Source organism: Lagenorhynchus albirostris, chromosome 11 (genome assembly GCF_949774975.1).
Source record: "Lagenorhynchus albirostris chromosome 11, mLagAlb1.1, whole genome shotgun sequence".
Taxonomy (NCBI): domain Eukaryota; kingdom Metazoa; phylum Chordata; class Mammalia; order Artiodactyla; family Delphinidae; genus Lagenorhynchus; species Lagenorhynchus albirostris.
Window position 1 is genome coordinate 11,218,823 of NC_083105.1, and position 67,743 is coordinate 11,286,565.

Below are 67,743 nucleotides of genomic sequence, written 5' to 3' on the forward strand. Positions count from 1 at the left end.
GTGGAGAGAGCAGGGGGAGATCATTTCAGAGACACGCTGTGACACGAGCTGCATCTGGGCTGTTGGAGTTCTCTCTGCGGGGCTTTCCTGAGTTCAGACAAGGTCAGCTTCCCCAGCCTCCTCCACCATGACTGAGCTCAAGACAGTGCTAAAAATTCAGATATTTGTCTCTCCAGCCTCTTTGGTGGCCAGCTGTGAGCACTTGGTGTGTTCACACAGCACAGAGTTGCCGTGGTATTTGCCCAGCTCCTTGTGTTAGTTTGCCTGGGCTGTGTAACAAAATACCCAAACCAGGCAGCTTTTCTGGCCTCGTGGCATGCGGGATCTTAGTTCCCCAACCAGGTATCGAACCCATGCCCCCTGCAATGGAAGCACGGAATCCTAACCACTGGACCGCCAGGAAGTTCCCCAAACTGAGCAGCTTAAACACTGGCAATGTAAAGTCTCACGGTTCTGGAGATGAGAAGTCCAAGTTCAGGGCAGTTCGCAGGGTTGGTTCTTTCTGGGGGCTGTGAGGAAGAATCCATTCCACGGCTCTTCCCTACTTTCTGCTAGTTTGCTAGCGATCTTTGGCTCACCTTGGCCAGTAGAAACATCATCCTGATCTCTGCCCTCATGTTCACGTGGAATTCTCTGTGTGTGTGTGTCTGTCTCCAAATTTCCCCTTTTCATAAGGGCATGAATCATATTGCATTAGGGACCCACCCTTCTCCAGTGTGACCTCATCTTAACTAATTACATCTGTGACAACCCTATTTGTAAATAAGGTCATATCCAGAGGTACTGGGGCTTCCATATATGAATTGGGGTGGGAGGAGGTCAACACATCACAAGCATCTTCTCTGGACTACCAGGAAGGCAGGCAGCGCCCATCCCTCTGGGAGGCACCCATCATGCTGGGAGGCACCCAGGGCTGAGGTCAGGGTAGTGGCTTGCCACCCCCTGGCCTCCCTCTTGGAGTGTCAACTCATCTTCAGAATGTCTTATGAAGGGGGATGCTAATGTCCAGCTGTCTTCTTTTCCAGCCGAGGACTTTTGCATAACGTCCAGCTCTGTTGAGCAGATGTCAGACGTGTCTCATTCATGCCCCTGTCCCCAGTACCCAGCACAGCCTGACACTTTGTAAGTGCTTAATACATTTGCGTGATTAATAAACCAGGAGCCGTGAGTTCACATTTCACCAGGGCCTCCTCAGTTTCTGCAAATTGGGGCTAAAAATGGTATCGACAGAAGGATGGTTGTGAGAAGTAAATGATATAACGCAAGAAGTGCTGGGCACAGTGCCTGGCCCACAGTGAGCCCTCGTCACAGCATCAGCCAGGACCTGGAGGGTGAGGGAGGGTGTAGCCGCCTGCCCCTGCCCCTGACTCTACCCTAAACCTGGACTGAAAGAAAGGCAGCTAAGGTTTTTTAAGGGCCTCCCGCATGCCACGCACAGCGTCTGCCATTCACACCCAGTCCCATCTTGATGCCTTCCACAGCAGCCCAGCTTTATCATCCCCGTTCCACAGGTGACAAGACGGCAGCTTGGGGAGGTGATGTGTCTTGCCAGGTCACAGCAGGTGGAAGAACTGAGTTTCGGGCCAGGTCCTCTGCTCTCCAGCCCCCAGCTGGACCCTTGTCGCCCGAGTGTGGTGCACATGCTTAAGCCTGTCTCTCTCCCTGTCCTGCTGGGTCAGCCTGCTGTGCCCCGTGGCCTCCAAGCCTCACCGGCCAGGCCTCCAGGTGGTTCCTCTGTCCCTGCAGACCAAGAGGACCCAGTGTTAGTGTGAAATGCATATTCCCAGGGAGAAGAAAGGCCTTCATCCCCTGTTTGTGACCGTGTCCCGCTGCCTCAGGGACAAGAGTCTCCAGGCCATATGGTTGCCCCATTGACAGAGGGCAGCCTGTCTCATTGGCAGTCTCCACCCACGGCTCTCTGAGCAACTGGGGAGTTGGCACCCTTGCCCCTGCTTTCAGATGCCTCCCTTAACCCTTTGCTGCCCCCCCCCACGGCAGCCCTCCCCCCCAGGCTGTGGCCAATCGATGGCTTGGCGGCAGGTAAGTACAGAGGACATGATTGCACAAGACCTTCTGCTTTTCAAAGACTGTCCAGCTACCAGCCTGCCTGGGCCGGGGGCCTGGGCCGCTTTGGAGGGGGACAGAGGCAAGGCTTGTGGGTGTCTCTACCTGCCCCCCAATGCTCCTTGCTCCCATCCTAAGCACCCGTCCCTTGGAACATTTGCAGGGGGGCGGGGCCAGGGCCTGAGAGGAGGGGAGACTGGAGGGAGTAGGGAAAATTGTCCAGGGCGGGGGCAAGGCTGGGGTCTGTGATCTCAGGTCAGGGTTAGGCCCTGGGCAGGGCTGAGGGGTAGGAGAAGAGAGGGAAGGTGTTCCCCCCACCAGAGTCTCTAAGGTGTTCCCCACCCAGCCCCTCAGTGTGCCCCCTGCCTGAGCCTGAGTCCAGCCATTCCCCTGCCTGGAGGTGGCCATCAGTCTGTACACACCCAGAAAACCCTGGTTCTCAACACGTGCTTTGGAGCACGGTCACGTCTAAACCCACCATCTCTGCTGCAGCTCCGTTCAATACCACACTTGTGATCCCAGTGTTCTGTTTTGGTCAAATGTGATATTTTTAAAAACTTTATTGAAGTATCCAATGTTCTTGTAGTCACATTAAAAAACATAAAAATAAGCCGATGAAAGAATTTCAGTAATATATTTTATTAACCCTATACAGCTAACGTGTTATCATTTCAACACGTGATCAACATAAAAAACGCTCCTTGAGCTTATATGACATTCTTTGCACTCAGTCTTCGAAACCTGGTATATATCTTGCCCATGTGGCACGTCTCAGTTCAGACTGGCCGCATCCCAGGGGCTCAAGAGCTGCATGTGGCCAGAGGCCACCAAAATGGACAGCACAGCTCTCCAGAATCAGGTAGAAATTCAACTAATTTCCAGCTAAACAGAAAATAGCACCAACGCCACCCCAACTCCATTTTTCTCCCCTCCCGTCCCCAGAGCACAGGAGCCCAGCCTCCTTGTCTCTCTCAGAGCCACCGGCTCCTCTGGTATCACCTGTCCAGGTAAGGAGACCCGCGTGAGCCCCTTCCCACCCTGCACGGGCCCCCGCACAGCCCCCAGTCCTTGGTCACCCCACCTCATGCTCTAGGGGACCAGGAGCTGTAACCAGGGAGGAATGTCACCAGGCAACAGGCCTCGGGGGAGAGCTCAGATCTCCTGCACCTGCCCGCCAGCCTCCAGGGTGCCCACGGGGCGGGGCGAGGCGGGGCGGGGCACTGCCTGCCTCCTGCCTCCGGCCTGTTGGCCTGTTTACGTGCTCAGTCACAGTGCTGTCCCCAGCCCAACAGGAGGCCCGTGGAGCCTGGGGCCACAGGCCACAGGGGACAAGGGCCAGACACCCCGGCCATGGCTGTGGGCCATTGATCCAGACCAGGCTGGCTGGGTAGGGGGTGGGGAGACCTTGGTCTGGACAAACAGAGGCTCTGAGGTCTGCGTGCGGCAGGTCCGGCACCCACCTGCCACTCCCAAAGGTAAGCGGGGACCTCCAGGCCAGGGGACCAGGATCTATGAATGACCCGGTGACAGCGTCTACCCGGAGAGCCAGGCCTGGCTCCCTGGGGCTTAAACCAACGGCCCTGCTCCGAGGCCTGGTCTGCTGGGCCTCATGGGCCAGAGAGTGACCCAGCGAGCAGAAGGCGAGGGGTCCACAGAGCTGGGGTCGGAGGCCAGGTGTATGGACAGGCACGGGGCAGTGGAGGGGCTGCAGGTTCCGGGGGCTGGGACGCCTGGGGCTCAGCTGGAGCTGGTGGACTCTGGGGCAGGGACGGGGCAGGGGAGAGGCCTGGTCTGCCAGTCTGAGCACCCCACCCTGATTCTGGGCTGGACAAGCTGCCCCCTTCGTACGCAGGTACCCCACCTGGGCTTTCCGGTATGGGAGACAGGCCCAGAGCCCCCCGACACTGCACTATACAGGGGGCAGGCTCAGAGTTGAATGTGGCCGTGTGTGCGTGTGCGTGTGCGTGTGTGCGTGTGTGTGTGTGCATGTGTGTGTGTGCGTGTGTGTGCAAGCGTGCATCTAGCAGTTTGTATGTCACAGATAGCTGCGCGTGTACTTCAGCGTGTTTTCATCTGTGTACATCTGTGTGTGAGTTTATGAGTTTGTGTATGGAAGGGACTTTCACCCATTCCCCCCACGCCTGGGGACTCAGAGTCAAAGCAGCTCATGGTAGGGGTTGACTCTAGGCCCGAATGGCCTCCCTGGTAGGTCCTAGATAAGAATCCCAGCTCTACCTCACTCTGCTCTGCCTTACCCTGGCTGAGTGACCTCGAGTACGTCCTTTTCTCTCTCTGTACCTCAGTTTCCCCAGCCATTAAGTAGAGACAGCAAGGCTGCTGGAGGTTGAAATGGAATTCAGCTGTGGCGACAGCCAGCACAGGCTGGCATGCGGGAGGAGGAACGGCTCTGCCCCAGTGAGCTCAGCCTCCTGTAGGCAGACCGAGGACCCGCCAATGGTCAGAAGGGCAGGAGGGGCTGAGGAGCAGGTGCCAGGCTGGGGTCCAGGTTCTTGGATCAGGCGAGAAGCCTCAGGCCCCTGTGGAAATTGGGGGTACACCCAGTCCCTCCCTCCAGGCACTCACCTTCAGGGGGACACGGGGGACAGAAAGAATACCCCCAAGATGAGCTGTGCATTGATGGGGGTGGCCCCGGATGCTTCAGAGGAGGGCCACGCCTCCAGAGGCACTCTGGGAGGGCTGCCAGGAGGAGGTGAGAGCTGAGCTGAGGTGTGAAGGGGCCAGGTCAGGAGGTGGGCAGCCGAGGCAGAAGGAAGAAAGCAGGTGGAAAGCAAGAACTTTCAGGGTTCAAGAAACAATCGTGTGATGCTCTTCACCCAGCGCAGGCTAAGAACCCTAGATCTGTTAAAGGTTTCTACCATCTTCATTTTTAGAATCGATCGCCGAGAAGTCCAATGTCGCTGGGGTGCAGCAAGGGAAGAGCGGGAAAGGGGAGAAGGAGGCAGAAGAAGTTGGCCAGGCCACACGTGCACCCAGCACCCTGGCCCAGCAGGAAGGAAGCGCTCTCTGCTCTCAGTGCAGGGCACGCAGGGCACACAGAGTAAAGCCCCTGCTCTGGTGCAGCTTCCAGCCTGGGAGGACACAGACCAAGGACCCAGAAGCATATCCTGCCACGTTAGTCTTGAAAAGAGCGATAAAGAAAAATGTAGCAGAGAGAGGGCAGTGGTCAGGGCAGGTCTCACTGAAGAGGTAACATTTGAGCAAAGACTTGAAGGAGGTAAAGGAGCAGGTCATGAGGCAAAACTGAAGGAAAAGCATTTCTGGCAGAGGGAACAGCAAGTGCCAAGGCCCTGAGGCGACCTGTACTCCATCTGTTGAAGGTCAGGAGCTGGGCGTGGCTACAGTAGAAGGAGGGAGAGGACAGAAAGGCGCACAAGCGCCATATCACGGAGTCCCTGGTGGGCTGTGATGAGGGCTTTGGGCTCTGTAGGCGGGGCTTGTGAGCAGGCCACGTGGTGAAGACCCCTCTGGTGGTCATGTGGGAATTGGCTAGTGAGGGTGGCCGGACCACTGGCTAGTGTAGGAGCCACGGTGACCTAGATGATGGTGGGAGCCACTGAGGTGTCAAGAAGAGGTTGGGTTCTGGGGTTGGTTGGAAGGTAGAGGCACAGACTTTTCTGGTGACTAGATCCTCAAAACAATGGGGGAACCATAATATAATAAGAATAAAAGACAGGAGCTTGGGGTCATCTTCACAACTGTCAGTTGTCACAACTGTCCTCTTCCTGCTGGGCTGTCAGCCCCAGGAGGGTGGGAATGAGGTCTCTTATATTCACCAGTGTGACCCCCGTGCCCAGCACAGAGCCTGGCCCCAAGCAGATGCTCAATAAACATGGAGGGGTCTGGTGACGGAATCTAGGGCCCCAGAGGCCAGCACCGTCTTCCATGCCTTGCCCCTAAGGCAGTCAGATGTAGGAGAGAGCACAGCACTAGGAGTCTGGAGCCCTGGGGCTCTACTCACCCATTCTTTCTTTTTTATTTTTTCTAATTGTATTTTTTTCAATTTTAATTCAGCTTTTAAAGGTTGCTTTCTACTCATCCACCCTTTCCCGGAGGATTTGTTCAGGTGGCAGGCCCTGTGCTGGGTTCCATGGGGATCGAGAGGTGAATGAGACACAGGCCCGCCTTTTTTGTGGGGGAGAGAAACGAAGCCAAAAGCCAGTCAGATTGTTGATCTGACCAAGGGCTGCCTAGGGGAGGAGGTGGCTTACTCTCCACGGCCCAGAGCCCATCGCTGGGCAGGTGGCCTTGGAGCTGGCCTTTAAGGGTCCCACCATCCTTTAGGCAGAGGGCGTGTCTGTACAAAGGAGCATCTTGTGGACCTGCAGGGTGACGTGCGTGACGGAAGGTAGGGCTCCAGGGACGAGGGCAGCAGCCTGGCCATGGAGGGTCTTGGGTGCCACGGTGAGGGGTTTGGAGGTGGCTGGGAACCTTGAGGGGATTCTGAGCAGGTGAATGGCTGGAGGTGGGCAGGGAGAGCTCTCTCCTGACAATGTGGAGGAGGGGCTGGAGGAGGAGCTGGGAGGCAGGAAAGCAGTTGGGAGGCTGCCCCAGGAGTCCAGGTGGGAGGCAATGGGAACCCCAGGTGTATGCCCCCCCCCACCAATTTGGGCTGTGTCTAATTTTGGGTTTTCTCAAAATGGGATCTTCTGTGATACTCAAAGTTCTCCCAGACGGATGTGAGAGCCAGTTATGAGGGAGGCAAAATCCATGGAGTGAAAGCCTGGCTTGGGGAATGGGGAGAGGAAGGGTGAGGCGTACTGAGCACCCTACCTGGGGCTGCTCCCCTAAGGGCCTCCTCTAATGGACCTATGACCTTCTCTGAGCCTCAGTTTCCCCTCGTACCCTGTGAGGCAGTAGAGCAGAGTGGTCAAGGTGTTATTCTGGAGAAAAACCGCTTGTGTTGGCAGCCTGGCTCTGCCGCTAACCAACTGTGGGATCTCGGCCAAGTTGCTCAATCTCTCTGTGCCTCAACTTTCTCATCTGTAAAATGGGGATAATGAGAGAACCTATCACCCCCCCCCCAGGTCTGTGGAAGGCTTACATGAGACAGTGCGTATAAAGCACTGGAAACAATTCAAATAAATGTCAGCTGTGATCACCTCTGTGCTCCCCGAGTCCCCAATATCTCCTTGGTGATCCAGACTCGGAGTAAAATGGGGATGTGCCTCTCTGGCAGCGGGAGTGGACCTGGGGCTGAGAGAGGGCAGAAGCCGGCCCGTCACTGGGCTCTCCCGGCTCTAGCCACCCACTCAGTTCACGGGGGACAGCCAGTTTCACCAGGGGTGCCCTGGACACTCCGGGCAGTGGGCGGGGCTGGAGGGGCTGCCCCACCCAACGCAGGACCTTTCCCATCCGTGGCCCTGGCCCCGTGAAAGCCAGCAGGGCCTGATACAGATGTCCAGATGTCCTCTGGTTGGGGTGGGGGGGAGTCCTATACCCAGGTGAGAACCACCTGCGGTCACCTCCCTTCCTTGCATCCATGGGGGCCCCTCAGGAGATCCCTGTGGCTGGAGCCAGAGATCCTTGACTGAGAACCTCGGAGCATCACAAAAGATCCCTGTTTTCAGAATCCCTCTGTGTGAAAATCCAAGACCCAAAGCAAAGGACACCCTGCCCACCCACCCACGCACACCTGGGGACGTATTTTAAAGCCGCAGTGGCCTTTTGGGGTGTGGTAAGAGGAGGCTCATTTCCTACTTGCTCTGCTGGTGGGTGGGCAAGTGAAGGACCTTCTCTGGACTGTGGGAGAACCTGCCAGAGAAGGCAAATAGCACTCAGAAGTTTGCCTGGGGGTCTAGAGACACAGCCACAGGTCTGGGGCACTGACCAGGGTGGCATTCAGGTATTATTTCATCATGATTTGTTAATTAACAGCTCATTTACAGGAAGTAGCCCAGAGTAGTGGAAAGAGCAGGGAGTCAGACACCTGGGCTCGACCCCCACTTACCTGCTGTGTGATCTTTGGCGAGTGGCTTAGCCTCTCTGGGCTTCAGTTTTTCCATCTGCAAAATGGGCTGGTTGTCAATGCCAGACATTCAAATCACATTGGGAAAATGAGGCTAGGAAACCCCTGGACTGGGTTATTGCTAAAACATTCTGGGTCTTAGTTTCCTCATCTGTCCTATGGGTGCAGAACCTTGAAAGGCTTTCGGAGGTTAAGCAAGATAATATATGTAAAGTGTCTACACAGAGTGGGCTGAGGAAGAGCATGGGGACCATGGTCCCCACATCCTGGTGACCAGAGGATTAAATGGGGTGATATCCGTAAAATGTCTTGCACAAACACTAAATGAATATTAGTTTTTGTCTCCTTCTCCTTCCTCTGCCCCTAAGAGACTTTGGGGCAGTGGGGAGAAAAGAGGGGCGGCGCTCCTTGGAAGGCAGTCCCTGGCTCGGCACAGAGCCAGCTCAGGGCTTCTGGGGGAGGGTGAAGTGAATGGATGGAATCGATGTTGTGGAAGCTTTGCTATTGAGAAACAGGAGGAAGGAAAAAACATCCCCCGAATGGGAGGGAAGCTGAGGGCAAGAGGAGCTGGTTTACAGAAACGTGTACTCCGTGTATGCACGCCAGTTCCATCTGCGGGTACCTTGGGGGGTGGGGTTCAGGCAGTGAAACCTCCATCTCTCCTCTGACCGCAGATGCAAAGGTAGGGATTCTGGAACCAGACCAGGTCCAGCTGGTCACCCGGGCGAGTTGCTCTGAGACGTGCTTCGCCCCTCTGTGAGCGGGCTCAGTGCTCACTTTCAATTACTGCTAGCTGGCGTTATTCTCCTCCTCCCCCAAAAGGCAGGGGTGCTGTCTTACTTCTGCGCAAGGTTGGTGTTCAGTAAAGACTCCCTTGCAAATGCCAGGCTTTTTCCAACCCTGGTCTGTTTCCTTGCCAGGATGTCCATGGCCGAGGCCCCCCAAGCGGCTGGCGGGCAGGGCGATGGAGGTGATGGAGAAGAGGCAGAGCCGGAGGGGATGTTTAAGGCCCCCGAGGACTCCAAGAGAAAAGTCCGCGACTACCTCCGCCTGGCTCCCCTCTGGCTGGCCCTGGTTGTGTTGGCTTCAGTGGGGGTCCTGCTCTGGTATCTCCTAGGTAACTGCGGGGCCCTTGGGAGAGGTACCTGGGGAGGACTTGGGGTGGTCGAGGGGGCACAGCAGGACAGATCAGGATTCCAGGCTCAGCAATGCCTAGAAACCACTGTGCGACCTTGGACATGCACTTCTCTCTGAGTCTCCGTTCCTGTCCCATGAGATGGGAGTGCAAGTTCCTTGCTGGGGCCTAGTGGCCACAGTTCCCAGCAGCTGAGGAAGGAGTGCTCTCCCAGTGCCCAGTTCTTGTAAAGTGACAAGCTGAAGGGGTGTAAACATTGCCTCCCCTTGCCTGCAGCCCTCCTGGGTTGCCCCTGGGGCTTGGAGCCACCAGGATCAGCTGGAGGAGGCCCAGTGGTGCTGGTGGTGCCTGGCACCAATGAGTGCGTCTGCTCACTGGAGCCCGATCTGGGAGCTCTTCTAGGGTGGGGACCATAGCTCTATCATCTCGGGGTCTCCAGGGCCCAGCATGAGTGGGAACGAAGGGGAGGGGGGCACAGAACTCAGGTGTCCAGGGGGGTGTCCATGCACGTAGATGGCTTTATACCTCAGCATGGGCACATGTGGAATTCAACCCAGAGGGAATGCGGGTGCGGGTGGGGGGAGGGCAAGAATGCCCAGAGCAGGTAGCTCAGGCATCTCCGATGTCCTGAATTTTGGCCCCTCCCTCTCTGGTATCACAGCCCTCAGTCAGTCCCCTGGAACCCCAGGAGCAACTGGCCCATGCTCTGGGTCCATTCGTCCATCCTTCTGTTCATTCATTCAGTGCTGAGGACCTATATGCGAGCTCTGTGCCAGGCTGTAGAGATAGCTCTGTTCTCACCATAATGCTTGGCATGTGCTAGGACAGAGAAAGCAGCGGGTGCCCCGGTGGAACCCTAGCAGGGACAGCCCACCTCGCCCAAGTGATCAGAGACCTCCCATTAAGCACTCTGCAAAAGTTAGATCATTTTCTTACTGACTGCATCTCCTGGTGGAATTCCAGGTCCACTGAAAGGAATGGGGACCCCTTTTGGAGCAGCCACTGGGGAGCTCAGCCTCGGCGCAGCTCTATAGGGGGGCGAGGTGGGGGGTATTCTGGAAGCCCCGGGTTGAAGCTGTTAGGAAGCCTGGGTCTGATGAGGACCCACCTGCCGTGATGCCGGATGGATTGATTCTGTTCAGAGCCGAGCAACGCAGGCCAGGAGTGGAAGCCGTGTGCATTTCACCACCGGCAGGAAGCCGGCGCCTCAGATAACACGGGCCTGCCGAGGCCTCCTTAGGCTGCGGGATAATTAGTCTTAAGGGGAAACCATAGAGAGTCAGGCTGGAGGGCCAGGAACTCACCTGCCAATTGTCTTTCTTCTCAAGAGTCTGATTTCTCCTGATTACACTCCTAGAGTGAATCACCCCACTGGGGGTGGGTGCTCCGTGGGGCTGAGGACCCAGGGGGTGAGTGCCCCAAAGCCTCCACTGGGGGAAGCCAACCCCTTCCCCAGAGGGATGAGGACAGAGGAGGCACTTTCGGAGATATGTGAACGATTCCTCCCGTGCTGGGCCAGGCTGTGCTCTGGGTACCGGGCACTGGACGAGGAGATGAGTCAGAGACACGCGGTGTCTGGTCTGGAAGGGGAGCTGTACGAGAGACCTATTGCACTGGAACAGGATAAGCCTGAAGGAGCGAATGACTGGTTAAGTGGCAGCCTGACCCAGAAAGTGACCCAGGAGAGGAGAGGGTGGGGGCCGGCTTCCCAAGGCCGGTGGGCCCTGGGCTGGTCCACTTGGAGCCCAGTAGCGGGGCCCTTCATGCCGCCCAGCTGTATTTCCCTGGTCTTCTCCTTCTCCTGCTCTCCTGGGCCACAGTTTTATGCTTTATTCTCAAACCTCCCTCACCCCCCACCCACTTTGCCCCCGGCTTCAATGAGAAAACGGAACCACTCCGAAGGGAAGCCCCATAGATGCCCTCCCAGCTGTACCCACGTGCTCTGTGCTCTGCCCATCCCCACGTGTGAACCAGCCCTGCCCCATCTAGTCAGCTGTCCTCCCGGCCCAGGTCCCACTCCCTTTGTCCTCGTGGTGGCCAGGCTCCAGCCATGTCCCCTCTCTCCTCCGGTGGCATCGTCCATCACTGTACAGGGCTTCTCGTTGCTCCTGTACCGAATCCCTCTCGTGCCTGCGCGCGCACACACACACACACACACACACACACACACACAGCCATTTCTCTGCTCCCCTTTGCAGCAAATCCCTGTCGTTTGAAAACGCTTCGGCCCCCCGTTCCACGCCTCTTTCGGGCACCCTTTCTGATCTGACTCCCTGCCCCTCACCCCCGAAACTCCAGCAGTGCTTGTCAGGGTCACAAGTCCTCACGTTGCAGAATCCGGCGGTCAGTCCTCGTTGCATTTGTTCCATTGGCAGCACGTGACCGGGCGCCTCCCTGCCTCCTCCTTGACACGTTATCCTTACTTGGCTTCCAGGGTGCCCACACCTTCTTTTCCCTCAGCTCATGGTGACTTCTCCTCCTCCTCCTCTCTGCTCCCCCGCCACCCCGACATTCCCTTATGCCCTGAAGATTCCCAAATTTTCATTTCCAGTCTGGGCCTCTCCCTTGAGCGCCACTGTATCACCGGGGCCTGCCCCTCCTCCAGGATGTCTAAGTGCATCTCAGACCCCACTGACAGTTAACTCTCTTGTGAACTGTCAGTCTACCTTTTGAGTATATTTTAAAGGGGCTTTCATACATATATATATATTTTTTGCGGTACGCGGCCCTCTCACTGTTGTGGCCTCTCCCGTTGCGGAGCACAGGCTCCGGATGCGCAGGCTCAGCGGCCATGGCTCACGGGCCCAGCCGCTCCGCGGCACGTGGGATCTTCCCGGACCGGGGCCCGAACCCGCGTCCCCTGCATTGGCAGGCAGACTCCCAACCACTGCGCCACCAGGGAAGCCCCGGGGCTTTCATTTTTAATTGATGTTTACCAGTTGTTAATATAAAATGATATTGAACTATTGATTTTCCATGTTTCAGAGGCAATGTGTGTTTATATATGAGATTTTTGGAAGTTCGAGATGTTGAGAAAATGGTATATAACTTTAGGGTATCATCAATAGTGACCTAAGAGGGCTTCCCTGGTGGCGCAGTGGTTGAGAGTCCGCCCGCCGATGCAGGGGACGCAGGTTCGTGCCCCGATCCAGGAAGATCCCACATGCCGCGGAGCGGCTGGGCCCGTGAGCCATGGCCACTGGGCCTGCGCGTCTGGAGCCTGTGCTCCGCAACGGCAGAGGCCACAGCAGTGAGAGGCCCGCGTACCGCAAAAATAAATAAATAAATAAATAAAAATAGTGACCTAAGAAAATCCTTTAAAATTGAAAAAAAAATGGAGAGAACATCCCAGGTGGTGGCCATTCCATCCTTCCCGTTGCTCCCCTAACTGCTCTCTTTCTTTTACTCCCCAGCCCCAATTTGCCACCAGCAAACCTGGTCCTCTCTAACCCCAAAACATACCCTGACTCCAATCACTTCTCTCCCTCTTCACTGCGCAGCCTGGTCCAGTCTCCCCTGGACCACTCTTACTTGACGGCTGCAGGAGCCTCCTGCAGTTCTCTCTGCTTCTGCCTTTGCCTCCTTAGAGCCTGTTCTCAACACAAAGGCAGAGGGATATTTTTACAAAGCAAATCAGATCATCTAACTTCTCTGCTTAGAGCCTCCCAGGGCTCCTGTCTCACTCAGAGCAAAAATCAAAGTCCTTCCAGGGTTGCAAGGCCCTACATGACCTCCCCCTCCCCCATGTCATCTCCTCCTGCTCTCCCCTAGCTCACTCCTTGCTGTTCCTCAAACATCCAGACAAGCTCCTGCCTCAGGGCCTTTGCACTTGCCAGTCTGCTGCCTGAAATGCTCGTCCCATAGATTAACATCCACATGGCTGATACCATCTCCCTCTTCTCTGGCCTCCAAGTTGCAGCCCACACCAGCCCTTGATTTTCACGCCACTTACACCTCTAACGTGTTATGTCCTACGTTTGTTGTTTATTGTCTGTCTTTCTTGTTCGACTACAAGCTCTGAAGGACAGGTTTGTTTTTTCTTGATTATTTTGTTCATTGTTATACTGGTATATTCCCAAGTGCTCTAGGCCAGTCCCTAAACATAGCAGGTTCTCAATAAATATTTATTGAATGAATGAATAAATGAATGAATAGGGGTATAAACCCTGGGCTGTGAATCTATTGTCTTCACATCAGCCAAAACAATCTTTGCAAAACGGAAATCTGATGACGTCATCCCTGATTTTAAACCTTGCGTGGTTTCCCTTGCTCATTAGGGAAAGACCAAAATCTTGCCCTGCTGATGTCTCAATCTCTTATTATACCTCCCCCCATCTGACTGCTCCAGCCAAACAGGCTTTTGGCCCTGCTCCTTGCCATGATCCCTCTGTCGCAGGGCCTTTGCACGTGCTCTTCCTGCTGCCCTGAAGGTACTTCCCTCTTTCCCCTCTTCCCAGTTTACTCTCCACTCCTCCCATCTCAGATGGAGGGTCACCCTGGCCCAGGTTTTCTTTGTCATGTCCCCCCCTCAGTAGCAACTTGTGCTTCTTCAAGACGCTGCTGGCATATGAATCCCACAGGTTGTACGGTTACTGGGGGAACACCTGCCTTACCCACTACTGTCAGCTCCACACAGGGAGACCCATCTGTCTTGGTTTATCAGTGTACCCCACATGGTAGGTGCCACCTGGACAACCCGCTGGACAACACAGAGGTGCTGAACCAAGAACCTGACCTGCTGGGCCCATGTGGGTTTCTCGGCATCTATGTCCTGGACCGATCACTGTGTCAGCTTCTGCCTGGGAGCCTCTGGGACACCATTCATCAGTTGGCCTCTCTCCTCCCTGGCGTTGTGGGACCAGTTTGTCACTACACACACTCTGAATGACAGTGACAAAGATGATGATGATGGTGGTGGTGCCTTGGAGGTCCAAGATGCTGGAGGCTGAGCTGGGGGTTCAGGGTGGCAGAAGAAGGTGTGGGGGACACAGGAGCCGTCCCCATCTGTTCCCTTTGTTAACTTTGCTGGTTTCTTCCTGGGCAGGGCACAAGGCAGAGATGACGGTCAGCCAGGTGTACTCAGGCAGCCTCCGTGTGCTCAATCGCCACTTCTCCCAGGATCTTGCCCGCCGGGAGTCCAGTGCCTTCCGCAGTGAAACCACCAAAGCTCAGATGATGGTAGGAAGGATTGCGGGGATGGGAGGGAAGGATGGTGGGGACAAGAAGGGAGAGGGGAGGGGCCTGATCACGTCAAGCCAGTGGGTTAGTCCATCCAGCACACTCACTGGGATCAGAGCCCTGTTCCAGGCACAATGGAAACGAGGTGGTGTAGGGTGGTGGGGAAGGTAGTGGGCTCTGGGGTCAAATGCACTTGGACTAAATCCTGATTGTGCCACTTAGTAGAAGCATGACCTTAGGAAATTAGGGCAGTGCAGGGATGCTGCCCGGACACACCCACACACCCTCTCTTGCCGGGCAATGGCTTACTTCACTGGGGATGGTCTCCCATGGCCAGCACCTGCCACTCTTAGGTCGCAGGACAGCACCCTGAAGGGCGGGCCGGAAGTGCTGAGGAGTTACGCCCAGCAGCAACCCTCAGACGTGAGGGATGGAGAAGGTGGATAAATACCCCGGCTCCCTTGGCCCTTGGTGGGAGGGGTTCTGAAGATGCCCCCGCAGCCTCTCAGAGGTCCCTGTCGGCTGGCACCTCAGTTGCCACAGCTCTGGCCGGCACCTTCACAGCCGTGAACAGCTGCCTCCCTGCCCATCTGTCTTCCCCACTGGTGTTCCTTGGAATCACCTCCAAATAAACCGCCTGCCTCAGGACCCGCTTCTGGGAGACCTGTCCAAGGCTCTCTTTCCTTCCGTGTAAAGTGGACTGACAACAACAGTGCCTGTCTGTAGGGTTGTCGTGGGGTTGAAATGAGAGGGGAGAGTGTGGACATTACCTCTACGCCGTTCAGAGTGCTTTAAGAACCCACAGTCCTGCATTCCACCCTGCCGGTGGCACTGCCACTGAACACGTGCAGAGACCAGGCAGCTCAGCTCCCGTGGCTGGTGGCTGGGGCTGAGGAGGGGACTCGAGAGCCTAGTGGGGCTTCTCAGAGTCGAGGAGTGACTTCTGATGAGGGGGAGAGGCCACTGGTGGTCTGACTGAGGTCAGAGCTGGTAGACGTGGAGGTGTCAGGGGCAGTGCCCGCGTGTAGGGGGAGGGGTAAAAAGATGGAATGAGGTTTGTTTCCTGGCGTGGCCACCACCCACCGTGTGACCACGGGCAAGCCTCTCTACCCCGTAGGCTCCTCTGTCAAGCAGGGCTGCTGGGAGGGGCAAAGGGCATCCCAGGGCAGGAGGGGGTTTCTACAGAGGGTCACCAGGGGGCTCTGCTTTTTTCCCCTCCTTTTAGCTCAAGGAGCTCATTGCCAGCACCTGCCTGGGTACTTACTACAACTCTAGCTCCGTCTACTCCTTTGGGTGAGTCGCCCGGACCCCACGACCGGCCCCTGCTAGAACTTTAGACTCAAAGAATGAAAGACACTGTAGTCTTCTGAGGCAATGGCTTCATGTTTTAAAATGGGGAAACTGAGGCACGGAGAGGAAACTTGGCTTCCTGCATGTGACCTCCCTTCACCCATCTTGGCTTTCTCATCTGGAGAATGGGCACAATGGTGTGGTAGGGATTACCCTAGACAGTGGCCGTGGCGCCCTTAGCAACGGCCTGTCGGGTATCAGGTGAGGACATGGAGGAGCGGTAGGAGGTAGGAGGTAGGAGGAGCGGTAGGAGGACATGGAGGAGGTCATGTAGGGCCATTCACTTATGACAGGGTCCGTGGCACACAACCTAACCTCTCGTGCCTCAGTTTGCTCATCTGTGAAATGGGGCTGTTGAGAGCCCCTTCCTCAGAGGTTGCTAGGAGACTTCCAAGTGATAGTGGAGAGCAGACCCTGACAAGTAGTAAGCGCTCAACGCGCATGAGCCGCAGTTGGTGCCCTCCCCCAGCTCCCATCAGGAGCAGGGTGCTGGGCGGGGCCCAAAGTCCAGGCTCCGCCCCCAGCCCCTCTCACTGCTGCCCCATCAGGGAGGGACCGCTCACCTGCTTCTTCTGGTTCATCCTCCAAATCCCCGAGCACCGCCGGCCGATGCTGAGCCCCAAGGTGGTGCGAGCCCTGCTGGTGGAGGAGCTGCTGTCCACGGCCAACAGCTCGGCCCCTGCTCCCTACAGGGCCGAGTATGAGGTGGACCCCGAGGGCCTGGTGATCCTGGGTCAGTACTGGGGACGGGGAACGTGGGACGGTCTGGCAAGGCCTGGGAAGGCTGCTGCCAGGGCTGGGATGCTCTCGGGGATGGGGCCCCCAATGAGTGGCCAGGAGCCAGGACTGAGGGGCGGGGGCATGGGGGAGGGTGGGCAGTCAGGGTCAATGTCAGACAGGCTGGCTCTGATAGTCTCTTCTATTTTTATTTTGTATTTCATTTTATTTATTTATTTTTGTTCTCTGTTTATTTGTTTGTTCGTTTCCTTTTAACAGAAGCCAGTGTGAAAGACATAGTTGCACTGAATTCCACGCTGGGTACGCGACTTTGGTTTTTCCTCCCCACTTTCCTTTTGAGTTGGTGTTTTCCTTGGTTTGGTGGAGTGTCAGGGGTCCACATGGCTTCTATGGGTGCAGGAGGCATGGTCTGGGGTTACCCAGGGGGCACCACGGTGGCCTCAGTGATGGGTCCTGAGCGAGACTGGGGGCTTGTGGGGGGAGGGGAGGAGGTGTTGTGCACATGTGAACACGTGTGTGTGTGTGTGTGTTGTCTTGTACAAAAGTGTGTGTGTGTTGCGTGTGTGTGGGGGTGAGCGAGTAGCAGATTTATTTGCACATCAGTGTGACCCTACTTTTCGATCATGGAATTCCATTTGCCCACAATCTACCATTTCCACTGATGGTAGAAAATAATCTTGCCAGTTCAAGGTATATCAATCACTTTGGCTTTAAAACTTGGTCTTTGGGAGATATTTCTGTCACATTCAAGGATACTCCCTCCAACTTTTCCTTCCCTTTCTCAGCCAGCCAGGCTAATCTGCCCTCTCCTCCCACCCCACCCCCATGCCCTATTGCTAGAGTCACCTCGCTTTTCTCCAAGGGGCTCCAGTCTTCCCACTGAACCCTGGGAAGCAGAGCACCAGCAGGGCCACCATGCTGCACAACGCCAGGGAACGCTGCCCACGTTATGGTCTGTGTGACTAGAGACTCCTGCACTTGTGCAGTGTATCACCTAGGCTACCGTACCCTGTGGCTCCGAGCATGAGTTCCAAAATTCCCAGGTTCTTCCTAGACTACCTGGGGAGGCAGAGTTGACATCCTGGTTATACCTTTTCTGACCTTCCTCTCCTCCCATGTGGCTGGTCACATGCTTATTTCCTTGGTGAATGGAGGTGGTGGAGTCAAAGGACAATTTTCAAATACTGAAAATCATGATTCTCATACAAAGATATGAGCACATATCAAAGATTTATTTAACTCACTGATGAAGGGACCAGTAGGATGTTCCCTCCTTGTGTCCAAAGGAGAGCACAAGAAACACATCTTGTGCTTATCTGTCATCTGTCTATCATCTAACACTGCATTGGTGCACATGTTGCTCTGACCCTTGGTCTGGAATGGGCCTTTCCATTGCCCTTGGCTGTGCCGGGCGTCCACGTGTCCCCAAGTTTCTGGCAGTTACTTTATCATGATCCTCATTTAGTTCAGTGCATGTCCAGAGCCCCTGCCCTCCTGGAGCGCAATGCCTAATGGGGCGAGGATGACAATTCAAGTCCTCTAAATGGGCTTTTGGGGCAGTTTGTCCATGCCAGGCCCCATGCCTGCTCTGAAGACACCAGCTGACCGTGTCCTCACCCCTGCCCTCGGAAGAGCTCTGAGCCCCATGAGGGAGACACACACATAAATGGAATCTCACATCACCTAGTGCCAGGGCTAGGACAGAGGTCCTGGAGGCAGTGCAGAAAGGGAATCGTTCTGCCCCGGGGACAGAGGTGGACCCTGGGGGCTGTGAGCCAAAGCAGAGGAAGGGATGTGCTTCTAGAGGGAGGAAGGAGTTGCTCCTGACCGGGGGGTCCTGGAAGGCTTCATGGAGGAGGGGGCAACAGACTCAGGATTGGGGGGTAGGTAGGAATCTGTCAGGTCCAGCGGGGAAGGGGCCAGGTGAGGAGAACACAGAAGGCAGTTTCATTTACTTTCGCCCGGGCTCCCCAAAGATGTTTCTGATTATCAACAGAGACCAGTACATCCCTCTCCACTTAATTTTCTTCACAAAAAAAGTAATTATTAAAATGGCAAAAGCAAAGCATCACCTTGGAGCAAGATTTAAAGAATATAAACGCCTAGGAACAGCCAGGCACCTTTCTCCAGGGGTCCTGACCCTTCCCCTTGCAGATGTCAGAGCTCTCTCCCTGGGGAGGTTGGCTCCCCAGCTGGAGTCAGGATGGCCAGGGAAGAGGGAGTTGAACAAGAGACAGCAGTATCAGAGCAAAGCCTGTTCACTCACCTCCATTCCCTTCCTGGTCCTCAGAACCACACAGAGAAGGAGGTGGGACAGGGGTTAGTACCTTGTCCATTTGACGGAACTCAGCGTGGCTGAGTGACTGGCCCAGAGTCACGCAGCTGATAAGAGGCGGTGCCGGGACGACCACGCAGCGTCTGGACTCCCCGCATACCAGGCTGCCTCCCACATCCGGGGCTTACTCCCGAATCCTTACTGCTTCCTGGCAGAGCAGCCATCCTCCCTGCTTCACAGGCTCATGATGACGTTTAAACGACATACTTATGGCAGCATACTAGCTTGAGCTCACTTCCTCTACTCGGGCTGCCTCCCAGCCCCACTGGAACACACTCCCTTCTCTCCACCTGAAATGAAGGCCCCAGCCCGCTCCCCTTATTGCTTGGTCATCCCACTGGTCTCCCGGCCTCCTCAGCTTTGCTCCCAGTAGCCAGAGGAGTCTGTGATCCAAGCCCGACCGTGTCCCAGCCCCGCCTAACCTTCCATGGCTCCCACGGCCGCAGGAGGAAAAGGCTTCTCTCCTGGGCGTGATCTGGGTCCTGCCTCCCTCCTCCCACTTGCCCTCCTGACTCAAAGTCCCCTGTCCGCCCTGGCCTGCGGCCCTTTCCTCACTCTGTGACCTCCCAGGACTTCCCTGGGAGCCCTCACTTCTGAGCTATTCCGCCCAGCGCCTGCATCTGTCCCTGCTGCTCTCCTTGCTCCCGGCAATGACGGGACCTTTCTCTGGCGCTCGCCTGGCATGGAGAGCTCAGTGAGTGCTAAGGGAACGAATGAATGAACCGATGAATGAGTGCATGGTTGAGGAGGCTGGGGATGGGGCAGTAGGGAAACAGAAAGCTGGGATATAGCATATCTGGGCTGACCCCCATCCAGCTACTCTCCTCGCCCCACCCCTGCTTGGGTGAGGACCTGACAGGGCTGGGCCCACCGCGGGTCTCTCCTCCCAGCTAACAGGGCTCAGGGGGCCTGTCCCTCTCCCCACTCCAGGCTGCTACCGCTACAGCTACGTGGGCCAGGGCCAGGTCCTCCGGCTGAAGGGGCCCGACCCCCTGGCCTCCAGCTGCCTGTGGCATCTGCAGGGCCCCGAGGATCTCATGCTCAAACTCCGGCTCGAGTGGATGCTGGCTGACTGCCGGGACCGGCTGGCCATGTATGATGTGGCTGGGCCCCTCGAGAGGAGGCTGATCACCTCGTGAGTCCCTGGGAGGGCAGTGGGGGGCAGGTTGGGAAGGGGGTGACGGTGTGGGGCCAAAGCCACACCCAGTGTTCTGAGACAAGGGGCTGTGTGACCCCAGGCCCTGGTATTTGGTATCCGGGAGACAGTGAGGCCAGCCCAGAGGGAGATGGTGAGAGGAGACTGGAAAAGGCTATGTGCTGTGAGCAATCCCCTTCCCCTCCCCCAGCCTCGGTTTCCCCATTTGTAACAAAACAGGTGTACTAGATGACCCCTAAGGTCAGCTCTGGGAGGCGACGTGATCTTGTTAGAATGCTCCAGAGTCTGGCAGCCCCAGACTTCCAACCATACTCTACCGCTTTCTAGCAGTGTGCTCTAAGCCAAGTTACTTTGCCTCTCTGCGCCTCAGTTTCCTCACCTGTAAAATGGGTGCACAGCCATGCCTACCTTGCAGGGTTATTGCGAGGATTTAAATCAGACCTGCTGGGCCAGGCTCCTCACACACAGTAATGCTGTCCATTATTACTATACACTAAATGTATCCATTAAACATCCAGTAGCTACCCATTACTACTATCATTATATATAGTCGAGTTGGGGCTGAGTCACCAAGGGCATGGAATGCCAGGAGCTATCTGAACCTTAATACTTGCTAAGTGAGGAACTAACAGAAAGTTCTTGAGCAGAGGAGAAGGGCTTTAGGATATGACATGGAATGCAGAAGGCGGGCAGGTGGTGGGCTGTGGGGAGACCATGAAGGGGCTGGAAATGGCCTTGGCCTCCAGGAGCCTGATCACCCCCCCACTGGATGGGAGAGGGGAGTAGGTCTGTAGGAGGTCAGGGGACACCCTGGGGCACCAGGCTGCTGCCTCCTCTGTCTTTCTCAGGCACCCAGCTTCCAGCTTTCGGGATGGGGGTGGGACCTGCATGTTCAAGATCAAGGGCAGTCCTGAAGGGCGAGCTGGGTGAAGGTTCTCCCCGGCCCCCTCCCCTGGGGCCTCTCTGACTCTCCAGGGTCTGAGGCTGTGCTCTCATCTGCAGCCCTCCCCCCGCCCCCCCACCGCCCTGCCACGTGCTGACCGCCATCTGGCTTGTGCGTGGGCTGGGTTCCTGGAGGGCCCTGGGGAGCCCAGAGAAGCCAGACACAGCTCATTTCCAGGAATGATGAGGGTGGGAACGCTTCAGCGCTTTCCCTGGGGCTTCTCCAAGTGCCCCCCGCAGCCTGCTGCTGCAGAGGGGACCTGACTGCCGGCTCAGCTCTGTCCCTACTCACTGTGGCACCAGGTGGCTCACTCCGTCTCAGACCCTTGGAGAAGGTGTAAAATGACGGGTCAGACAAGACTGGAGAGGTCCTCAGACTTGCACCCCAGACCATGAAGGGGGGACTTTGGTGGTAATGGGAAGACGCGGGGGCGGGGTTGGAGGGCGGGGGGAGATGGTGGGGCCTCCACCAACTTTCACCTCGTTTTAGTTACAACAAGGGCTCAGCTGCTAAGTAAATAAAAGAAATCCCTAATATTAAAAGCAACTAATAAAGGCGACCTCAGGTCCCTCTTAATCCGTATATCTTACCTCCCACCTCCTGGAGGAGGGGAGCAGTGGAGCTGGGGAGGGCCTGGTACCGCAGGGTGGACCCCTCCCCCCGACCCCCACAGTGAGATCAAGCCAGCGGTGGTCAAAGCAGGAGGACGAGGAAGTGGGGACCAGTGCCTGGGCAGGCGGAGGCCAGGGGAAATGCCCCTTCCCAGGACCCTGGGGCACCAGGACCCTCCTGGGGAAATTCCTGGGATTGCTCAGTCTTCCCTCCAGTGGCCAGGGTTGCCAGGGCTGCTGTGGGTGGTGTTTTTGAGGCTGTGCTTGGATTTCTCGCGCTTCCCTGGGTGCCTGCAGCCCCCCACGTGGCCACCCACTCCCATCGGTCAAGGCCAGAGCTCCAGGGCCGGCGCCGGCCAGGCAGTACCCCGCAGCTGGATGCTGGCGTGCCCCCTCCGGGGAAAGCAGGGTTATTAGCTTTCTGGGAATTGGTCCACCGATTAGCAAGGGCTCCAGAGAATTCTGTCGGAGGCAAGGGGAAGTTCGGCAGATGTTGGCAAAGAGTGAGGGATAGGGAAGCCGGAAGCACCCCACCTGAGATGGGCCGACCATGGGCGTGGACACAGCAGGGGCGCCAGGCGCCGTCACAGGCAGTGCCTAGCGTGGGTCTGTCTCTGCTGTGGACCCAGGGTGGGGCCTTGGCACGTTCGTGAGCCTGGGTTTCCCCACTTGGAAACCAAGCGGTTGACCTTGACAATCTCTGAAAAGCCTTTTCAGGGCTGACATTCCTCTAAGAGTCTAGAATTCTAAGATACTGCTATTTCCTCTGTGCCTCCCCCATGGCAGGCTCTGGGTAGAATCCTGAGGTGCCCAAGGGATCACCAGACCACACACCTGTCTTCTCTCTATTCCAGCCCAGAACAGGGCCAGGGGTCAGGTGTGGCCAGCCAGCGTGTATAGTGCCAGTCTGGTCTGCCTACTGGGCACTCAGGGGTCACAGGGATTCTGAGGGTGTGGAGGAGTGCTATGGGCCTGGAATGAGCCCTCACAGTCGAATTGTAAGCTCCAGAAGTCTGGGTAACCTTTTGGCTTCTCTCCCCTGAGGAGCTGGCCTGACCCTTACAGGGCCTCCAGTCAGCCCCCTGGGCCAGAGATGGTCAGACACCTGCCTGAGGACACACAGCAGACTAGCCGAAGACCCAGATGTATAGGCTGCCAATCCCTCCTCCTCTGCTCCTCCTGGAAACCCGCTGCCCCCCCGATGCCCGTCTCAGACCCTGCCTCCCCCGTCGCCACCTTTTTCTGTCCCACCAGGGTCTATGGCTGCAGTCGCCAGGAGCCCGTGGTGGAGGTCCTGGCATCGGGTGCCGTCATGGCGGTGGTCTGGAAGAAGGGCCTGCACAGCTACTATGACCCCTTCGTGCTCTCCGTGCAGCCCGTGGCCTTCCAGGGTGAGGGGTGAGGGGTCCCTAGGGGATGGGAGGGGCACAGTGGCAGAAGCCACGGGTGCTCCTCGGGCTTGCCTTCACCTTCTTTGCTCTGGTTGGGGATGGGATGGGGGAGGGAAGGTTCTGGAAGCGCCTCTGCTCTCCAACCTCACCCCCACCCCTGGACCCCCTTTATCTCTCTCTATTCTCGCTCCATTTCCCCCACCTTCTCCCTCACCCCCTCCCCTGCCCCTCTCTCCCACCCTCCCTCATCTCCCCCTCATTCTCTCTCCTGCCCTCTTTCTTTCCTGAGTTTACTGTCTGTCTGCCCTCCTCTCTCTGTCCTCCCCTTCCCCCTCTTCCCTCTGCACCCACCCTGGCTGAGCCTGGAGCGTGGGGTCCACCAGACAACCCTCTCACACCAAAGGCCAACCACACAGTCGTCCCTGGAGATGGCTCAGGGGAGGGCGATTCCCAGCATTCCTTGGGAAAGGGTCCCCCAGGCTGCCCCACTGAGACTTCCCCACTCTCCTCCTGCTTCCGGATTCCCCCTCCTCCACCCCCTTTCTCAGGAAGAGCACGTCCCACCCTTCACACCCGATGGCTGGCTGTCCTGGGCTGTCCTGGGCTCAGTGGAAGGGAGGGTTGCAAACAGGAACTACACAAAGAGCCTCTCCCCGCCTCTGCCGTCAGTCTGCCTCTTCCCACCGGCTTTCCCCTCCGTCCCCTGGTGTCCACCCCACTGGTCTCCTGCTGGTGGCCCAGGTCCACAGGTGACCCCTGGGAGTCCCTGGAGCGAAAGAGGTACCAGAGCTGCCCGTTCTCATGGGCGTCTCTGACATAGCTCTACGGGGAGGGAATGGGGGCTTTAGGGCCCCTGACTTCCATGGAAGGTGTTGTGCTAGCTGGGAACACACCTGCTGCCCATGCCTCGCCCTCTCACTGTGTGACGTCAGCCAAGTGGCTCCTCTTCCGCAAACCTCATCTTTGAAAAGGGGATCGATTCTCCCTCCCCAACCCCCGTAACTGTGAGGCTGGCGCAGCAGTGAGCACATTCAGTAAACCGTGAAGGGTCGCACAGCTGACGTCAGTAGCGAACATTTATTGAGCACTTACTACATACCACGTCTGTTTAATCCACTCAACTTCCCTATGAGGTATGTACTGTTATTGTCCCTGTTTCACAGATGAGGAAACTGAGGCCCAAGGTCACACATTCACACTCAGTCATCAGGCTGTACTGTTTAGTGGCAGTAGGGGGCATGGGTTTCAGCTGCCCCCCGCCTGCTGGCAGGTGCAGCGGGGTGGGTCCAAGGCACCCTGTGTAACTTCTGTTCTCCGGGCCAAGCCTGTGAGGTGAATCTGACCCTGGAAGGCCGGCTGGAGCTGCAGGGTGTCCTCAGCACGCCATACTTCCCCAGCTACTACTCACCCAGCACCCACTGCTCCTGGCGCCTCACGGTGAGCCCACCTACCCTCTGCCCAGAGCACCCTGTAGACCTCCGGGGATCCCAGCTGGGAGGGGAGCACTGTCCTGCCTCTGCTGAAGCACCCACAGGCTGAGCTCTGGGTACCAATCCTTCCAGGGCGGGTGGGATGGTTCTGTTGCCGTGGCAACGCCTGTTTGCTGAGTGACTGACAGACCTCAGCCCCAGCTGGCACTCTGTGTTGGCAGGCCCCTTCCCCGCTTTGGTGTCCTGGGAGGTGGGACTACCGCCTGGCCGCAGCCCATGGGCCGCCTGGTGACTGGCTCCTCTGTCCCAGGTGCCCTCCCTGGACTACGGCTTGGCCCTCTGGTTTGATGCTTACACTCTGCGGAGGCAGAAATACGACATGCCATGCACCCAAGGCCAGTGGACCATCCAGAACCGGAGGTACCCGCCCGGAACCCCCTTCCTGTCCCTGCAGGTAACCCCCCTCGGGAGCCCAGGTCTGGGACCTCAGAGGGGCATCAGGCCTGTTGCCTCACCCTTGACCCAGTCCCTGTCCCGGCCCCCAGCCCGGGCCTCAGCCTCCCCTCCTGCCACCCAGAAGTCTCAGACACACATTTGTCATCAGCCACCTTGGATGTTGGTCCTAGTTAGAGTGAAATGGTTTCATTTCCTTGGGTGCTGTCACCCCAAATCCTTAAGTGAGCTGACACAGAGCCACAGGACTCAGCAGTGCTAGGGTGCCTTTCCCTAAACCCGCCCAAGTGCAAATGCAGACACCTCTTGCTTATCCCGCTCCCTGCTGTTGGCCACATTCAAGCGGCTTCCCGGCTGTGAAGCTGCAGAGCCAGCGCCCATGCCGCTCTTGCTAACCCGACCGCTTCCCAGGGCCACCCTGAGTCACCCATGCCCCCTGTGGGGCGCCAGCCCTTGCTCTCTGTCCTGCCCTTTGCCCCCCGGTGACAAAGTTCCTGAGGAAGAATTGGGTCCCTTGGGGAGGTGGGCAGGACGCAGCGTGGCCAGGCCGTCCTCTGGTCGACGTGATGCAGTTTGATCAGTCGGATGAAGGCTGGGAAATGCCCACTGTGGCTGGCACCCTGTGGGCCACTGTTGGTCCTGACGGCTGCAAGGGAAGCAGGGAACGGAGGCAGTGCAGACGCGCTTTCCCTGGTCTGGGGAGTGAAGGAGAGAACTAGGGCATTCAAGGAGGGGGCATTTACAAGGGGAGGGGCTCTGTGTCTAAATGCTGTGCGGGAGCGTCCCTCAGAGGCAGAGAGGATGGGTCACGCACAGGGGATAATGGGGGCATGGAGGGAAAGCAGAAGGACACCCTCCCATGGTTCCATTTTTGCAGCGGGGGCAGAGGCTTGGGGAGAGAGAAGGGATCTCAAAGTAGCCTTGCAGATCTGGGGAGACCCCTCCCCACCTGCGGTACAGAGATACTGAAGAGAAGATTCTACATCTAGTAGCAGATTGGGCGTCTGCTCGCCTTCCAACCCTGAGGTCCTAGGGGTCTAATGGAGGCTGGGATTCTAATATGCAAGGTTCTTGATTTCAAAGATTTTGAGTATCCAAGATTCCAGCACACTAAAATTGGAAAGTTCTAGGACTCTGGAATTCTTGGATTCTGGGGTTGGTGTCCACGTTCACCAATGCTTGCATATATTTTTTTTATATATATAAATTTATTTTTTATTTTTGGCTGCGTTGGGTCTTTGTTGCTGCACGCGGGCTTTTCTGTAGTTGCAGCGAGCGGGGGCTTCTCTTCGTTGCGGTGCGCAGGCGTCTCATTGGGTGGCTTCTCTTGTTGCGGAGCATGGACTCTAGGCGCGTGGACTTCAGTAGTTGTGGCACTCGGGCTCAGTAGTTGTGGCACATGGGCTTAGTTGCTCCGTGGCATGTGGGATCTTCCCGGAGCAGGGCTGAACCCGTGTCCCCTGCCTTGGCAGGCGGATTCTTAACCACTGCGCCACCAGGGAAGTCCAACGCTTGTATTTTGCTTTTCGGTTGATCCTTTTGAAAAGCGTCAGCCAGACGAGAGGGGACGGGGATTGGTGATGCTCGTTCATTTGTCATCATCCTTTCCAGGGAGTTTGCAATTTATCAGGGACCATGATTAAAAGGAAAAAGAAGACGTGCCGAGGGTGTGAGTTCAGGCCTGTGCTGTTTGGGGGTGATGTCAGGTGGTGTGACTCTGGCCCGGTGCTTTTTGGAGAGCAGAAGGCATCTTGTCCCACGGGTCCCAGCATGTGGGTGGCATTTCTGTGCCACCTCTGTGGTGCTCCCTCAGGGCCCCTCCCCACCTGCCTGGGGGCTTCCCAGACTGAGGATGGCTGGGCTCACCCCCCAGTGTCAGGAGCCCAGAGTGACCCTGAGAGTGGTCCTCGATTCACGGTTCTCCACATGATGATAACGTTTTTTCCCGCCACCCTCTCAACTCCATAGCTGAATCTGATATCTCGGCGAGGGGCTAGGAAGGGGTGAGAAGGGCCTGGGTCTGATACTCCCGCACTTAGCCCCCAGCGCCACGGCTATTCCATTAGCCGGGAGCCGGGCCCTGGCACCAGGCGCCCCATTCCACCTGCTTGGTGCTCAGCACAGGGCATCAGTTCATGGCCCGACAGCCTGTGATGTCAGAGGCATCATCGTTCCATTTCCCAGAGAAGGGAATCGAGGCTCAGTGGGATTAAGTAGTACCCAGATGGGTCCGCAGTCAGGGCCTCTCTCCCATGTCCACCACTAGCCATGAACAGCAGGTCACACGGTGGTCCACAACGTGCTCCCCCTGCAGGGCCTTCTTCCTGCCTCCCTGACGTAGCCAGGAGGGTCAGGCAAAGGTGTGGGCACTGGGGGCTGGGACTTCATGAGCTACCCTTGGGTTTCAAGTGTGGACCACAGATGGGGAGAGTCTTCATCAGAAGGAATGATAGTGCAATGGTGAGATTTCAGGCACTGTGACAGAGTCTATCGGGGTTGGAGGGGTCTCACCTTCCCCACTGTCTCAAAGCACCGTTGAGCTATAGAAAGTGGGCCGGGCTGACCATCGAGCCCTACCCTCACCCATTGTACAGGTGGGAAAACTGAGGTCTAGGGAGGACTAAAAACTTGGCTTCTTGTCCTTGTCTTTTTGCATTTTTGAAGTGGTGGCAAGGGACCAGGGTGCAGCTGGGTTGTGGGTGGGGTGGGAGGGTGAGGTTTGACAAGGCCCGGCACTCCCACCCCCTCCTCCCTCTTCCCAAGCCTCCCCCCCCTGCTGGGGGGTTGAAGATGTGCTTGGGGGCGTCTGGTTACCTGGTTTCTGCATGTAACTCTGGGTACACCCCCTTCCTCATCTGTAAAACAAGGGGGTTAGGCCTGCCCAGGGTCCAGGGCCCCAACTTTTTATTATTTACCCATCAGAAAGATGTCTTCCAATAAGTTGTGTTTATTAGCTCCTAATGAAATGTCATTCCAAGTTGGGCTGGAGAGGTGGAAAGAGCTTAGCTGTTGAAATGAGACACAGCAGTGTTCAAACCCTGGCTCCTCTCCTTCCATTCAGCGAGGACTCACCCCTCCCAGCCTCAGGTAACTCATCTGAAAAGTGGGCATGCAGCAGGTCCCCATCCAGGGAGGAGTAAGTGAGATCGTGGGTGGAGGACGCCGGCTCCTGCAGGCCGGGATGGGCAGGAGCTCCAGAAGGCACTGGCCATGAGTTCGTAACTGGCTCTGGGCTCTGCACCAGGCAGGCCCAGAGCTCAGGTGCCGTTTCCATCACCCTCAGCAACCTGGTGAGGAAGCAGGCCCCGCACTGCCTCCTTCATAGACCAATGAGGGACTGAGGCACAGAGAGGCAAAGACATTCACACAAAGTCACCCAGCTCGTAACTAGAGAAACCAGAGTTGAGCTAGGCAGCATGATCCAGAGCGTGTGTGGCAGCGTGCGGGCCTGTGTGCGCACATCCTGCACGTACGCGTGCTCATCTGTGCGCTCACACTCGAGCAGAATCTTCCTGCAGGTCCTCCGAGCAGCTGTACCAGCTGTTCCCTCCCTTGGCCGAGCCGTCCCGACTAACGCGCTGGCATCCTGCTGAGGGGACGGACGGACAGCTTCTGGGGCTCTCCTCTCGTCAGCTCCGAGGGCAGCCTGGGAAGTCCCATCCCTGACTTCTCAGACCTTCGTTAAGGGTCCGGGGTCCCGCGGTGGAGGCTCGTGGCCCCCTGCCCCCAGGCTCCTGACCGTGTCTGAGGGTGGAAGGGAAGGCAGAGGTGCACCTCCAGACTGTAAGCACCGGACAAACCATTTCCTCTAGTTCTGATCTTTTTTGATAACCAGCGGCCTATGTAGTTGCTGGGAAATTCTTTGAATAAGCATTTGTTGGAAAATCTGCTTGTGTGGGTGGCAAAGACACAAGAGGTCTGGGGAAGGGTGTAGATTTCCAGGCACAGGATTTGTAGGGAGGGGGAGGCACAGTCCTGGGGCCCAGAATGGCCACTGACGAGGAGCGACAGAGGGTGGGTGTGGGGAGAGGGTGTCTCACCCCTCAGGTGCTAGCACACTGATGAGGAGAGGCTGGCGCGGGTTCCCCCACGGGCAGGGCATCCTTGGGCACTGTCACCTCACGCCCTTTCTGCCTTCCCCCTACCTCCCTGTTTTCTACCCAGTTGCTCCCCAGCAGAGGCCTCATGCCCTTTGAGTGGCCTGGGGGCGGGGCAGGGAGCTGACCTCGTGAAATCCGGCAACCATTTCCACTTCACCGATGGGGACAGGCAGAGCCCCTGGCTCCTCAGGTCTGCTGGGGCCCCTCAGGCCCGGCCTGTCTATGGGGCGGCCCTTCTGCTCCTTTGACCCCCTGGGCGGCCACAGAGGCTCCTCGGGCACTGCCGGGTGCTGGCGATGAGGAAGAAGGAGCTCCAGCTGCTGCCCTTGGTGAGCGCACAGCCCGACGATAGCAGCTGGTTTTCAAAGAAATCATTTCTCACGCATGCCATAAAACACCCTACAAGGGAGCTGTCGCCCCATCTTACAGACTTGAAAATGGGAGCTTGCTGAGGTTGAGGCAGATGCCCAAGGTCGCACAGCTGGTTCACGTGGCAGAGCCCAGCCTCAGCTCTGCAGCTGCAGGTCCACCACTCTGGCCACCAAGTGAGACTGCTGTCCTCCCTTTTCTTAGTGCTTGTCTTTGCTGACTGTCTTTCCCATTTAACCTGTCTTTAGGGAAGGGAATGCATGTATGTGTGTGTCCATCCATCTATCCTTCCATCCATCCTTCCATCCTTCCTTCCTTCCATCCATCCATCCATCCATCCATCCACCAATTCTTTCTTCCTTCCATCCATTTACCCATCCATCAATACACCAACCCACCCTTCCTTCCTGCTGTCCATCCATCCATCCATCTACCATCCAATCTTTCTTGAACTCCTCCCTGTGTAGAGTTGCTGACATGCAAGGTTGACCGGATCCCTGCTTACTGTCTAGGTGAGGCAGGAAGGAAAATTCTCCAAATCCAGAAAAGTGAGAAAGCGCAAGGCAGCCCCGGTGCAAAAATGTGCTTTCAGACCCCCAGCACTTTGTAGCTGAGATGAGACGTGGGCTCCACAGCTTTCAGACTTCTGGTGCTCCTTGGACAGGGTTTGGGGGGAGGGGGCAGCATTTGGTGGATGGGGAGGGATTGGAGAGCCAGAGGACGCAAACCCTCACGCAGAAGGCACTGTGGCAAGAACCAGAAATGATGATGTGCAAAGGGGCCGGGCCAGTGCGTGCGTAGTTCCTTGAGGCAGGCTGCGTGGGGGAGAGGGAGGGAGGGAGGAGCCTGGTTAGCTGGGCCGCACGTGCCCTGCCTAATTCGGGCAGCCTCTGATCACTTCCAGCCAGTGTTTCTAGGGCTTATTTTTCAGAAGCGAGAATCTAAGATGTTATGTGCAATTAGCTGGCAACTACATTTGAAAAGAAGTTTTTAATACTGCACAGGCTAAACAGATCGTCCTTAGGCTGAGTGATTCAGCCTGAGCTGCCGGATTACAGCCTCTTTTCTGGCTCCTGCTAATGAAGAGCCTCGCCCCAGAAATTCTGCCACCTCCTGTCTGCCCCAGGCCTCCAGGCTGAGAACTGAATGCTGCCCAGGCTGAGCAGTTCCTGAGTACCAGGCTGAGCTGCAGGCTGACCCTGGAATCCTCTCTTGGATGTCAGTAGAGAAATGTCCTACTGACAGATGCTGGTGTCTTAGAGCCTCTGGCTAAGGCTTGAGGTGACCATGCAGCCCTCAAATTCTTATAAACTGAAACATTCCACTGCCCTCCAACCCGGCTCTGGTTCCTTCCCTGTCTCTCCACAGTCTCCCGTGACTGTCTGGGGACAGTGCCCCAGGCCCCTGAACCTTAAGCATGTTCAGGAACGCACCTGATTCCTCATTTCCCCCTGCCCGGTATTTCCCAGCCCCCAGATCCCCTGTCCACTCTCCAGGGCAATTCTCTGGGGATAGTAATCCATGATAGCATTTGTTTATCTACTTTAAAAACAAACCACAACACCCCCTTGCTTCCTTAGTTTTAAAAGGATAAGGACGAGGCTTGTGCAGGAGCGCCCCCTGGTGGCACCTCATCCCGCTCTGGTCTCCCTGGGCTGCAGAGCAGTGGTTCTCAAAATTTTCCATCTCAGAACCCCTCTGTACTCTTTAATTATGGAGCACCCCAGAGAGTTTTATGCCTTGTATAAAAACTATATTTTTAACCTATATTTACAGTATTATAAATGAAAACCGAGAACATTTAAAAATATTTATCAGTTCATTTAAAATAATAAGAAACCCATTACATTTTAACATAAAGGACATATTTTATGAAAAATTAATTATATTTCCCAAACTAAAAACATTTGGTGAGGAATAATCTCACCGTTTTACATTTTTGCAACTTTCTTTAATAATTGGATTAGTAGACCACAAATGAATCCCCACACCTGCTTCCTCATTCAATGGGTTACACATCACATAGGCTCTGGAAAATTCCACTCTACCTTGTGTGAGAAGAGAGTGAAAAAGGCAAATGATACCTGAGAATTATTATAAAAATAATTTTTACTCTGGACCCCAAGTGGTCCCCAGACCATACTTTGAGAACTGTTTATTGGTATGGGGGCAAGAATATCACTGCAGGCAAACAGTATATGGGGAAACTAAACCTTAGGCCAGGTCTGAGGGGAGTCATGGGGAACGTGAGGGCTCAGCCCCTAGAGCTCATGTGGCAGTGACGGTCAGGGTGCACCTCCGCACAGTGCAGGCTGGGTGGGGCCTCCTGGGTCCTGAGGAAGCTGGCTTCTCGTCCGCCTCAGCACTTCCTTTCCTGAGCCTTATCTGGAGAGCGGGATGAGAACAATCCCTCCTCACAGGGTGGAGTTGCTGTGAGAACCTCAAAATCCCCATGCAACGGGGCCTCCAACTATTACTGAACTATTAAATGCTTGCCGTGTTCTGGAAGTTCTGAGGAAACCTCTGGCCTCTGGCTCTGTGGGCTGCTGCATCTGCTGTGGGATGTTCCCATCATGCTTTGGGGCACTCCCACTTGCTCTCTTGACTTCCTCCTACCTTCTCTGCTGGGGGCATTTTCACCTCTGTCTGCAGACCTTTCCACCCGTGTTCTGGGTGTTTCCCTCACCTGTAAATGCATTCCTGTTTGCTCTGTGAGGATACTCCCTTCCCTGTGGGAGGCATTCCTAGGAGCTGATGGGGCCAACCCATCTGTTCTGTTGAGGGTGTCCCGCCTGGGAAGACAGGGAACCCCAGGCTGCTCTCTGAGGAGAGAGCTGCTTGGGGGGCGTGGCTGCGCCTGCTCCATGAAAGCATGGCCTCTTGCTGTGTAAGGCCAGGTGTGACCAGGCACCGTGTGGGATGAGCGCCGTGCCCCTCACCCTGGAGTCGGGAGGATTCTTACCTGCTCTCTGCGGGGAATCCCACCTGCTCTGTGGGAACGAGAGCATGATTGATGGGGACGGGGGTGTCCGACAGGGATGTGAGTGTGCTCCCACAGCTGGGGGGTGGTCCCACCCGAGTGTGGCCACTCACGGAGAAGGTGCCGCCCATCAGCATGGCACTGCTGATCCTGGGAGCGGGACTGGTGCCTCCCTCATGCCCAGAGGGTCACAGGGAAGCCACCAGGGCTGTGGAGGCTTCTCAGTGGGAGGGAAAGGCCTGAATGGGGAGCGAGGCTGCCTTCTCACTCCACACCGAGCACAGGAGGAACATCCCTTCCAGTCTATGGAGAGTAGACCAGTCAAGGACTATTGCTCCCACTGACACATTGGAGACTTTTGTCAGATGTCAGGTCAACAGAGATGATAATTTCCCTTGTTTTACAAGGGAGGAAAGTGAGGCTCAGAGAAGGACTCTGACTTGCTAGACTCTTACAGCTCCTAGGTGACTGGAACTAGAGTCCAGACGTTAACTTTTATCCTGCAGGCAATGGGGAGCCATTGAAGGTTTTTGAGCAGGGGAGTGACATAGCCAGGCTGCTTTCTAGATGCCTCTGGGGGTGAGTGGCCACCCAAGGGAGAAATCAAGACAGAGGAGGTGGGGGTGGGCTGGGGATGTGGCTCCCCCTTCCTTTCCGACCGCCCTGTCCTTGCCCTGTCTGTACACGGGGACCCAGGCTGTCCCTTACCTAGGACCAGACCGTGTGGCCCTGAGCCTGTCTCTGGTCACCCACAGGCTGTGTGGCCTGCGCACCCTGCAGCCCTACGCCGAGAGGATCCCTGTGGTGGCCACCGCTGGCATCACCATCAACTTCACGTCCCAGATCTCCCTCACCGGGCCCGGCGTGCAGGTGCACTACGGCTTGTACAACCAGTCAGATCGTGAGTGTGGGCAGGCTGGGGATTGGGGCGGGACCCCCTAAGCCCCGCGGCTTCTCTCTGCCTCTGAGCTGTCCCTGGAAGCACCAAGAGGCTGGTCAAAAGGAGTGTGTGTGTGTGTGTGTGTGTGTGTGCACACGTGTGCACAAACATATGCAGCTTTGTGTGTGCTCACGTGTGCAAGGCAGTCATACGTGTTCACGAGGTATATACACTCATACCTACCCGAGTGTGTGCTGTGTGCATGTGCCCGGACATGTATGTCCACATGGACCGTGTACACAGGCCTGTGGGTACACATGTGAGCACGCGGGTGCCTCGTGTCTGCACGTGTTTTCATGCTGACGCGTGTCCTAATGGCTCCTTCCCTGTCCAGCCTGCCCTGGAGAGTTCCTCTGCTCTGTGAATGGACTCTGTGTGCCTGCCTGCGACGGGGTCAAAGACTGCCCCAACGGCCTGGATGAGAGAAACTGTGGTGAGCTGCCCGCCCACCCCGTCGCTCCTCTCTCCTCACCTCTGTGCTGGGCTGAGCCCACCCTTTCAAAACCCGCCCCCCACAGGCAGCTCCCATTAGCAGCATCCAGGAAGTAGGGCTCCCTCGCTGTGCTGACATGGAACGGTGGAAGCACAGAGTGAGGGCCACCCAGTGGGGCAGTGACAGGGACAAGCTGGGACCCAGGTGTCCTGACTCCCAGCTCAGGGCTTCTCCCCACCAGGCCATCACCCCCAGCCTTCTGCCAGGACAGCCGTCCAAGAAGGAACAGAGCAGATGAGGGAGGGTAGGACCAGAAGGGGGAAGGCTATCAAGAAGAGCCCAGCAGACCCAGGTTGGCCAAGGAGAGGATCCTTCATCTGCCTCCTCTGAGTGGGGTCCTCCACTGCAGGGGTTCAGACTGGAGCTGCCAACTCTTCCCGAGGTTGTGCTCACCACTGCCCAGCCCTGGCAGAAGGGGCTCAGGGTCCTGATGGCCCCCGAGCCGGGGCTCCCTCGGATCAATACCTCTGCCTCTGAATCCTGGCTTCTGGCTCCCAGAGTCACCATCAGTACAGCCTGTTCCAGTCTGATCTCCCCAGACCACCTGCATCCCATCAAAGTTTTACATATGTGGGGAGAGAAGCAGGAGGGAAGGGAGGTGTGCCTGCCTCTGCGCTGATCCTCTGATCCTGCTCGTGAAGGTGCCTCCTATTTGGAACCAGAACATCTGGCGTCAAGTTCTGGCTCAGCCAGGTGACCTTGGAAAAGTCACTTCATTTCTGTTTCCACCGATGAAACGGAGTATCTCACAGGGTTGCTGTGACGCTCAGGCGTAAAGCAGCTGAGAAAGAGATTTGCGATCATGACACGCGATACGATGCACAGTCACAGGCAGCGCAAAGTCCCAGCCTGGTGCCTCTGGCTTCCTCCCACCTGTCCCCTCCCTGTGTCCTCATACAGTTTGCAGAGCCACGTTCCAGTGCCAAGAGGACAGCACATGCATCTCACTGTCCAGGGTCTGTGACCAGCAGCCTGACTGTCTCAATGGGAGTGATGAAGAGCTGTGCCAGGAAGGTAGGGTGGGGTACGACCAGGTATCTAGAGGGAAACCGAAGAATGCGCTCAGCCAGATAGCCCAGCCCTTCTGCGTGCTTCTTCCTCAAAGCTTTCTGCTCTCTTGTCCAAATGCTTCCCAACCCATTTATAAGTATGCCCATATGTCTGTCCATCCATCCATCCATCCATCCATCCATCTTCTGGTCTCCCCAACCATCTTGTCTGTCCATTGATTCACACATCCACTCACTCACTCATCCATCGGCCTGTCCAACCACCTATCTCCCTATCCACTAAGCCATCAATCTACTCACTTACTGGTTTACCCAACTGCCTCTCTGTATGTCCATTGTTCCATCCTCCAGCCATGCATCCACGGATCTCTCTAACTACATGTTTGTCCATTAGTCCTTACATCCACTCATTTATCCATCCAAATAGCTGCTTGTCAGTCTTCTTACCAGACCATCAAGGCACCCATTTGTTGGTCTGCCCAATCTCCTGAGTCTCCAGTGTTTTATCCATTCGTCCATCCATCCATCTATCTGCCCAGTCAACCTTCACTCACAGACGACTCAGTGATATGCGAGGCAGAGTTGAGAAATGGGAATAAAAGACACCAAAGTGGTCCCTGCCCTCTGGGGATTATCTGATAGTAGAAAAAAAAAAAAAAAGATGGGTGACTCTCTTTGGCCCAGACCTTCTGGACATCATGTGCAGTAGCGTATGAAGACTAGAGAATGAGATCAGGCTGAGAAAGCTTCCTGGAAGAGGCAGGCTTTGAACTGGGCCTTGAAGGGAGGTGAAATTTAAGTAGCGAAGGAAAGGAGAGCAGGCGAAAACTGTGGAGGAGGAAGCTGTGCACGGTGAAGGCAGTGAGGTGCAGCTGTGTGGCTGGGGGGGCAGGGCCCGGAGGGCTGCCAGGCTGGGAGGGGAGCTCAGTCTGATGGGAGAGGCAGAGCCGCGCTCTTGGGAGCCTCACTGGGCTGAAAGTGGAGGCACGGGTCTGCCTTCAGGTACCATACCTGGAGGGAGGCATAATCTTACGGTCAGGAGCCCAGGTCTGAGAGGGGAGACACTGCCTTCTCTTAACAGACCAGCGTGTGGGGTGCGGAGGGGACGTGGCCTTTAGGGGACCTTAAAGGAGCCTCAGGGAGCCCTTTAGTGGGGTCGAGAGACCCCTCCCCGGTCGCCTCCTGGCCTCTTCCAGGCTCTGTCTTCCCTGGCCTTGTTTTGGAGGCTCCTTTGGGCTCAGGGACCGGCCCTCTAAGCCCTGCCCCCACCCCCTCTATTCCAGGGGTGCCTTGCGGGACCTTCACTTTCCAGTGTGAGGACCGCAGTTGTGTGAAGAAGCCCAACCCACAGTGCGACGGGCACCCCGACTGCAAGGACGGCTCGGACGAGCAGCACTGTGGTGAGCCCTGGGGGCTCCAACAGGCTGGGCTGGGCGGCGTGCCCCTCCGCCTACGGGGCCGTCCAGCGTGGGAGCGAGGGAGGTACCCCCCTGCGGAGCTGGAGGGAGAGCTCATCAGTCTGTCCGTCTGTCTCTTTCTACCCCGCCTCTGCCCCTGGTGTGGGTCCTGCCCGCCTCTCTCCCTCCCTCGCCCCTTCATTCTCTTTCCCTGTCCCCTTCGTGTCGCTCCTCTGCTCGCCTTTCCTGCCTCCCCCTTCTCTTTTTCTCTGTGTCTGTTTCTCTGCGGCCGCTCCCCCTCTGTCCATCCCTGCCCCTCCTCCACCCCTAGACTGTGGCCTCCAGGGCCCCTCGGGCCGCATCGTGGGCGGGGTCGAGTCCTCGGAGGGTGAGTGGCCCTGGCAGGCCAGCCTCCAGGTTCGGGGCCGACACATCTGCGGGGGGGCCCTCATCGCTGACCGCTGGGTCATCACCGCTGCCCACTGCTTCCAGGAGGACAGGTGAGGGGGACGGCACGGGGACGTGGGCCGCGAGAGGTGGGGTAGGGAAGGCTGTGACGGGGTACGGTGTGTCTGAAACCTAAGCAGACAGAGGGGAGGGCGGTGGGAAGCCCCTCAGACTGGCTGTTCCGACCCTTGGGTTCAGCCCTGCTCCACCGCGAGCACGCTCTGTGCCCCTGGTGAGACTGCTTGACCTCTCTGTGCTCTACTTTTGGTATCTTGCTTTCAGCTGGGTCAGTGATTCATTTATTTACTCATTCATCCATTCAATGATATTCGTTGTGCTCCTACTGTGTGCCAGGGGCTGTGCTAGACACTGGGGGACAGCAGAAAACAGAACCGCCTGACCTGGTCATAGGCCATAAACCCCCTCCTCCAGGCATGCCTGTCTGTGACCTGGGGCGGGAGAGGTGGGGCAGAGAAACCCACAAGAAGGGACATCTCACCCTGCCCTACAGACATCTTCCTCATCTCCGTGGTGGGCTGACAGCACCCACTCTCCACCCCTAGCCTGAGGTCTGGTGTCCCAGACCCGCCCCCCAGCACGGCCAGTTCTGGACTCTGTCCCCACACCTTCTCCTCTGTCCTGGGTCTACAGTCCTTGCCAAAGGCCTGGAGCCACCAGGGCACCCCCTCCCCTCACACTCAGCGAGGCAGCAGGCCCTCTCAGTGGTCTGGAGAATCTTCAGCCACTGCCTGTCCACGCTGCCACCATCACCCCTGGGTCGCCCCGGCAGCCCAGAGCCCAGGTCCCTTTTGCATCCTCTGCCCAGGTGCCCAGGTGCCCTTCTGGGTGCGGTCTGACTACCCAGCTTCTTTCACTTCATCCCTGGCTCCCCACTGCCCACAAGGTAGAGAAAGACCTGGATGCTGACCCGGCCTCCAGGGGTCTGCACAGCCCAGTCTCTGCCAATTCTCCCACACTCAACTCCCTCCCCCTCCTCCTGAGGACCAGCAAGTTTCAGGGCGTTCCCAGCTGCCCCATCTATAAAGTGCACAGAAAAAAGGAGAGAATGATCTGCCAGCGCCTGGCACTGTGCTAACTTTTGTTACATACAAAGTCTTATTGAATTCCCTCAGGCACATATGAGTAGGTGATGCTATTCCCATTTTGCAGATGGGGTGACTGAGGCCTAGAGAGGTGCACACTCACCTCGGGAGGGATGACGCTGGAGCTGGAACCCAGGCAGGAGGGCTCCAGGGCCACCACTGAACACCATACCACCAGCCGCCTGGCCTTCCAGAGCAGGGCGGGGATGGGTTGGAGGCTGGTGTCCCGGGGGAAAGCTGGCTACCCTAGGGAGCTGGGATGGGATCGGGGAGGCGGCCGCTGAGCGAGTCCCCGTCTCTGCCCTCAGCATGGCGTCCCCGGCGCTGTGGACCGTGTTCCTGGGCAAAGTGTGGCAGAGCGCTCGCTGGCCAGGTGAGGTGTCCTTCAAGGTGAGCCGCCTGCTCCTGCACCCGTACCATGAGGAGGACAGCCACGACTATGACGTGGCCCTGCTGCAGCTCGACCACCCCGTGGTGCGCTCGGCCTCCGTGCAACCCGTCTGCCTGCCCGCGCGCTCCCACTTCTTCGAGCCGGGCCTGCACTGCTGGATCACGGGCTGGGGTGCCCTGCGTGAGGGTGGTGAGCTGGACTGCGGGCAGGGGAGATGGGATGGGTCCCCCTTCATGCAGCTTCTGAGCCTGGAGGTGAACTGGCAGGGGGCCCTGGGGCTCCCCTCCGGAGGCCCGCTAGTCCTGGGATTAAATTGGGCTGGATTTCATGGGAAAAAACCTTTAACGATGGCCGTGGGCCTCTCCCCTTCCCTTCCTGCCAGAAGGGCATTTAAGGAGAACCAAGGTCATGGAAGGATATCCTAGGGGATAAGTGTGGAGTGATGGGGCAGGCCAGGGACCCCACAGCCCGTGGGCAAGCTCCAACCCTCTGCTCCTTGGACAGCGGGGGGTGGGGGTATGTGTCTGTGTTGGGGGGAGGCTCTTAATTATTAACACTTACCGCATGGAGGTTAGATTTTAGGGGAACATGATTTCATTTAATCCATCCAATAACCCTAGCTATTGGTTATCACGGACCCCACCTTAAGGATGGGGAAACGGAGGCTCAGAGACATTTAGCTGTGACTCAAAGTCACACAGCCAGAGAGGGTTGGAGCAGAGACTAGAACCCAGGACTATCTGACCCCAGAGCCCCTGCTGTTTGGATGCTGCCTCTCAGAAACATGAGTTTCTCCCCTTCCCTCCTGCACTGACCGGAGCTGGCCATCCCTAGAGGCCAGCTCTCAGTTCTGTACATAACTACAGCCACGCCCTGCACCCTTCGCGGTGGTGCCTTTAAAAATGTGTACTGTGCTTTACAATCTGGAGGTGGGCAGGACTGGGGGATAATTTAAAGACGGAGAAACTGAGGCTCAGGTGAAAAGTGACATGTCCAAGAGCATGATAGAGAATAGTGTAAAACAAGGATGGGTCCACTTCCTCATTCGTTCATTCAATGACACATTTATGAGCACCTGCTATATGCCAGGCATCGAGTTGGACAAAGGGAATATAAAGACAAACAGGAAACAGGCTTTGGGGAGCTGACACGGATGGGGAGGTACGGGGGGCAGTGGCAGCCCAGAGGAAGGGCGGGCTGAGCTCAGGCTTGGAGGATAGGTCAGCAGTGTCCCAGCGAAGGGGAAAGGCATTTCTGATAAGAACACAGGTGGCAACCCAGGGAGCCCTGAGGACACCCAGCACCAGAGGGGAGCCGGTGAATCTGGGTGCGGATCCGGAGCCAGGAGTCCTCCTCCTGACCTGCTCGAAGCATCAGGGCTTTGAGAAAAAGCACAGATGTCTGGGCCCAGCCCAGCCGAACAGACCGGATCTCCGGGTGGAACTAGGCACAGTGTTGATTGAAGCTCCTCGGGAGAAGTGCTGGCTGGACAGTGGGGAGACGCTGACGAGTTTTAGGGGGGAGCGAAGGGGTGAGATGTGTGTTCTGGAAAAATCTCCCAGGGCTGTCAGAGAGCGGAGGGGAGGCAGCCAAGAAGCCTCAAGCAGGAGGGGTGGCGGGGGGAGGACCTCAGGAGGACCCTAGTCCAGATAGGCCCTGGGCAGGGTCGGGGTGGGGTCTGTCACCATGAGCTTCTCGGAGAAGGAGTCAGACAGAGTGATGGAGACGTGGAGGGCGGGGATGGGAGGGTGGGCAGAGCAGGAGCGAGGAAGGGGGCTCCTGAGATGCAAGAGGAGGAGCCACGGGAAGAGTGGGGGCCCCGGGCACCTCAGATCTTCTCACCTCTGCCCCCGACACCGCCGGCCAGGCCCCACCAGCCACGGTCTGCAGAAGGTGGACGTGCAGCTGATCCCGCAGGACTTGTGCAGCGAGGCCTACCGCTACCAGGTGACCCCCCGCATGCTGTGCGCCGGCTACCGCAGGGGCAAGAAGGATGCCTGCCAGGTGACTCCTGCGGGGTGGGCCCGATCGGGGAGAGAGGGCGCTGCTCTCGTCACCCGGGGCCTGCTGCAGCCTCACGGCAAGGTGGACTTGGCTGTCCCCACTTCATGGATGAGGAAACTGAGGCTCGGGAGGTTGCGAGGCTTGCTCCAGGTTGCAGGCCCCAGATCAGAAGAGACCCCGGGGGGCAGGGCTGAGGCCCAAGCCCAGCTCTGCTCCTTGCCCTCCGCGAGGCGCTTTGCCCAAGTGAGGCAGCAGAGAGGACTAGAGCTCACAGAAGGCAGGCGGGGCTGGGCAGGGCGCGGGGACACACATCCACGCTTCCGCGAAAGCCAGGCCCTGCTGGAGGCCAGGCTGGGCTGGTTTGGGCCGCCTCCATCTATCAGAGGCTTCCAAAGGGGACGTGTCACTCGGAACATCCCCAGCAGTCGGGACCCTTGCCTGGAAGGGGATGTCTCTACCCTGACGTGGCCCTGTCTCTTCCCCTCTTACAGGGCGACTCGGGCGGCCCGCTGGTGTGCAAGGAGCCCAGTGGCCGCTGGTTCCTGGCAGGGCTGGTTAGCTGGGGTCTGGGCTGTGGCCGGCCCAACTACTTCGGCGTCTACACCCGCATCACAGGTGTGATTGGCTGGATCCAGCAGGTGCTGACTTGAGAAGCTGCCCCCGCAGCGCAAGGGCCCCCACCTCTTGGACTCAGAGAGCCCAGGGCGCCCACCAGGCAGGGGAGCAAGTATTCTGCCGGTGGCAGGGCCCCGTGGGGACAGGAGGTGGTGTCTCTCCTCTCCCGCAACCTGTTGCCTGACATCTGCCCCAGTGAGGACACAAGGAGGGAGCGGGGCCATCAGCTGGTGGTCAAGACTTCCCCTGAGGGCCTGGGATGGTCACCAGGACCGGCTGGGGGGGTTCACATCCAGCCTGTCCCCTCCTGATTCTCTCTCCTCCTTCCCCTTCCTCCGCTGCTGACTTTGGTGGGCAAGGGTCGAGCAGCAGTCATGTGGCTGCCGGGCCCCCCGCCTGCCCCCGCCCCAGCGCAGAGGCTGCTGGAGAGACAGCAGATTCCAGCCTTTGAAGCCCTTGGCCTAACTTGAGGGGTGGGGGAGGAAGGTGCCCCCGCAGGAAGGGCCCTCAGAGCCCTGGAGATAGCCAAGTGGGCCAGCCGCCACTGCAGGCCAAAGGGTGGGGAGCCCCAGGTCCAGGGTCCTCCCACGCCTACCTGTTCCTCGGGCCTTCACTGCCCACTCTCACCTGGAGGTGAGCTCAGCTGCCCTGTGGAATAAAGCTGTCTGACCCGAGGTCCTGTTCTGGGGATTGAATGGGGCCCCGGGCACCAATCTCATGCCTTTGACTGAGCAGCCCCTGTTATCTGCTCAGCCTGTTGGCTAAGCGTCCAGAAGACCAAGGGGTGGGGGCGGTCGGTGGGGGCAGCGGCGGCCTCCAGGGCAGCTGCCTAGGTCCTGGGAGCAACCCCAGGAAGGCAATGGTTTGGTGCTCCTCAGGTCAGAGTGAGGGCTGGGACAAGTGATGCACTCCTTCTGGAAGCCTGGAAGGAAGCTGAGGGGCAGAGAGTGTCATGATCGCACCAGGGAGGGGTCAGGAGTGGAGCCTGGAGCGGAAGCCCCATCTCCTGATTCCCAGGCTACCGCTTCCCCCCTGGCACGGCACTGCCTCTGCACTCTGAGTCATTTATTCAGCGAGCAGCTCCAGGCTCCTACCACGTGCCAAGGGCCGCACTGGGGTCACAGAGCTGCACAGAACTTGGCTCTTCATCTCGGGAGGGGTGGGGATGCTGATCCAGGGTGACGGGGCTTTGGGGTAGACTGCAACTCGGGAAGGCTGCCTGGAGGAGACTTGGGGTTCAAAGGTGGCCAAGGTGGGGAAGAGCATTCCAGGCAGGGGAACAGCATGTGCAAAGGCAGCAGTCCCCAAAGTCAGTGGCCTGTTAGGGAACAGTAAGTTGTTTTTAGTTGGAACAGAGGTTGGCAGGGGTGGTGGTGGGGTGGGCGGTAGGGCTAAAAAGGAATGCATGGGGAGGGGCAAACTGAGATTAGACGGCAAAGCGCTTGGAGTGGAGCTATGAATTGACCCTGGGCGCTCTGGGAAGCCGTGGAAGGCTCTAGAGCAGGGAAGTGACTGACACAGGATGGATTCCCATTTTAGAACCACCACCGGCACCAGCCTGGAGGAAGTGGGAGGCAGGGAGGCCGGTAAGGAGGCCGCTGTGGAATTCCAGGGAGAAGAGGATGGATCCTGGATGGAGCAGGGCAAGGAGGATGGACATAGGGTTGAAGGACCCTTACTGTCCTCCAGGTGCCTCAGTGGATGGGGTGACGTGAGGGAGGAGTCACCCAGGACCACTCCCACCCAGGGCACCTGGGGAGGGAAAAGCTCTGGGAAGGTGTCATGAACTTGGGACGCTTCTGGGAGGGAGATGTCCAGGAGGCAGGCGGAGCTTGAGAGAGGTTTGGAGGAGGGATTTTAGAGCTGCCCTGCAAGGACGGTGGTCCAGGGAAGACGAGGAGGTAGGGGAGACACAGACTGCAGACGTGCGGGTCCGGAGTAGGAGGCTGAGGAGAACTGAGGAGGTGGGGGAGACACAGACTGCAGACGTGCGGGTCCGGAGTAGGAGGCTGAGGGGAACTGAGGGGGGTGGGGTCTTAGCAGCCAGGGCTGTGGCCTGAGTGGGAGTGGTCAGGGAGGTCTACAGGGCCGGGCCCTGGTGGAGGGGAGGAACGGGGGTGTCAAGGGCGGACAAGTCTTTCTTGGAGCCTAGCTGGGAGAAGGAAGCGGGGAGCCTTGGAGGGGGCCTAGTGTCGAGAGGGTTTTCAAAGGTAGACAGGGAACGGCCATTGCATCCATGTGTGGAGAGCCCTCCGCCCGCTGGGTCCTGCCTGTGGAGATGATAGAGCAGACGCTATGGGGGGACACATTTGGGGTGGGGGCAGGACTACCCCGGGTGGCCTCTCGGGGATCTCAGAGGGGGAGAACACTGCTGGAGGGTGCTTTGCTAAAGTGCAAATTCATGGCCTTAGTAGGAATTAGGGGGTAGGGGGTAATCTGTCCTTTTAACAAGGCTCCTGGTAACTCTTTTGCAAGCAAAGCTGGACACAAAAAGCGAGGTCAACTTCAGAGAGCCACGTGGCCCCAGGGCTAGTGGTGAGGTCCCCCTGGGAGGCTTCGGTCAAGGGGAGCACTGCTTTGCAGAGATGTCCCCCGGCAGCGCTCAACTGCTGGGGGGCGGGGCTGGGGAGCCAGGAAGACACTCAGTAGGACCTGGGAGGTGAAGGAACTGGCCAGGCGGGGTGGGGGTCCCGTCAGACTCTGAGAGAAGATGGAGGGGAGACTGGGGGTTGTATTTCCTAGGACTTGGGGCAGAGGGTGGAGGTGACCAGAAGCTATCACAGCAGGAAGCAGAGGGGACGTCCTGCTAGGTTAGGAGGGAGCTGAGGTGGTAGGGTGAAGCCAGAAAGGAGAGCACCTTACCTGAATGGCGAGGTGAGACTGGGAATTGGGACGTAGGGAGCCAGGCTTGGGAGGACCTGGTATTCTGATTCCCAGAGGCCCAATTCCCTAGCCCTCAGCACCCCAGCTAATCTAGGTCTGCCTGGAGGCCGGAAGAGACCTGCGTGACTCCAGGGGGCGGGGCCTTAGAAGTCACCTGGTCCACCTCGTCACTTTACTATTGAGGAAACTGAGGCCCAGAGAGGGGAAGGTACTTTCCAAAGTTCGCCCAGCAAGGCAGAGCTGGTACCCTCGGTGTCCGGCCACGGGACAGAGGATGCAACCGTGATGTGCCCCCCCCCAGCACGCACGGGAGAGTGACAACAGGGCGGGGTCCCTGGGCTTTATGAAAAAGCCCCATTACCTTTGGGCTGTCTACACCACCTGTCCCCAAACGTGGCCCAGAGAAAGAGAGGGAGACAGCCGGGCTGGCTGTTTCTTCAGGTTTTATTACACGGTGGTGTTGGACACCGCTGGGAAGCAAGTATCCAGCTGGGGAGGCCGTAAATGCAGGAGGGGCCCCTTGCTCAGCCCCTGCCACCCCAGACTCTCCCTTTCCCTTGTCACCAGCTCCTGAGTGGCCCCGCTGCCCCTGCTGAACCGATGCCTCCCTTCCTCCTGGCCAGGGCACTGTGCGGCCGGCAGTACAGACAGCAGGGGCGCGGGGAGCAGGCAAGGTGAAGGCCGAGTCACCCATCCCCTCCTTCAACAGCGCTAACGCCACGCCCTTCATCGCCCACCAGTCCCTCAATCTCCATCCTGGGCCGGGCAGGTCCGAGTCTGCACCTCGTGCCCCCCCTGAGGGCTTTCGGGGACCTTTGCTCCTCTCGTTAAAATCACAGCAAACCTGAGGTAGGTAGGGCAGGAAGTGAACCCACGTGACAGACAGGGAGACCAAAGGAGGTGATGTGACTGGGCTGCGGGGGGAGCGCATCTGCCATGCAGCGGGGGGACCTGAGGGAGGGGACGTAGGGGCCTGGGAGACACAGCTGGACAGCGCCACACTTTGACCACCCGCAGGCGGCTCTGCCCAGGGGTCCCAGGGCCCACATCAGGCCTTGCGAGGTCCCAGTGGGCTCCCACCCGGCCCCCGGAGGCAGGAGTAAATCATAGCCCCGCAGGTGTAGACAGAGGTGACAGCAGGGAGAGCTCTTCCTCCGCCTCGGGCTGGGGGCCCACCCCGTGGTACAAAAATAAAGGATTTCAGAACGGAACCCCAAGTCCCTGGAGGCGATCTGGGGCCTCACATCCGGGTGCCTCTGGCTTGTAACAGCTAGAAAATAAGAGGGGGCAGGGAGACGGGGTGGGGAGTGGTCAGAACACCGGGAGGAGGATGAGAGGGTGAGGCCGGTGAGGAAGGGGTAGTGCAGGGCCAGGAGCAGGGTGGAGAGGAGATTGGAATGGAGGGAGGGAGGGGTGGGGAGAGAGGGAGAGAGAAAGAGTCAGGTGAGTCACGAGGTCCTTTCTGGGAGGAAGGAGGGGGGCTGAGGCCCAGAAAAAGTGTATTCAGAGCTGAGCAGGAGGGGAAGCGGGGAGAGGACCCAGCTCGCCCGTTCGGGGGCCCCATGCCCCACCTTGGGCCGGGGCCCAGAGGCTGGTCACCACTGTCTCAGGCAGAAGGTCACAGAGAGCAGCTGTCCGTCCCCATGTTTGAGGCAACTGTGGCCCAGAGAGGGACAGTGACTTGCCCAAGGTCAGACAGCAGGCAGATAAGACTGAGTGGGGGCTGTGGGCACCCGGCCAGGGCTACTTCTGCCACAGCCCAATCCTCAGCCAGCTCCGGGTGCCTCCTCCTAGGCCGAGGGAATCCAAGTGTGGCCTGTCCTTCCCACCCCCGCAGCAACAGGGAACCCAGTGCCTCGAGGCTGTGATGCAGGGATGAGGTCAGGGCACCTGGCTTCCGTTTCCCTTCCCTCCTTCCCAGTGTGGCTCTGATGCTGCTGGGCAGGTGGGAAAGAATTTCCTCCCCCTTTTGTCTCATCTCAGAGCCTCATCCCCAAGGCCAAGATAGGCTGAGAGACTTGGGGGAGGGGAGAAAATCAGCCGGAAGTTCGGCTCAAGTCCAAAAAAACAAGAGATGAGCACCCTCCTGGCTTCCGCCCCTGCCTCCAGCTCTGCCAAGCTACAAACCAGGCGTGGCAGCTCTGGGGGTGGGCGAGGGGCCCAGGAGAAGCCCTCACCGCAAGCGCAGCCTCAGGTCTGAGGGGGCGCAGACGGGAACCTGCAAGGAGGAAACGTGAGGAGGTGAGGCGCTGCAGCAGGGTGGCCCGGCCTCAGATGTGCCCGGCGGGGTCGGCGGGCACCAAGGAGGTGCAGCTGTGCCCCTCTGCCCCGGGCCCGGAGGCGGGAGGTGGCAGAAGGGGTGCGGGAGGCGGCAGGCGGGATGCTCTGGGATGTGGTGCCGGGGCACCTGGGTGGAGGGCACAGGAGGCTGGGACCACAGCAGCCCCGGGATGGAGGTGTGAGCAGGCAGAGAGAAAACCCGGACAGGGGCAGAGAGGGAAGAGGCAGGGTGCAGATGAGATCCAGGAGGAAGAAGAGGTGGATGAAGATGAGGCAGGACCTCCGGCGGGAAGCGGAGGAGGAGGAGGCGGTGGTGAGAGGGAGGAAAGGTTAGCGGGATCCTGAGATGACTGGGCTGCAAAGAGAAAGTGAGAGAAGGGATGGTTATGCAGGTGAGGCGCCAGGCACGCGGCTGAGCTAACCCTGGAGGGCCCGCCCCCCGGCCGTCCCGGGACCCCAGGCTCCGCAGCGGGCTCCGGCGGGGAGCCGGCGGGAGGCACGGCCTTTATTAGCGATCGTTCTCCTCGGGGGTTGGCTGCACCTTTCTGCTGCGTATCTGCCTCCACCTCCACCTGCACCTGTGCCACCTCCACCTCCTGCCGCTGCCGCTCCTCCAGCTGCTCCTCCGCGCGCTGTGGACCAGCCGGCAGACCCAGGGAAGAAAGAGCGCAGAGCTAACGAGGGGGCCGGGCCCGCTGGCGGCTGTCCCCGCAGGCCCCCATCTCAGCGTGAAGGGGACGGGCGAGGGGCACCTCCCGGGGAGGGGAGTGCTACAGCCACAGAAGCCGGGGCATCTTGTCGGATCCCCGGGGAAGCCTGCGAGGGGCCTGGGGGAACCAGCAGAGGGTGGGGTCCTGCTGAGGATGCTCACGGGTGGGCCTGGCTGCTGGGACGTGGAGCAAGGCTGGGGGAGGGGTGTCAGAGGAAGGGGGTGGGTGTGTGGCCAGGGCAGCCTTGAGGGCTGCCTGGGAAGGCCTCGTTTTAGGAGGACCGACCCAGAGCAGAAATGAGGCCAGGGGAGGCCCAGGCAGATCTGAGATGTCGGCACCAGGCTCTCGCACCCCAGGTCCTGAGGTCTCTCCCAGAGACGCAGGAGCGGCCAGCTCACCTTGCACCCTTGCAAGGCCGCGCCGGCCGCTGGCCCCCATGGGGCTGGGGTGGGCAGGGGAAGTCACAGCCCAGGGAGGCAGACGGCCAGACGGGAAGCGGAGTTCCTAAGTCTCCGGCACATAGGGACAGGCTCCTAGAAGGAACGGTCTCCCTTCTTCCCAGCCTGCCTAGCTGCCTGCCCCACTGGTCCTACCAAAGGCCCCTCAGGCTTCCGACCAGCTCTGCGTCCAGGGTGGCAGGACCTCCGATGAGCCCCCTCCCCCCAGCCAGCTGATGCTGCCTCACAGGCCAGGGTGGAAACACAGGGCCGGACCCCAAGGGCTCCAGACCCCTCTGACGCTGAGTCCTAGGAGGGAGCCTGCGGGAGGGGCAGGATTAACGGTTCGGCTTCCCTGCCCCAGCCCAGGCCCCTGGGAAATAAATGGGCCCTTTGGATCCCAGAAGTTGCAAGCTGGTGGTCCACCCCTCTCACTCCTCTGAGAACACAACCAAGGTGCCCAGAGGGGGCGGGACTTGTCCAAGGTCACGCAGAGCGCTCACACCACGCCCAGACCCCTAGTCCAGTGCACTCCCCCTTGTGCTACGCTGCCCCGTGGCCACCATGCGACCACCATCCAAGTGGCATCTAAGTCCACCCTCGCCGTGCCCTGGGGATAATCTCATCTCGTTGTCCCCCAAGTCTGGGCCTGGGTAACTGGCGTGAGCAGGCAGGACGGTGGGTGGCATGGGATGGATGGCATCGGCTGTGAGCAGGGGGTCAGGCGTGTGCAGCGGGAGGGAAAAAGAAGCTCGGATGGCTACGTGGAGGGCGGCGAGGGGAGGGAGGAAAGGCAGGGAGGCCGAGGTTGGGGCAGGGCAGGGGCTGGGGCAGAGGGCTCACCTTGGTTTTGCGGCTGGACTCGGAGCTCAGTCCGTGCGGGGAGCTATAGAGCTCCTTGGACACCACGCACAGGAACTCTGCCTGGTCCTCGCTGCCGTAGTTGTAGGAGGAGCCGATGCTCACGAGCTGGAGGGGCGGAGCATGGGGAGAAAACGACAGGATGGGGTTGAGGGGACGGGGTGGGCAGACACCGGCACTTGTCAACTGTGCCCTGACCTTGCTGTCCCATTCAGGCCCATCCCTGGGTTTCCGGAGGACGCCTCTGGCGCAAAGTCAGAGTCCTCTCCCCCTCCGCCCCCGCCTAGGGCTCTGGGCTATTCCAGGCCAGGCCCCCCGACGTGGCTTGGCTGGACCTGGTCCTTAGAGGAGGAGGGTTAGCACCGCTGTTCCTCTCCCATATCTAGCAGGCAACGTCCTAAAAGCAGGCAGAGGCCTGTAACGGGCAGGCTGTCTCCCTCTGTCCCAGATGTGGCTGAGGCAGCCCCAGAACCAGGCTGCAGGATGGGGTTGGCATGACCTGGTGGAGCTTCATAGAATATTCTGTTCACTGTTGGAAGCAGAGGTAGAACAGGTCGCCCGTTCCTTACGCCAGCGGTCCCTGACATGCCCGCTCAGCCTTTGAGAGCCCATGCAGTTGCCAACGACTCCCTTAGGCTTTCAAGAGTGGCCCCGCCTTTGTTCTGGGGTCCCTAAAATAACCACACCTGCAGGGCCCCTTCCGACTGATAAAGGTCCTGCACACGATGGGTCTCGTTCGGCCCCCAGGAACCCTCATCCTACAGACAGAGAGGAAAACTCAGCCCCTCCGGCAGACGAGGTTTGGAGAGGTGGTGAAGTCCCACAGCCAGGAAGAATCTGAATGTGAATGGGTTCAAATTCAGGATTTGAATCTGGGACCCCCGAGTCCTCTCAGGGGTCCTATAGACTTAAATGCTTCTATTAATTCACAGGATGCGAGCTGGCTCCAATGTTTAGAGGCCTACTCTGGGCTAGGGACTTTATCCATGGTCTTTCTAATCTACACAACATTCCTGCAAAGGAAGCACTACTGGTCCATGTCACAGATTAGGAAACTGAGGCCCAGAGAGATACGCCTTGCTCAAGTTCACACAGCATGTCAGTGGCCAGGTCTAGATATGAATCCAGGCTTCCGGCTCCTGGACTGGACTAGTTCCTCCATCCTGCCCGGCCATCCTGGGAAGCCTGGCCTTCTTCAACCTCCAGGTGCAAGGGAGCTTGTGAGGATAAAGGGTAACCCAACCCTTCCCCTTCTCTAAGGGCAAATTTGACCTTGGGTTAACTTGTTGGCTCTGATCCTCTGGAAACCTCAGAGAGGTGTGATGTCAGCTGCATTACTAGGGCAACACCGTTTATGATAAAAATCTCTCCTGCTGGTAAACTGCATAGGTACTGGGAGGAAGTACAGGTCACCATAAATACCTCATGGGAAGCCGCTGCTCTGGGCTGCCCTGAATGTGGCAATGCTTGGAACTGGGCATGTCCCTTGCGGGGACCTGGAATCTATGCCTGTGGAATTGTTACACAAGGTGTGGCCCCAAGGGGACCTCCGCTCTCCTATGTGGATCTTGTCTCCTCGCACCAGAGCTGTCGCTTGGGGGCCAGAGACTCACACACTACGGTGTAGACCACTACCTGGTTGCTGGGAGGACTCCCATTAAAGATGATTCCCAGGAGCTGCCCTGCGGCCACCGGGGCTTCCCTCCTCTCTCCTTCCTGGTCAGTCTGCTGCCGAGTGTGGCCTTTCTGAATCTTGTTTAGTCTGTCTTAAGACCCCGGGTGGGGGCTGCAGTGGGCACCCCAAGGCTGGGGCTGCGGGAAGAGAGGGGCCTGCTTTGCCTGGGGGTGTGGCCCAGCCCACCTGCTCGAAGCGCCATCCGTCGGACATGGTGGAGACCATCTGCGTGAGCTCCTCCTCCTGGCACTGCAGCACGCGGTACACGTGCTTGGGTGGGACCTGCAGGCAGAGGGGGGACGTGGAGGGCACCTGTGGGAATGCCAGGCACCCCGGGGGTGGGAAGAGCACCTGTCCTGCCCCCACCATCTACCCCCAAGAAGGACAGAAGTGGGGGAGGGGAGATGGGAGCCATGTTCTGAGTACCTACTATGTGCCAGGCACTCGACGTGCATGTTCTCACTTAATCCCTCCAAAAACCCTAGGAGTTATGGGATGTTCATGGAAGTTCAGAGAGGGTCAGTTACTTGCCCAAGGTCACCCAGCTAAAGAGTAGCAGAGCCAGAATTGGAACACAGGTGATGCAAGTGGGAAAGGAGGAGGGGCTTAGGGGACATCCTGGGGCATTAATTGAGGCAGGTCCTCCAGGGGACGCGGGGCACCCTCTCTTCAATCTCCTGGGGCTGGGAGACGGTGCCTCACTACCCATTTCCCACCCTCCACGTCTCCCCCAAGGTGGGCAGAGAATCTCTCCAGCTCCTCCTACAGCCTGGCCACTTAGGCCTAGGGTCCAAGCTCAGAAACACCAGCTCCAGAAGCTTGTGCCGTGACCTCCAGGGGACCACCTGAGCCCATGAAGTGGACGATGTAATAATCCCACATTGCCTCCCACAGGGCCCCCTGTACCTCCACAGTGACCCCATTTTGCCTGGGAGGAAGGGAAGGGTGGGCAGTTCTCAGCACCTCTATATTCCACAAGAGGAAATCAAGGTCCAGAGAGGGGTGTGATCGGCTCAAGGTCACACAGTAAACAGAGCCGAGGCAGGGAGAGAACCCCGAGTCCGTCTCCCAGTCTGGGGCTTTGCTGAACAGTTTGGGAGCTGGACAGCCACTCCTCCCCTTATAGGAGAGCTTGGCCTCCCCCAGGAAAACTGGCTCTGCCTCTCCCAACCTTCCTCCTGACCCCCTCCCCCGTCCCCGCCACCCCCTGCCCTGGCCAGGGATGCCGCCCCGCTGCCCTGCAGCCCCCCGACCTGTGTGACGGTATAATCCTTCTCCTCCATCCGGTCTTTGATGATCCGGATCAGCGGGCCGATGTTGTAGAACTCCGCTTCCTCCAGGACCCCTGGCACAGACAGAGCAGCACCCCACCCCCGTCACTCCCACTGCCCCCGTGCCCCGTTCTCACCTTGTCCCCTCCACCTGCACCCCCTGCTCCAGTCACACAAGGGTGATGAGGCTCTGAGTTGGGGTCAGGCAAGAGGGAACACATCCTTCCTTGGGTCCCACACTCCCTGTAGTAGGGGTGAGAGGCTGCCATTCAGGGGCACTATATCCCTGCTGTGCTGAGCACAGGACCCGGGGGTGGCTGCCAGCCCTCTAGTCTGGGGCTACCCAGAGGCAGCGGGCCCGTTGGGACTGGACCCTATGCCACAGTGAGAAGGGGTGTGGGTGGCTCCCGATTACATGTTCCCATTTATGAAGCACATGCTAAGTGCCAGGCACCGTGCCAGGTATGTCACACTCTTCACTGCAGTTAATTCTCTGCACAAGAAGTAGGTACTTTCATCACCCGCACTGAACAAACAGGGAAACTGAGGACCAGGCCAAGCAGCAGCTGTGCAAGGCCACACGCCTGGCACTCGGCAGAGCTGGGATTCACACTCCGGTTCCTCTGCCTCCTAAATGCATAACCTTTGTGCACGTGCATCTCTCCAATCCCTACACTTCACAGTTTGCAAAGCCCCTCCCGTGCTCACCACAAGCCCCAGGGTCATGGAGGAAGCAGGCGTTATTGTCCCCATACTGTTAAGGAGACTGAGAGTCTTAGAGACTGAGCGAGTGCTCTCTCCAGTGAAGGGGACAACCCTCGGCCTTAGGACTCCCCTAAGCTCCTGCGGGGCAGAGACACTTCTGTCCTTTCCACAACTGGACTCTGGGCTCCCCGGGGACAGGGCCCATGTCTGATGTCCCTGGCGCCCACACTCACCTAATACAGAGGACACAGTGAGCGAGTGCTTACTGCCAGGATGCCCCCCGTGGAGCCCTGCAGATGACAGACAACTAACTCCACATCACGGGTCCTCAGTGCCAGGCACTGTGCTAAGTGACGCACTTGCATTAGCTCCTTTTATCCTCACAGCAGCTCAGCAAGGTGGGTGCTGTTGTCACCCCATTCCGCAGATGCAGGCATGGAGGCACAGAGGGATAAGTGACTTTCCAGGTGTCACACAACTAGTCAGTTTCCTCCTGGATCCCCTGGCCCCTCGGATCGGGGCTCTAGCCCTGTCTAAGGCTTGACAGACCCAGAACCTGTAAACAGGTGTTGGCCGTGACGCTGGAGTGTTTACCTGCCCTCCCCATGGGACCTACTCCTGGGCCCAGGCCACGCCCATGGTACCTGCTGCCCCAGGGGCTGCCGGGAAAGCTGTGGGGCTCCGCAGAGCCGATGCCTACAGCGGGCTCTGATTTTGAAGCTGTGGCCTTCTGGGGAGCCACCTGGCTTCTAGATCACTGTGTCCCACAGGGGTCAGGAGGGAAGACCGTGGGCCCGAGTGAGGAGGGAGGGGCTGTGCTAGACACCTCCAGGGTACAAGCCCCGGGACTCATGACATCTGGTTTTCCCAGAACATGTCCCTAATGTAGATCACCGCCCCTCCTTTATATACACAAGTGGAGACTCAGAAAGGAGAAGTGACATGTCCAAACTGGCCTGGCTGGGTCAGGTGACCCAGAGCCACACCCTGTGCCCTAAGGAAAAGTGGACTTGGCACCCCTTGCTCCTGGCAGGGGCTCTGCCAACAAGCCTTTCTCCCAGGCAGGCATCCGGTCTTTCTCCCCACTGTCTGTTGGGCCCAGAAGTGGGCACGTACAGGGCCTCAGCCAGCCAGGCCTGGGAGGGACCAAAGCCCTGCTGGAGAGCAGGCTCCGCCCACCCCTGCTTCACCCACAACTGTGCTGCAGGGGCTGCCGGATCTGGGCGAGGAGTCACCCACTCGACACACCTGCGGACCCACGTGAGCCCTCACCACGCATCTGAGATACCCCATCACCCAGACAAAGAGAGCCACACCTCTCCCCATGGCCATCTCCACCCACAACTGGCTTCCCAGAAGGCCAGGGGAAAGGGCATCCCTGTCCGGCCTCACTGGCTCCCTCTATCCTCTGCTTCCGTGTTTCTGTCACCTCCCCAGCAGCACCCAGTGGAAGCATGGGCCAGTCACCCTGGCATAGTCCCTAGGCTCAGCCTGGACACAGGCTTTGGTAGTCAGTCCTGTCAGGAATGAGAAGAAGCAGGAAACATGGAAGAAAGCAGATGGCCCCTGAGGACAGCCGAAATGGCTTTGCGCCTCCACAGGAGGCCCCGGCAGACTGCAGAGGGCAGGGCTAGGGTATGGGCCCCGGCCTCCCCGGGACCAACTCACCCTCCTCAGCCATGTCCTTGTCCAGCACCAGCTTGCCATGCCGGAGGAAGTTGAGGATGGGCCCGAAGTAGGTGGGGTCACGGTCGATGAGGTAGGCCCCGGTCTCATCCTACAAAGTGAGGGGCACAGGCAGTGAGAGAAGAGTGAGCCCCGCTCCCCTGCCTGACCTCTCACTTCAGTCCCAGTGAAGGATCAGAGGGAGGGCGGGAGGGGGCGGAGTGTCTGCTCTTCCCCAGAACAGAGTGTCCTGATGGAGTAAAAAGGCTTTGGGGTCAGATGCACCTAGGTTCAAATCCTGCCCCGGCCTTTTCCTGACTGTGTGACCTTGGGCCAGTGATGTGGCCTCTCGGAGCCACCCTCTTCTTTGCCATAACTGGAGAGCATGTGAGCATCCCGTGAGGTCTGAGTGGCACCTGACCCAGCGCAGGGCTCAGGGATTGTCCTTCTTGGAGGTTATTCCCTGAAGCCAGCCCTACATTGTCTCCACCAGATCCCCTGGCATTCTGGGGATGTTTACAAGTTTCCAAAAGAGCCACTGTCTCATTGGATACCCTCAGCCTGCAGGGAGGCAGAGCAGGCATCAATACAACTCTACAGAGAGGAAACGGAGACATCACCAGGTGAGGGGACTTGCCCAAGGTCACAGCATCAGAGGGTCAGGAAACAGGAGAGAGGGGGCCTTAGAGGTCATCGCCAGGCCAGCCCTCTGGGGTTACAGACAGAAGGCTGAGCAGGATAGGGTTTGACCCAAGGTCATGCAGGAGGTTTGCAGCAGAGCCGAGATGGGAACCCAGAAATGGTGCCCCAGGCCAGCGCTCCTACCTGATGAAGCCCAGCTGAGAAGGCACCCCGGGATTTCTCCACCCAGCTCCCTGTACTCCAAGGCTACCCATACCCCAAAGGGCGGGGAGGCGGGGAAAAGCAGACTCAGTAACTCCTTCCGTGGTGCAGGAGTCCAGTTTGGGCAGAAGAGAATGCCCTAGGTGTCTGTCTCTTCCCACAGCCCCAAAGGAGGGGGAGAGTCCCCATCCATCAGCCTCCTGGGTTGGGAGCCCAGATCAGCGCTCAAAAACTCCAAATGGGCGCAGCCCGGCGTTGTCCTGTTGCCACGGCAATGGGCACATCCCTCACTCTCCGATCCATTTCCTTCTCCCCTCCTCCGGCCAGTTCTTCCCGCCTCCAGCTCTTCGGAAATAAACCCAACCGGGTTTCCAGCCCCGCGGGCGGGCCAGGCTGGACAACCAGATTCCGGCGACCTAAGGATCCCCGACCGCCGCCCACCCCGCGGGCCTCACCCGGTCAGACTGCAGCTCTTCCCCCTGGCACAGGCGGCTGAGGAAGGACTTCTGCTCGCGGCACAGCGTTTGCCGGGTGGTCAGGAACACCGTGCCCCCCACGTTGAGCCTCACCCACTTGCTCCAGCCGCCCGCCCCCGCCGGCGGCGCTGCCTCGCGGGCCTCCATCCTCATCGCTCTTCCCAGCGTCTGCATCCTGCCTGCAAGGCGGCTGGAGGCGGGCATGTACCGCGCGCCGGGCATGCCGGGAGTTGTAGTCCGCGCCGCCCCGCGTGAGTGTGGCCAGGGGTGAGGGTCAGCCGACGCCCTCTATCCCGCCTTCTCCAGCCCCGCCCTACTTTGCCCTTCCCGGGAGGCCTACGAACGGGAGTTCAGTAAAGTTCTTTGGCCAAGTTACTCTGTGTTTGGGAAGGTCAAGTTCGAGGTCACTGGGAAAATAGTGATACCCCAAATCAGCGGTCCTCCCATTTGATCGCCACATTGTTTTCCCTTTGTCCAGTTTGGGTTATCAAACAGCTGACAGGAAAAGGAGCTTCTCCCTCCCCCAATTCCTATAGCATTTACCTGTATCTGTTTTCTAATATTCTTCCATTCTGCCTTTGGGGGTGGGGGGGGTGAGGAGAGCTGGCTTCTTTCCCCACATAAATTCTTTGCGGACCCCACAGTCGGGCTTAAAAGTTGTCTCAGCACCTTCTATATTCCAGATGCTTTATGCATCTATTATATTGGGTTCGCCAAACAACTCGTTCGGGTTTTTCTGTAACATCTTACGGAAAACCCAAACGAACTGTTTGGCCAAGCCAATATTATTCATTGGTGCTCTTAGCAGCACTGTGAGGTCGCTGTTACTGTATCCACTTTACAGACGAGGACACAGAAGTGAAGTGACCTGCTGGACTCACACAGCTGGTGAGTGGCAGGCTGGCATGAACCCAGGTGGGTTCCAACTGCATTTCCACCACCAAGGCCCCTTTCCTGCTCCTTGGGAAAGATTTCTCGGGAGGAAGAGTCAGGAGGGTGCTGGATGAATGTTTGGAGAACTGGGTTTTCATCCTGGCTTTTGTAGGGTGAAGTGCTGGGAGAGGTCTCAGTTTACCCATCTGTAATTCAGGAGGGGGAAGAGGGATTGGTTCTGTGCGTGCCCTTCTGAGCCAGATAACTCAGAGGTGGGACTGCTATCGTGGGCCCTGCAGGATGTGGGAAGGGAGCAGCTCCTCATGTGGTTTGGGACCAGGGAGGGACAAGGGCTGAAGGAAAGCTGTCCTCCTTAACCTCCTTTCCTTCTCACTGTTTCGGTCCTGGTCCTGGATTAAGGGGGGAGGGTCTGAGGCTCCCCTCAGTGGTCTCAGTGTCACACACTGGGCAGCCTGGCCCTGCATGGCAGTGGCGGGGTGGGGGGGGCGGGTTCTGTTACCCCTTGGGCTCTGCTTTCTCCGTAAACCTTTACCCTCGGCAGGGAATGGGTCACAGCTGCTAGACTTCTGCTCCTGGGGACTTGTGTTCTCTTAAACACAAATCCAAGTATGATCTTGAGCAATTTCCTCCCTGGACCTCGGCTTTCTCTTTTGCAAAGTGGGAATTAGAATAGTTGCTACTGGAGAACATTGTTGTTAAGATTAAATTATGTCGGTAAAACACCTGGCATAGCCCATGGCTTTTAGTATACTGAATAAATGAATGAGTGAATGAATGAAATGGGTTATAGGATATGAACTGACCTTGGAAGGTCAGCAGGACTCCTGGCACTTGGTGAGTCCTCAAGCACTGTCAGATGAAACAAAACCAGAGCAGGGAATATTTCTTTTCCACTTAAGGTGTGTAGGCAGGGAGTGATGTGTCAGATATGTAACTTAGATCACTCTGGGGGCTGCAGAGGGGATGGTTCGAAGCCCCAAGAGACCAGCCAGGAGGCCACCTGGGTGAGAAGTGGGGAAGCCCCAACCAAGGTGCTGTCAACTGGGCGAGACAGGAGTGGACGGCTTCCGTGGATACTGGGGAGGCGCAAGTGAAGGTTGAAGGGACTGGGAAGGAGGGAGGAGGAGGAAGGAGGAGGGGCCACACGGACAGCCCTGGCTTCTGGCTTGAACCAACAGTGTTTCCCTGAAGCAGGAGAGGTAGATACGGGGAGTGATCAGCATTGAGGAGGTTGGTTTGGAGCCTGTATTTGCAGTGCCTGTGGGCCAAGCAAAAATTGTCCTTGCAGGTGTGATACGCAGGAAAGCAGCATGGACTGGAGAGGACAGGTGGGGCTGGCCCCAGCCTAGGGTGGGGAGGAGCCTAGGAAGGCCCTCTCGGGGGGTGGATGAAGAGGATGGGGCAAAGTCTGGAGAGCAAGGAACAAGAGCCATACCCCAGAGACCAAGAAGGGGCAGTTTGGATGAACAAGTTCATATGAGGAGTGAAAGTTGAGAAGACGGAAGTGTAGCATCATGGAGCCGCGGGAACCCAGGGCTTGCCTGACCCAGCCTGTTGCTGCAGATGTGACAAAGCCGGGGCCGGGAGGCATAGAAAACTTGCACGGCGTTACTCAGCGGATGTGGAGCAGACCCCAGGTTTCTCGGGCCAGCCCTCGCCCCCCTGGGGCTGCCTCTCCTGGCGAGGAGCATGGACCACGCAGCACACTTGGACAGCATGGAGCTTTTAAGCTAAGGAGGCATGTCACCCGTGTGGCACTTGGGGAAGTTTAATCTGGCGTTGGTTTACAGTCGGGTTGGAGCGAGAACCTGGGTCCGGGAGGGAGAAATGGGGGTGACCTGCCCAGAGCCCCCTCCTCCTCCCTGCTCATATCCTGTTTTCTTGTGTTTCCCCCACTGCACAGTGATCCTTCTGAGGACAGACACCATCCCTGGGCTGCTGTATCCCAGGTGTCACTGGTCCTGGCTTAGGAGGGGCGAATGGAACAAAAACTCCCCAATGCTGGGAGTGCTTTTAGGACAGGAATCGGCCTTCTTCCTTCACACTGGCTTCCGCTGGATTTTATTTCGCTGCTTCAGTGCTTCCTATGTGCCAGATGCTATTCTAAGCGCATCACCCCAGGTAACAGGTGTGCTCAGGGAGACAGGTGATAGCAGGAGCTACCCTGTACTCATCTAACATGCCAGAGACCGTGTCCCAGGCATTCTGTAACAGCAACAGCAGCTGTCACCGATGGAGGGTTTACTCTGGACCAGGCCAAGCCGGTGCATAATTCTCACAACAGCCCCATGCAGTTGATCCTGTTCCCACCTCCATCTTACGGAAGATGAGGCTGAGGCTCCAACACCATGGGCCTCCCTGAGTGATGCTGGGAACGGCTACCAAGGGCAGAGCCGGCCTGCGAGCCTGTCTCATTGCCTCTGAAGTCCAAGACAACATGGAGTCTCGATGTACCCTGGCATAGGCGTTCTTAACCTCGCCAGGTACAGATGAGGAAACTGCACTCACATGGGTGGTCCAGCGCAGACCCGCTTAGCCCAGTGCCAGGGCTCATCACCGTCGTGGGCTGGGGTCCTGAAAGTGTCGGGGAGGCTAGGCCAGCACTTTTGGTCCCAGAGTGGAGGGGAAGGCTTTTGATGATCCAGTCTTACCCACTTCCTGCCTCAGAAACCCCCAGCTATCCCTAGACACCAGCATCCCCTCAGTAAGCATCTGAACTGTTCCCACCTGAAGAAACACCCTCCCTCCCACCAGTCATCTTTCAGTGCCATGACTGTCTGTTGAGCACCGACTAGATGACAGACATCGAAACACAGAGATGAAAGCGCCAGAGGCGGTCCCTGCCCTAGACGGGGCTTCGGTTTGGGGGAGGTGAGTCTGAGAGGTTTTGACAAAACATGGAATCCCAGACTGTTCTGCTTGTAATCACAGACTGGTACTCTTCATAGTTTTATGCATGTATTCTCCATTTAGAGGATAAAACCAAACATCTCTTACACACTTTCTCTGGAGATTGGTTACCCTGGAGGACAGCCGAACTTCAAATGCCGGCTGGTTGCACTGCCCCCTGCTGTCCCATTCTGGGAAGAGCAGCTCTCGGGTGTTTTTTTTAACATGGCTCTGAAGAGGGCTTCAAAGTGAGACGGGACAGAGAGGTGATTAAGGGGCACAAAGCTCCCAGGTAAGGATGGCAGCCCAGGCTTTGCAGCTTGCTAGCTGGGTGATCTTGGGAAAGTTACTTAACCTCTCTGAACCTCAGTTCCCCATATCTCAATTGGGAATAATAGTACCTGGCTCATGCAGTTGTTGTGAGGATTCAATCAGCTAACACGGGAAGCCACGTGAAGACCACTCAGCACACTGTCCGGGCAAAGCCTCAGTGCATCCTGGCTTTCGTGAAGCCAATCCTGCCACTCCGTCTATGGTCGTTTGGGCCAAAGATCAGAGACTGAGCCAAAGGATGTCCCTTAAGATCCATTTCCCATCGGCCAGGGATGAACCAGCCCAACAAACACTTCCCTGCTGGGGTCGGAGGGAGAGGCAGAGAGAAAGGCCACCCCGAATGACCCAGCTTCCAGAGCAGAGCGGCTGCCATTTCCTCACGCTAAACCCCCAAGACCTAAACGGACCTGGGAAACTCTCTACTGCCAGATAGAGCTGAAGGAACAGAAAATGCATGCTGAAGTTCTCACCTGAGCACATCACTGTGTCCTATTTTGAACCTTCTTATCTTCTAATCAGCGTCCCCCACATCTGAGGGTTTTGTTCACATCTGCTGTCAGTTCCACGACTAAGATGTCATTCGTCCCTGCTGGGTTTTTTGGATTCGGTACTCCTCTTCCCCATGTTCAGAATGTCAGAACATTCTGATTAGTCTCAACTCTTCCTTTTTTGTGTGTGGTTTTTCTTTTACATCAAATCCACTCCTATCACTGCCTTGGCTGACAGTTCTGCCTCTTATCTGGGAGTGGAGGTGGTTGGTTCTGAGTCGGCACCTTTTCAGGTCATCTGAGCAGAAGAACAAGCATATCCAGTGAAAGAGAGTGTGTCCTGACCAGCCAGAAGTACTCAAACATGCTTTCAGAGGCCCGTGGTCCAGAGTTTGCATCTCTGCTCCATGGTTCCCTGGCAGTGAGACCTCGCTAATTAGTTACGTAACCTCTTCAACTCTCATTTTACACCATTTGCAATATTTACATCATAACATTATTCATACTTCTTAGTGTTATTACGTGCAGTAAATGTTAGCTATTATGACTGAGCACCTACCATGTGCCACACCTGGGCTAGAAGTATTCCAGCCCAGATGGGTATTATTATACCCATTTTACAGAAGGGGCTCAGAGATAACTGGTCCACAAACTTGAATATCTATAAGATAACAAGTATGCTACAATGCATTTACCTGGAACTTCCTCTAATTTGTCAACAAATATTCACAGAGCCTGCCCCAAGCGCTCGATTTTAGCGTTTCCAAAATGAAGATGCGGACCCTACTCCCCTTGAAGAGCCCCTACTGTGGGCCTGTAATGTCTGCAGACTCCAGGGGGCGCCATTCGCATCGCGGAAGGGCAGCCAAGGGTCTGGAAGGAGGTGTGCCTTTCTCCAGTTTGCACAAAAGTGCAGCTGGGTTTGAACGTGCCGCTTTTCCCAGCCCGGGGCCCGGCTGGATGCCCTCAGCCTGCGCGCTGCTCTATTCCACCAGCAGGCGGGGCCTCAGTGGGCTCCCGGCCGGTCTTGACCCTGCGGGACCGTGGCCGGCGATTCGGCTTCACCGGCAGGGGGCGCACCAGTCTGCCCGGTCCTTGGGGGCCCTAGCACTGTTACTATTATTCTGTATTTTGATGCTGAAAGTCTAAGAGTTGGTCAATAGGAACTCGTCTAAGCTGGCTCCTGTATCCTTTTTTAAAAACACTTTCTTAAATAAAGTGCTTCACCTTTTTAAAAAATTGTGGTAAATACACTTAACATAAAACTGACCATTGAAGTGGTCCAGATTATGCCACTGTGGCAGAAAAATTATTTTGAGCTGAAGGCATTTGAGAGTAGGCTTTTTTCCTGAACTACTTTATCAGCCTAAAAGCAGAGACTCCCCAAAATCTCAATGGTTCACCAGGTAAAGGCATATGCAGTTTCATTTAGTACCCATGTGATTTTTCAAGCCTTTCATGGTTCAGAAATGGGGAAAAGCCGCAAGAGGCAGGAGTGAAAGGGAGTGGAGGCTGACAGGGGAAGAAGGTGAGAACAAAGAGTGGACAGGAACCAGCCTCCCTAGGGGGCTGCACCATTGCACTGGCTCCCAGAAGCCTCCCTGGTACCCAGCTCACCTAGGAACTTCTGGAAGCCCCTCCCACCTCATTCTGGGCCACAAAATTCTGCAGTTTATCACATGCTTGCACCTAATTATTGTGCATGGTTTTTAGCACTCAGTGATTGCCTCCATCCTTGCATTCTTCTCTGCCAACTGCTACTATGTTCTTTAAAGAGAGGAAGTACATCTTTAAAAAAAATATATTTATTTGGCTGTGCCGGGTCTTAGTTACAGCACGCGAGATCCTCTTTGTGGTCTGCGGGATATTTAGTTGCGGCATGAGGGCTCTTAGTTGTGGCATGCAGGATCTAGTCCCCCGACCAGGGATCAAACCTGGCCCCCCTGCATTGGGAGCACGGAGTCTTAACCACTGGATTTATTTGGCTGTGCCGGGTCTTAGTTACAGCACACAAGATCTTCATTGTGGTCTGTGGGATCTTTAGTTGCGGCATGAGGGCTCTTAGTTGTGGCATGCAGGATCTAGTCCCCTGACCAGGGATCGAACCTGGTCCCCCTGCATTGGGAGCACGGAGTCTTAACCACTGGACCACCAGGGAAGTACATCTTTTATAGAGTCCTGGAGAAACGTATCAGAGTGACATGTAGCCTGGCAAGCCAGTTAGGCTCTGGTTCCATTATTCCTCGCCTGTGAGCAGAGGTGTGAGCATGTGTGCATGTGTGAGTGTGCTTGTACGGGGCTTCTGAAACTCCCCACCCAGACAGAACCCCCACTCCCGCATCTAGGACCCCCTCCCCAGTTCTGTCTCACAATGATGAAATCATTCCATCCAGAATTCCAATCCCAGCCCTACCCTTCCTGGGACCTCAGGCAAGTCACCTGACCTCTCTAAGCCACCATCTTCCTTACCTGTAAAATAGGGGATATAATAACACCCATTTCTCAGGGTTGTTGGATTAAGTGGGTACAGAACACTTAGCATCCTCCCTGGATGTGGAAAGTGCTAGGTAAAGAGGGATTATTAGGGTCTTTCTTAGCCTGGCCGGGATATTTATGTATATGTCAAACAGGGACTTCCCTGGAGGTCCAGTGGTTAAGAATCTGTGCTTCCACTGCAGGGGGCACAGGGAACTAAGATCCCACATGCCATGCAGCGAGGCCAAAATACAAATAAATGAATATGTATACGTCAAACATCTGTGAAGCCCTGACCTGTCACTGTGCTGGGCCAGGAAGAGAACCATGAATAGAATATGTTACTCTCAAGGCGTCCAGGCCAGCACAGGGAGGCAGGAGCGACCTGAGTAGGACAGAATCTTAGCGATGAATAATGCATGTATGTAGGGCTTACTGTTCAGGCTCTGTTCTCAGTGCTCGTATGAATCTGATCCTGTAAGGTGGGTACTGGATTATTCCATTACAGATGAGGAAATCAAGGCACACTCACAGCCAGGGAGCTGGAGGTCCAGATCCCTCCAGAGGCTGTGCTTTGAACCCTATCCCCTGCTGCTTCTCTACATGGAATGAGGCGGAATGGTCCAGGGGATTCAGAAAGGGGCTACTGGCCTGTGCAGAGCTGCTTCTCAGACCCAGAACAACCGGCTCCACCCTCTCCTGTTCCATTTCATCTCTGATACCCCTCGCCACACCTGCCATGGTCTGTCTGTCCGCCCCTCTCCACTAGGACAATTCCCCCCTCAGAGTCTGTCTTTATCCTCCATGCCCCAGATCCTGGTACAGGGCCTGTCCCTGTGGGTGTGTGCTGGAATTAACAATTGGACAGGTTGCATCTATGTGTCTTGGGCACGGGGCCGGGGGGCGGGGTGGCGGTGACTCGGACCAAGGCAGTGGGAATAGAGGCGGAAATCACGGGCCGGGGTGTTGATTGGCTGTGGGGAAGGGAGACCAAATGTGGAGAACTGGCTGCCGGGTCTGGGCACAGGTGACCCCTGTGTGGTGGCCATGCACACTGAGACAGGGGACATGGATAGAGGACCAGGGTGAGGGGCCCAGCAGGCTGCTGGAAGCCCTGGTTCAACACAGCGGTTTAAGGCCTAGAATAGGGGGCATTATACCGGGGGAGTGGGCCCACCTAGAAGCAGGTGGAGACTCTGCAGAACACAGATAGTAACTGGGAAGGACAGTTGGCAAGGATGATGTGGAGTTGCAAGGATTCGAGGACTGGAAAGTCACAGCAATGGGGGCCATTTAGCTTAGGGGCAAACTGCGGCCACAATAAAGTGATGAAACAGAGCTACAGAGAGTTCGGGTAACCTCAGTACACTGTGTCCCACCCTCTGTTAAATTTGGGGGTGCTTAAAATTATAAAGCTTCAGTTAACCTGAAAATTTCATCTTCTCCCGAATGACTCATTCTCCATGTGTTAAGGATAATAAGCTCCGTGCTGCTTATATAATGACTAGCTGGGGTTATTTCCAGTAGGAATGACCTACAATAGAAAACGCCTTAGAGCTTTCCCTTATCTGACATCACACCCACCCTGGGTGTGACAGGGCAGTTTACTCCCATTTTCCAGATGAGATGACTGAGGCCCCGACCGGAAGGGGGCCTCGAGCAGTGCCAGGACCAAATAAGCGCATCGCTCTGTTGTTCAGCCCACTGTGTGGGGTGGGGACTTCTTCGGGCCATGATCCCTGGAGGCAGCGAGCCAGGGAGTGGACACAATCCAGTGCAGCTGGTGAGACAAGGTTGGCAATCTTCTAACTGTTCCTGACACCGAGGCGGTGCTCAGCAAATATTTGCCAAGTAGACAAAAATTTCATCATCCCCGCCCCTCAATTTCATCAACTTGCATCCGATGTTGCAAGTTCCTGCCTGGAACACATGGGGCGGGTGGGACAGGTGCTGGCAGAGGCCTGGACTCTGCAGGGAGTGGTTAAATAATTATTCTGGGAGTTCAGACATGCAGGAGGCAGGGCAGGGCTCAGGGTGGCCCTGGGTCTTTCCTAGCCAACCCCTGCAAAGTTAAACCAAGCACAGCTCCGAGAAACCTAGAAAGGCACGTCTCCATCTCCCTTCTCCCGCTTCTGAACCTGTGCAGATCCATGGAGAACCTTCCCAGGAGGAAAAAGCCCCGGCTCAAATCAGCTGGGGTTCCTTGCTAGCGGGGTAGGGATGGTGGGTCTGGGGAGCGGGGTGGGAGCCTAACCAAATCTCCTTGCTTCAATCTCATGACTCAGCTCAAGGTGTCTCCTTGTGGAGGCTGGGAGACACTTGGCCACCTTCCATGAGCTTGCCATGTGTGTTTCCAAACCCTGAGTTCCACTCCCTTCTCCCTTTGATACTGAAATTGGGAAAACCAACTCAGGTTTTCCTAACCCACTGGAGAGGCTCCTACCCTGAGAATTCCAACTCCAGTTAGGCTCCTCTCTCAAAATAGCTGTGTGCCCTTGGGCAAATCACTCAACATCTCTGAGTCTGTTGTAAAATAGATCGTTTCACGATTTCTCTCTAAAAATATACCACGGGCCAGTTTCTCCTTCCTGGCTGGGAGGCTTTTCCAGGGCAGGGACGCAATTCTCATACTCACGTTCCCTGCCCCGCCCTCCGCCCCCAGCCCCCACCCCCCACAATGCTGGAGGTACAGGAAGCACTGAACATGCTGAATAAGTAAAAGCCCTTTAAAAAACAACAAGAACACTTGATATTGACTCTGTGCCTGCCACCAAGCTAAACAGTTTCTATGGATTCTCTCACTGAACCCCCATATTGCTCAAGGAAGGTACGATTACTCCCATTTTAAAGATGAAGAAACTGAGGCTCAAAGAGGCTCAGCCATGTGTCCAAAGTCAGGCAGCCGTGCGTGGGGCAACAGAGCCAGAAGCCAGATCAGAGCCTCACGTGTGTTTGCTGACAGACCAAGCTCCTTGAAGAGGCAGAGACATTTCCAGCAGAGAAGATGAGGTCTGTCTGAAACCAGCGTGAAAGGAAGGAAGTTTCTAAACTGTTAAATTCAGCCCCCAGGGGAAGGGGTTTATGATGGGCAGACACGGGTCCCCTCCACGTGGGGATCCCTGTCTACAATGGTCCCGACTGCTGTGGTCAAGTGTGGCCACTGCTCCTACAGCAGTGGTGCTTAACGGGGGGGTGAGTTTTGCTTCTCGGGGGATATCTGGTCATATCTGGAGACATTTTTAGTTCTCACAACTGGTTGGTGCCGCTGGCATCTAGTGGGTAGAGGCCAGAAACGCTGCTGAACATCCTCCAATGCACAGAACAGTACCTACAACAACGAAGAATGATCCAGTCCAAATGTCAGTCATCCTGAGTTTGAGAAACCCTGAGCTGGAAAGATGGGACTCAGCACGGGGCTCCTGGCCAAGTCCTTGTCTGAAATCCCTTCTTCTGAAGTACGTATTGTTCCCATTTTATAGATAAGAAAGCTGAGGCTCAGAGAGGTGGGGCCTGCTTTAGACCTCTTATTCAGAAAACCAGGATTCTGTCCTGTTGGTCCCCCACAGATCCTGTGGTCTTGGGAGACACAACTGAGCCTCAGAGGAAATGTGTTGGGGACTGTAGGTGAGAAAGAGCAAATTCTGAGAAATCTGGGTCTGGTTCCAGCTCTGTTGTGAACCCATCAAGTGACCTTGGGTAAGTCACTGCCCCCTCTGGTTTTTTTTTCCTTCTAGGGTTGCCCCCAGTGCTGGCTGACACCTGGCCCTTTGCTACCAAGAGGTGCCCCGGGAGCTGGAACATGGGGAGGGGTAACCCAGAACCCAGGTTCTGACAGGGAGAGCCTGGGGCCTTCTCAGACACCCATGTCTACCTCTGCACAAAGACAAACGCAGAGGGAGAACAGAGCCCCTACTGGGGAAGCCTTGGGGGAAGGGTTCTCCTTGAGCAGAAAGGATCAAACCCCCAGACTGCCCACCCCCGTGGAGCTCCCAGAGCTTGGCCTCCAAGTGTGACTCTCAGAGTCGAGAGCTAGATTCTCCTCCGATTTGGCTAAACTCTGCCCTTCTCCGGAGCATCCCGGCTGGGCTGACAAGTACTCCACAGCGTGGGGCAGCTTCCCATTAAGCTCTGGAACCATCTCTGTCTTGAAATGAGATGTATGGCTTACCTGCAGGGGGTGTTTGGGTGTGATTCCAGACAGAGCACAGCAGATGCACCTTAAATAGCCCAGAAGCCAGAAGGGAGACCCCAGCCACAGAAGGAGAAGACAGTTTGCTGGGAGACATTCAGTCACAGGACTGGAAGGGCTCTGGGACCCCAGCACCGCTCAGAAGGCAGGGACAGCGTCCTCAAGACCCTCCGGCTCCACGAAGCTCCCTTGCTGGGCATGTTGGAACCACTGGCCAAAGAGCCGAGGACAGCTGAGGCAGCCTCAGTTAGAAGGATTTAGCACTTGACTGTTTTATTTCCTCAGTAGAGGGGAGGTGGGGCTCCAGCTCAGCACCACGTGGGCAGCTCCCCTCCCCCTGTTCCCGCCACCACCTTCTCTGCTGCCTCCACTGAGAGCCCACGAGGCAGCGGAATTGCTGGCCTCTGGGATGTCACCCTATGCGCCACCTGGGTTGGAGGAAGAAACCCTATACTGGTCAAAGCAGAGTCAGAACCACCAGGCTGGGCACTGCGGGTGGCTGGGTGTCACCCGAGCTTCCTGTGTCCCGCCGAGCCTCAGTGGGTCTTCCCCCGGCCCTCGGAGATGACATCCTCGGGCTGGGCGCGCATGTACCACTCCACCCAGGAGCCGTCATAGAGGGGCACATCGGGCTTGCCGCAGAGGTAGGCCCCCAGTGCCACATGACAGGCTGTGACGCCGGAGCCGCACGTGGCCACCAGGGGCTGGGACAGGTCCACCTTCTTGTCCTGGAAGAGGCGGCGGATCTCCTCGGGGCTCTTCTCCAAGCCCTCCTTGGTCATGAATTCCGTGAAGGGGATGTTGATAGTGCCAGGGATGTGGCCGGGTTCGATGCCTGCAGCGGGAGAGCGAGATGCAGGGAACAAATACAAGGGCAGTATGAATGGCCCCTGCAGTACTGAGAGCCTTCCATGCGGCCACGGCGCTAAACCCTCTGTAAGCATCGTCTCATGCAGTCCTCACAGCCAGGAAGCCCGGGCACTGTTTACAGGAATCCCCGTTCTACAGGCGGAGATGCTGACGTTCACAACTGTCCAAAGTCACGCATCTAGCAGACTGCTGCCTGGAATTTGAACCCAGGCCTCAGCTCCGAACCCAGGGTGGCTACTGTCAGAGGAGGGCTGTCCCCATACCTCGAGCCCCACCAAGCAAGGGAACCTCCCTGCCGGACGGATGTGGCAAATTAGAGGCGCGCTTGGCCAGGTCTGAGGCTGTGGAGTGGGCACGATGGGGACGGTGATATTCTCCACTGATTTAGATGGAGCCTGTACACAAGTCAGCTCAGCCACCCTGACAACAGCCTGCTGGCTGTTTACTGTTAGCTCCCGTTTTACGAATGAGCAAGGCTGCTTGAGGTAAGCGTTAAGCACCCCTGTAAAGAGCCAGAGCCAGGGAAGCACATGCTAATTTGATCACTTCCCGTTTCCTGAGCGCATCCTGTGTGTGCAAACACGGAACTAAGTGCCTTACACACTTGCTCTCATTTGACCCTCACTTCATCCTTTAAGCTCTGTGTTCTGCCCTGACTTTGACATGCAGAAGCGGCAGTTGCGAGATTAGGTGACCTGCCAGACGTCACACAGCCGCTGCAACCTGGGGCAGGGTTCTGAAGCCAGGTCTGGCTCTGGTTCGCTGCCCTATGTTGCTCCACGCCCCCCAGCCCCACCCCCACCCAGGAGGCTGAGCTGAAGTGCACCACAGGTTCAAGGCGGCATCCCTTAGGCTGAACCGTCTTGAACTGCCACCGATGTAGGTTCTAAAATGGTTGGCTGGCATAGCACGGGGAGATCAGCTCGGTGCTTTGTGACCACCTGGAGGGGTGGGATAGGGAGGGTGGGAGGGAGGGAGATGCAAGAGGGAAGAGATATGGGGATACAGGTATACGTATAGCTGATTCACTTTGTTATAAAGCAGAAACTAACACACCATTGTAAAGCAATTATGCTCCAATAAAGATGTTAAAAAATAAAAAATGGTTGGCTATCAGCAGTTTCCTGCAGTTTGACCTTATGTCAACAGCTCTGCAGGGTTCCGTGTAGCAGGGACCTTG

General features: G+C 57.2%; 3 protein-coding genes and 1 long non-coding RNA gene across 19 annotated transcripts in view; 2 read left to right on the forward strand and 2 right to left on the reverse strand.

Annotated features, from left to right (window-relative positions):
* Positions 1–3,415: 3,415 nt before the first annotated feature.
* TMPRSS6 (transmembrane serine protease 6) lies at positions 3,416–41,332 on the forward strand. 5 transcript variants are annotated; one of them, XM_060164770.1, is made up of 18 exons: positions 3,416–3,539; positions 8,971–9,167; positions 14,230–14,363; positions 15,589–15,656; positions 16,262–16,446; positions 16,710–16,751; positions 19,717–19,921; positions 22,751–22,887; positions 24,212–24,324; positions 24,628–24,737; positions 32,975–33,120; positions 33,494–33,592; positions 34,553–34,666; positions 35,946–36,062; positions 36,391–36,559; positions 37,918–38,189; positions 39,868–40,004; positions 40,496–41,332. In XM_060164770.1, the coding sequence occupies exons 2-18, from the start codon at positions 8,972–8,974 to the stop codon at positions 40,652–40,654; spliced, it is 2,403 nt and encodes an 800-aa protein (XP_060020753.1). In that variant the 5' UTR covers positions 3,416–3,539; position 8,971; the 3' UTR covers positions 40,655–41,332. The 5 variants fall into 5 exon arrangements, 4 of the variants coding, with proteins under 4 accessions (XP_060020753.1, XP_060020752.1, XP_060020754.1 ...); XR_009543278.1 differs by lacking the exon at positions 3,416–3,539 and adding an exon at positions 5,292–5,402 and having other exon boundaries at positions 37,918–37,999; positions 40,496–40,630; XM_060164769.1 differs by lacking the exon at positions 3,416–3,539 and adding an exon at positions 5,292–5,402.
* KCTD17 (potassium channel tetramerization domain containing 17) lies at positions 39,300–54,620 on the reverse strand. 11 transcript variants are annotated; one of them, XM_060164783.1, is made up of 9 exons: positions 54,405–54,620; positions 53,110–53,218; positions 50,719–50,810; positions 49,652–49,747; positions 47,773–47,898; positions 46,324–46,414; positions 46,063–46,137; positions 45,630–45,720; positions 41,670–44,772 (listed from the first exon to the last, which is right to left on the reverse strand). In XM_060164783.1, the coding sequence occupies exons 1-9, from the start codon at positions 54,597–54,599 to the stop codon at positions 44,703–44,705; spliced, it is 945 nt and encodes a 314-aa protein (XP_060020766.1). In that variant the 5' UTR covers positions 54,600–54,620; the 3' UTR covers positions 41,670–44,702. The 11 variants fall into 11 exon arrangements, with proteins under 11 accessions (XP_060020764.1, XP_060020761.1, XP_060020766.1 ...); XM_060164778.1 differs by lacking the exons at positions 41,670–44,772; positions 45,630–45,720; positions 46,063–46,137 and adding an exon at positions 39,848–40,011; XM_060164779.1 differs by lacking the exons at positions 45,630–45,720; positions 46,063–46,137 and having other exon boundaries at positions 41,670–41,937.
* On the forward strand, positions 45,520–54,800 carry LOC132528737 (uncharacterized). The gene is made up of 2 exons (XR_009543279.1): positions 45,520–45,743; positions 54,277–54,800. It is a non-coding gene; the product is annotated as an uncharacterized LOC132528737 (long non-coding RNA).
* An 11,149-nt stretch (positions 54,801–65,949) lies between these two features.
* MPST (mercaptopyruvate sulfurtransferase) overlaps positions 65,950–67,743 on the reverse strand; it is a 7,317-nt gene continuing 5,523 nt past the window's right edge. For both annotated transcript variants that reach the window (XM_060167158.1, XM_060167157.1), the window contains exon 3: positions 65,950–66,528. In XM_060167158.1, the coding sequence (XP_060023141.1) occupies positions 66,230–66,528 (299 nt within the window). In that variant the 3' untranslated portion in view covers positions 65,950–66,229. The remainder of the gene's footprint in view (positions 66,529–67,743) is intronic.

What these genes read in the sequence shown, in the direction of transcription:
- TMPRSS6 (XM_060164770.1), top strand. Translation starts at nt 8,972, where the DNA reads ATGTCCATGGCCGAGGCCCCCCAAGCGGCTGGCGGGCAGGGCGATGGA. An exon ending in GAGAGGAGGCTGATCACCTC is followed by an intron (nt 19,922 to 22,750) that starts GTGAGTCCCTGG and finishes CTGTCCCACCAG; the next exon opens with GGTCTATGGCTGCAGTCGCC. An exon ending in GGGTGCCCTGCGTGAGGGTG is followed by an intron (nt 38,190 to 39,867) that starts GTGAGCTGGACT and finishes ACCGCCGGCCAG; the next exon opens with GCCCCACCAGCCACGGTCTG.
- KCTD17 (XM_060164773.1), bottom strand. Translation starts at nt 54,599, where the DNA reads ATGCAGACGCTGGGAAGAGCGATGAGGATGGAGGCCCGCGAGGCAGCG. An exon ending in CAAGGACATGGCTGAGGAGG is followed by an intron (nt 50,811 to 53,109) that starts GTGAGTTGGTCC and finishes TGTCTGTGCCAG; the next exon opens with GGGTCCTGGAGGAAGCGGAG. An exon ending in AGGATTATACCGTCACACAG is followed by an intron (nt 49,748 to 50,718) that starts GTCGGGGGGCTG and finishes CTCTGCCTGCAG; the next exon opens with GTCCCACCCAAGCACGTGTA.